The following is a 60,948-nucleotide window of genomic DNA, read 5'->3' on the forward strand; positions in this document are numbered from 1 at the left end:
CGAAAAAAAATATTTTTAATTCACTGTAATAACTTTTTGAAGGTTATATCCATCAATGTTATATTTAATCAGAATTTAAAGAAAAAGATAATACCGTAAGACGGGGTGAATAGAACAGTTCCCAGAAAAAAAGATTATAAGTGTTATCATTGCCATAATGCTACGATTGGTATTTTAATATACAGGGTTTTCCAATAAAAGGTGTTATTTTGAATATCCCGCTATTTCATAGATGTTACTTTTGAAGCTGTCATTTTTTGACATTTGACAAGTAGAAACTACGCCATTAATAAAAATGGAACGATACGCGCTTCAACAACGCATTGAAATTATTAAAATTTACTTGAGTGAATCAAATGCAAATCATCTTGAGTGATGAGGCCCATTTCCACCTCGGTGACTTCGTCAACAAGCAAAATTGTCGCATCTGGGGCTCGGAAAACCCAAGAGTTATTGTTGAAAAGCCTCTCTATCCTCAACGTGTGACTGTTTGGTGCGGTTTATGGTCCGGCGGAGTCATTGGACCTTTCTTTTTCGAAAATGAGGCTGGAGCAACAGTTACGGTGAATGGATTGCGCTAACGAGAGATGATTAATATTTTTATGGCCGGAATTGGATGGTATTAATCTGGACAACGTTTACTTTCAACAAACCGGCGCTACGTGCCACACAAGCAACGAAACCATTGATATTTTACGATTGAATATCAAAATAACACCTCTTATTGGAAAACCCTGTTTTTATATGTTATACGATAGGTTGTTTGCTTTTATACCTAATGGCAACCACGACAGGATAGGAAATTGAACTGTGTGTTAATTATCAAACGTCAAAAAGATTATTGCGATCGACATGTTTTTCATGTCTAATGTAACTTTGTATAAATCATACAAAAACGAAGCAAATATAATCAAATTAATGTATTTAAAAGCATCCTTCATAATTTCCGAAGACATTTTAACTATCGTTAGTACATTTTTCATCAAGTTCCTTTTTAAATGTTGTTGTTTTTATCGACTTTTTTGGGGTCAATAGGAACGAGAAAGGGGTAAATAGGAACTCGAAGGGAGTGCCACACAGGTGATGTAAGGTGAGCGTGTGTAATATTTAACAATATCTTTCCCCTCAGAAAAAAATTCAATTCCTACTCACAACTTTTCCGTTCCTATTGACCCCGTGTTGGTGTTAAAAAGGAACAGACCAAATTTTTTGGAAAATATCGTTAATTGGTTCATATTGAGGGTTTCCAATGAACACACCATGTATCTGAATTGCAGACACCATATCAACGAATATAGCCTTTCAGCAAATAAAAATATGGTTTAATTCATATATGAAATATGAAAAAAAAATCCTATTTACCGTAAATTTGCGGTACTGATAAATATAAACGAAAGGTAACAACTCCTCAAAGGCCAAGTGGTTAGAGGCACTGTCCCGGTAAGACATTATATGAATTAAGATTTTCACGGCCAAAGGTATGACCGTGATTAATTATTTGGTTATTATGCCTTCTTCGGACAGAAATCTCCTAAAAGATCTAAGAACACTTTCGAGCGTGCCAACTCGGCCATCCGGACAAATCGGCAATTGCCGAGTACCTACTTAATTTCAACCGGCCATTACTTTGGAATTGTTCGCAAAATACTGGGAAGACCCAAAATGCATCGAGAACGTCTATTTCGGAGGCAACTGAAATCCATAAAAACCCCATTTATGAATAGGGACGACGGGGTCAAGCTTAATAGTTCTTGGTATTCGCACTTGACGGTTGCACCAAAACTCTAAAACGCCAAAATCGTGAAGTTACCAAACTAAACGCCAAAAACCACGTTAATTTCACTAAATTATTTTAATAAAATATCGGCTCCGAGAGGATTACCGTGCCCAACACAGTGTCCCTTCTACATAACTACATAAAAACTAAGGGCCTTACTAATAAACGTCATTTAAACTTACGCAATTGATAACAAACAACCACCAATACAGGGTAAATTATTATTTAACAATTGCATAAAATTTAAAACATGTTTATTAGTAAGGGGTCATAATCATTTTTACTCACATCAACAATTGCTTTACCTAAATCCAAACTACTCTAACTCCAACAAATAACATAGTCTAAGTACTGTATTTTCTAACTAACTAACTAACCATCATTCCCACAGAGGTAGGCAGAGAGAACGGACCCTCCAAACAACTCGTTCTTGGCACACACTCCTTGCCTCATTCACATGCGTACATCGTCTCTTACATACTCCTTTATTATTCTGATTCTTGACATGGCCCGACTCAAGTATTTGATTCTCTCGATCGTGCCTTTCAATTATTATTAATGAGAAGTGACAAACCGAGTATGATTTAATTATTACCGAGCCAAAAGTGGATTGGGAATTGATCCAAATTAATTAACCTCGTCACCTGGTTATCCCTCATATTAATAATTATATTTACGGCCTTGATTTAGCACTAACTATAGTATATTAGTAGTATTTTTTTAATTCAACATCCACCCACTGAGTCAGTGATGCACAACCTTTTTATCAAAACCTGTTTTTTAACGTTTTGAAACGATTACAATCATAAAAAACACATTATAAATACATAAAATTAGTATTATAAATGGTCTAACTAGCTGTACCCCGCCACGCGTTGCTGTGGCTCAGTCTGTCTGTGCAGATAGAGAAACAATAGAGCGTGTTGTTTTAAGTTTAACATATTTATATTTACGTCCAACATATGGCACTGTTTTTAAAAAAGGATGTTTGTCCAACAGATGGCCTAGTTTTAAAAAGAACACGTTTGTCCAACATATGGCACTGTTTTAAAAAAAGCATGTTTGTCCAACAGATGGCCTGGTTTTAAAAAGAACACGTTTGTCCAACAGATGGCGCTGTTTCTTAAACAAAGCATGTTTTTACCTGTCACAGGTGACATCTATATAATATAGGTTCTATAAACACACGCGTATTTGAATTTTGTGTGAAAAATTTTCAGAGGCACTTTCGGAGACTTAAGATCCTGAACAAACGAACATTTTCATTTTTATTTATATAGATTTATTTATTTTATATATATAAATATATATAATATATATATATATATATATATATATATATATATATATATATATATATATATATATATATATATATATATATATATATATATATATATAAATTACAAACAATACAAAACAAAATGAACCTTTGTCTGTCCAACTGGGAAGGATTCCCGTTTCACGGCAGCCAAATTGTGTATTTAGTACATAATATTCTCACAATGGAATGGTGATGCTGTCAAAATAAATTTTGAGAACATTGTTGATTGCATTCGACGTGACAGGATGGTTTCTTTATCCTTGAAAGAATCGCAAAGATGTAATTTATTACCAGGGTCAATTTGGATAACATCAGTAATTGCATTCAGAACAGATGAATGGTTTCTTTCGGGACATCACAAGTCTGAGATTCTGTCCAGGGCATTTTGGAGAACATTTACAATTGTATAGTTAGAATTATATAGTTAGAAATTTCCACATTTATAAATCAGTATAAGACATATGAATCCTATAGTACTATATTTTTAGAATTTCTTGATAGAAATTACACATTACTAGACCAGAATATATGCCGTATGACATATGATTTTTAATTTTAAAATTCCGAATCTTTATTTATTAAATTGCTATTATACAGTAATCGAAATAAAACCGTGCAAAAGATTTGCAAATTTAAACTTAAATAATAACAACAATGAAGATCAAGTATTAGGAACAAAAATAACTATTTTTAAACTTGAAATAAAAACTGACTGAAGATTGATAGAGTAGATAATTGATCGCAGTCATTAAAATTTTTGATCACAGTGGAAAGATCAATGGATTAAATTAATCGTTTGTCTTTGAACTTTAGATTTGTTGTACTTTTTATTTTCTTAACATTTTTTACTAATTTGAAACATTATTACTAGACAGATAAAGCTCAAAAAATTGAGTATGTTAACTGAATTATGAAGAGATTTTTGTTTCTTTTTTGTTATGTATTTATACGGAGAAAAATGACCATTGCTCATTGATGTATCATATTTTGTCGATGGTTTTGTTAATTTATCAAGAATATCTTCAAATTATTGGTAATCCGGTTAAAAACGGGATTGCAGGCCCTTAATAGGTTTCCTGGTAAAATTTTAGTAAAATACGAATATGTTTTCACGATGTTCATGTGTCCGAAAAAATCCCTAATATTTTCGAATTTCGTCATTATATATTATCAAGAAAAATGCAGGCGCATGAACACGTGTTCTGATATATTAGGAATTTACTAAAATTTACTAGGAAATGGCCTGCAATCTAATTTTTAGCCCGATTACCAATAATTTTAAGATTTTCTTAATAAAATAGCAATAGGCACTCATTTTTCTTCTTGTATGTTTATATTAATTTAACACTTCCTTAGGTATTACTAATATTATAATAATTGAGTTAATATCTCCATGTTTATAATACTAAAGAGCGCCCAAGGCACGATATCTGAGTGTTGTGAATAATTTAACACTCGCGATCATATTATTCATAGATAATAATACTCAACAAATTTCCACAGAAAATACAAGAGAGCATAAATTAAATTGTTTTCTTATCTCTTATTGTGACAGAACGCTAAAACTGAACTGAGTCACAGTTAGAAACGTGAAAGGTAAAAAGTATGAGGAAAACAGAAAGCCTACGTGACAGCCTACAAAAACAACCTAACTGTAAAAACCAGCACTATTCCACGTAGTTTACACGTGGAACCGTTATACTTTCATCAAGTGCTGGTTAGCAGTTCTAATAACTACGGAGGATATGTTGTACCTTAGACCTCAAACAACTGAAAAACATTTTATGGGACTGAAATTGAATATATGACCATTAGCATGAGAAAGATATATGTAAGCATTCAATTGCGTATGTTATTGCAAAATTATGTGGCTATATGTACAGTTTTAATTAGGATTGTATTTGTGATGGTACAATATAAAATGATTTATTAACTTCAAATTACGCATTCATATTCAACACATAAACTATACATTCTTACTAAATACACTTAAAATACATTCCCTTGAAAACAGAAGAAAAATAAATGACCTAACTTTTTTTATTTAAGATTAGACTGTTGTGAACTCCTGCAATTCATAGATTTCAGAGTAATTACTCGAGCAACTAGGCAAAATATATTATTCTGCAACAATAACTTTAGTACCAAATATCACATACATGCACCTATTTCTCGCTTTCACACACTTGGAAACAAATTCACCTCAATTATCGACATATTTAATATAAGTTTGGCTGTGTTCAAGAGATACCTGAATGACATTTTTATGTAGCATATTTAAAGAGCGATTGCGTATATTTGTTGTTTTCGTGTAGATATGTTGTGAACTTAAAAAAAATGTTGATGTTTTAAAAATAAAAACCTTCCGTTGTCACTGTATTATGCAGTAAATTATGTAAAATATTTATAATGTAAAAGCCCATCAGGGCGTTTAAATTAATAAATAAATATACACAATTCAGCAATGTCCTTGCGAAACGTTAATGAGAAATATGTATTTGTTATGCTTACATCTAGTAATTGTTTTTAGCGAAAAAGAGACAACAAGTTTTTAGTTCAAATTGGAATAAAAGACAACTAGATCAATAACCTCCTTTCCCTCTCACGATCCTGTCCCCATAGACTATTGTTACTCTTTTTTATTCACTAACTAGCTATACCCCGCCACGCGTTGTTGGGACTCAGTCTGTCTGTGCAGACAGAGAAACAATATCTCGTGTGGCTTTTGCGTCCAACAGATGACGCTTTTTAAAATAAACATGATTTTTACCTGTCACATGTCACCTGTCAAACGTCATTATTGGTTAAATTATATTATTTATATTTATACGTTAAAACACTACTAAACTACATATTTGACAAAAAAAAATTTCAACATACACAAAATAACACTAACAGACCAGTTAGACAAGCGTACAAAGAAAACATAAAAACTCCGACAGTAAATTCAAGCTTTGGACAAAGACTCTACCAATACCATGCTATAAAAGCTTTCAACAGTGTGAAACTTGAAATTAAAATTGAGGAAAGTAAAAATAAATTCACACACAAAATTACAAAATGGATTAAAGAACAAAAAAGACAATATTACCAAAATTTCATAGCATAAAATAAAAATAAAACCTACACGTAACACACAAAACCAATATAAACACACATCACTCACAAACACACAAGATTATATTTTAAATGTATTATTTTCTCTTTAAATGTATTATGTAGATTATATTTTCATATTATAAAATGAAGGCCTCAGCACGGGCAAGCCACCCAGTGAGGCCAACATTACCGGAAAACTTTGAAATGTAAAAAATATTGTACCGAATAAAAAAAATAAAAAAATATATATATACATATTTTATTAACTTTTTTATGCTACACAGGAGGCCCTGATGAAAAATATTTCCATCTGGGCCTATGTCATATTTGGGGATGCCGTGTGGAGGGTCTTTTCAAGGTGTTTATATTGAAACACTTTTGAAGAATTATCCGAACAATCCAATTCCTACGTGAATTGCCCTTTTCCTTGTTTTCTTCCATTTCCTAAAGGTCCTACCTTCGAAAAAATAAAGTATGAAATTATTTTTTTAAAAAAAGAAGCCCACAGCCAGTGTCTTTTGTTTTGATGTTTGAATATCGTCATCATCGAATAGATTTGCATATTTTCGCTCCTAGTAGGTAATAATTAATACCATAAATCTCATGAAAAGTTTGTAAAAGAGTACAAATTATCAGCCCCAATTGAATATACAATAAATATGTATAGTGTGTGCTCAAAACAGTTCGTGTTGTGGAACGGTGCTTAGATGTATATCTATAGATTATATGCTCACGGAACCTTCAAGAAAACATCAGAACTTCCCAAAGAAAAAAACATAATTCACAAGGTAATGGCCTCCTTTTACCCACTCCCTTCCACCACGGTGCAAGGCAATGGGTCGAGAGAGTCATGCTGGAGAGGTCAAATGGTCTCCCTCAACCAGTCCTTCCCGATCCGGTCCGCCACGCAGTAAGTGAGAAGACGCATCCGCTGGCAAAACCTAGAAGAACCCCACCCCGTGAACCCGGGCACCCTTGCTAAATCACCAAACCTAGTGAACCTCTTGGGGTGATCTATAGCAGAGGTCTTGGTTATCCAATACAGCCCATACCTACTCCCAATACTTTATAAACTTTTGTTTAACCTAACCTAACCTAACAAGGTTGATACATGCTTTATTGCAAACAATACACCGGTGTGAAAATTGTCTTCGTGTCAATTCTGGATACTAATATTTTCATACATTTGCGTTCAATGCATAATGCTACAGTTGTCTGGATACTAATATTTTCATCCATTTGCGTTCAATGCATAATGCTACAGTTGTCTGGATACTAATATTTTCATCCATTTGCGTTCAATGCATAATGCTACAGTTGTCTGGATACTAATATTTTCATCCATTTGCGTTCAATGCATAATGCTACAGTTGTCTGGATACTAATATTTTCATCCATTTGCGTTCAATGCATAATGCTACAGTTGTCTGGATACTAATATTTTCATCCATTTGCGTTCAATGCATAATGCTACAGTTGTCTGGATACTAATATTTTCATCCATTTGCGTTCAATGCATAATGCTACAGTTGTCTGGATACTAATATTTTCATCCATTTGCGTTCAATGCATAATGCTACAGTTGTCTGGATACTAATATTTTCATCCATTTGCGTTCAATGCATAATGCTACAGTTGTCTGGATACTAATATGTTCATCCATAGGCTGCGTCCTACTCACATCCCCACTCACGAAGCGCATCGCCCACTCAGGCTATTCAGACACGTGTCCGCAACTCTACACGTGGTGTTTGCTGGTGTGGATGGCGTAGTGGTGGTGGTGCTGACCTCGCTGCGCCAACGGCTGCGGCTATTGCCTTCGTTTGGATTGCAAAACCATCCGAAGTTACTAAAGTCAACTGATGATAAAGACCATTATTCGGTTTGTAAAACTTCCGCTCATAGCGCTGTCGTCATCCTCTTGATAAAACATGGCAATAACTAGAACTTGGTACATTGGTAAATTTAATTTGTTCTACCTGAAAAACAACATTTTCGCCCGTGCAAATAGTATCTATTAGTCGGCGCGTATGACGGGAATAGCGAAAAACTGCCCCCGCATACCCAATTTCTACCGATTTATAACAAGTTTCTCGTTAATTCTTTTGTTTTTAAGTTCCAAAAAAATATATGTTATTTTTGAAGATAATATCCATACATTTGTTATGCCGAAACGTTAATTATATGAAATTCCATCGATAGAAAAAAATCGCAAAGTAAGCTCCAAAAATTATTAAACACGTTTTTTTCTGTTATTTAACGTTATATTCAAGAAAAAATTCTGTGTATCTTTTTTGCTCTATTTCAAACGAGTCGTGTTTTATTGAATATTTTCACCATTTTCGCTTAATTATTATCGTTTTTTTAACATTAGCGCGCTCCCTCTTACATTTGTATTTTCATATCTCCCTTTCAAACTTTTTCATCTTTGAACGCTTACTGGCTCGTTCAGGCTAATTTGTTCGGTTTTGGGAATAAACAGCTGTTATCCGTAGATTCATTCTTTTCGCTTTTGGGAAGCGTTCATATGGTCTCATAGAAATCGTTGTCTCCTTTACTGTCATAGTCAGATTTAATACGAACTAAATTGTGTAAGAAAGAGAAGATACAACGCTTTGTATTCAAATCAAAAAGTCAACCACAAAATAATTAAAATGTATAGGTACTTCTATGAAACGGAAAATGAAGAATATATGGTGAATGAAGAATATATGACTACCATAATACGGACATGTGTCTAGTGTGGTAGTCGAAAAGCATGTAAAAAACCTGTATCCAAATATATTTTTATGAATAAAGAAAAAAAAAAAAAATATATGACGATAATATAAGTGGTAGTAGAAGTTGGGAACGCCCGAAGAAGACATGGCACGATCAAGTGAATCAGATACTTAAGTGGGGCCATGTCAAGAGTCAGAATAATAGAAGAGTATGTACGAGACGATGTATGAATGTGAATGAGGCAAGGAGTGTGTGCCAATACTTTGATTGGCGGTCCGTCCTCTCTGCCTAACCCTGCGGGGAAACACCTTGATGGTTACTTAATTATTTCATAAAATAAAATTAAGTCGTGTGAATTTAAAAACGTTTATTTGATAATTTGACAAATATTTATCAAATGCCAAATGTTGTTTCATAGAATTATTTAAAAAATTCGGTAGTGCTTTATGGAAAATTTCTGAACGAAAACTTAAATCGCAGTATTCTCTTTTTCTAATATTGTTTAAATCCTATTTCTCACCAGACAAATAACGTTTATAAGACCGTGTCGGCTGGGAGATATATCTCTCAAAAAACTCTACGGTTGTTTATCGTCTGTGAAGAAAATCTACCAAAATTGCCCAAGACGTTACAATGGCAATAAACCGGATTTAACTATACCAGCATTGAACGACGTGTATACTATAAACAAAATTTCCAGGTTTGTATTTATCATGAAGTTTTTTTTTCTTGCAACAGCAATAGTAGGTTTGAATTTTTTTTTGATAATTTGAAGTTTCAACACTGCTTCGCGTTTATAACCAAAAATTCTATGTAATTTCCGGTGATCTGAGTTCACGGTACACTAGGAATTTAAACTTATTCCGCCGAACTCTTATGCTACATATACATTTGCGAGCTACGAATTATGTGAAAGGAACAAAGCAACTGCAAACGGCGCCAAGCTCTTCGTCCCTTTCCCAAAATTCGTGGTTCGGCTCGCAAAAGTATACGCAGCATAAGAATCCAAACATTACTAATTGAATTATATTATTGCACCAGCTCTCAAAGATCTTTTGTTAATTTTGCAATAGCGAGTTTAGCGAATTTGTTGATGGAAATGTTTTCCAGATTACGTCACTTCAAATTTTGCCCTAACAACTTATTGTGATTCACTGCGTCAAGTTCCTGGGAAAAGAGTGCAATGTTCTGTCTTATAAAACTTAATTTGGGAAAGAAAAATACTCTATAATATAATGCATACAATCATTTCAAATAAGAACCTATGTAGAATTGAAGATTTTTATCTAACTTCTGGTAAAACAATTGTATTTATTATTTAAATATTTAAAAGTATTATTGTAAAAAGGTCAAACATAACTAGGTACTGACGATTTAACTATTTGAGTTTTTCTCTAATGAGGTCGCACGGGAAAACCGATAGTACTTGACACAAGACCAAAATGAACCACAGAACCCTTTCTACTCTTTTGCAACAAGCGGCTTCACACAAAGGATTGTTAATTCATCCGCGTATTGTTATGAATATTGAACTATTTTCAATGCTGTGTTGCGTTCTCAGTATTCTTGGAACAAGACAATTCGATAATAATAATTATAGATTATAGAGTTGCGAAAGTAGCCGAACGTTGACCCGAGTCGGTCCGAGCGCGTGCGGGAGAGCCCGAGGTGAGGCTACCTCCCCCCCTTCCCTTCCTTTCATACTTTGCCACCCCCTCTCGTCCCACACTTCCCCCCTCGAGTCGACCCGTGGAACTAACCTGCCCCAACCTCGTGCCGCACAATCGTGTCGAATGACACAACATGTTGCCTACATAATAAACACGGATATTTAGCCGGGATCCCCACCACTTCTCCGGGGAGGCGGGAAGTTAGCGGGGACGCACAGCCGAGTTTCGCGAGCGGAACCAACAACTAATTTTCATCCACAGTTGTTCCGACGACTGCGAAGGCTAGACGTGCTGACGTGAAAACTGCACTGAAAACATATCTAAACATTTTCATACTTAATAATATTATCACAACATTATTTAAATTTTACTCGTGATCATCGAAAATCATCTGTTTTACGAGATAAGTCTGAAACAACAAGTTATGTGTTATATTCATCACTGAAACAAAAACAATTTTCCGCTTTTAAATAATACTTAATCGCGAGTTTAAAGTTTTATTTTAACTGTTTACACTATAATAAAAAACTTTTTGATATCTGTGAATTAATAAACGGCACAAAATGTGTGAAGACCGTGCTCTTCGAATGAGAAAAGGTAATTGTCTTTTTTAATTAAATATATAAATATTTTTAAAAGGTGTAAAATTTTGTTTATGAACAAAAATATAGTAAATGTGCAAAAAATAGGGACACGCTTGGTACCTACGCACTTTTAATAGAAAGAAAAAACTCTGTTTCAGTTAGATAATAATCAGAAATAAGTATTTTCATTTCCCGAAATGCATAATGGATTATAATAGTTATTTCGTTCAAATTAAAATCGATTTTTCACTTGGCAGCCATCTTTATTGATGTTAAAGTTTTAAGGTTATTTTTTTCTTCTCTTATTTAACCCAAAATCTTCTTAGTTATAAATATTCAAAGGTTCTTAATTTGGGTATAATTTAATTTATTTTTACAAACAATATTAAAAACTATATTAATATTGTTGTGGCTTATTATCGTGGCTACCCCACGAGAAACTGTAGAGATTTTAGACTTCAAAAACAAATTTGTCGGGAACCCAAAATAATCTCTATTTTAAAGGATTCAAGATGTTTAATGAATTACCGACAGATGTTAAAGCCTTGCTGCTTTTCGTGGGTTATGCCTAACTTCTATAAAGATTATGTTTAAGATGTATTGTAAAGTGTCCAATGTAATAGAAATAAGTTGTTAAAAGGTTTTACTAGATATTAAAATGCATTTTTTTATAACTAAATAAAAACATACAAAAAAACATGGCGTGAAGAAAAACGTCAAATTGAAATAGTTGGTAAAATGCATTATTTTCCATTTTCAGACTCTGAAATAATTATTTCTCATTGATAACTGAAAAATAGTGTTTTTCTGTATTAAAAGTGTTAGCTTTGTCCCTATTTTCTGGTTATGTGCCATTATGTGTTGAGCAAATTATGAAACTATTTTTCATTTCATGCTCTAAAGATTCTTTAGAACCTCGTGAAAATTAAATTGTATAACGTTTATGATTGATTTTTTGTTTTGTGACCTTTCATGTAGACGATACTTGATAATTCACGAAGAATTCATTGTATAATACCTACATCCTTAAGTAAATTAATTTCCGGAGCAGGTTTTTATAAAAAAATACACCGGGATATATTTTGTAGACCCTTAGAAGAACGAAAAAGGAATTGGTCGAAAAAAAAACAAATTACTTAAATCTGATTCAATTATTTATTTATATAAATACGCCTAAAAAGGCTTTTACATAAAAGTGATACATGATGCAGTGTACATAGGAGAATATCTGTATTATACAGGAGATACTGACAGTAAATATATGTAATCCATTGTAAAGTAGGTACAAAATACACAATTGCAAAATTGTGATTACAAGTTTAATGACAAAATATTAAGAAATATATTTTTTTTAAACTAAATATGAAGCAATATTAGTAAAACGTAAGAGTAACAAAGTAAAAAAGAAAATACAACAACACTACATATAAGACAAAACATTAAAACTAATTTACCAACGCTACTCTAATTTGTAGGATTCGACAAAGTGTTGGTATAGATTATGCTTAATTCTATAAATTGAGTCAATAAATAAATCAATAGCACCCCCATACTTGTTGCCCAGATCATGCATCCTATTGGTCAGTGAGTGTGTCAATTATAAATGGATACCCAATTACTGGTGATTTTTTCGCGCTATTTAGATGTATTTACCAGTTAATTGCGTATTTAAATTTAATACTACTCATTAGTTTTTATGCCTACCTACTTAACGTCTGGGTTATTATTATTTTATTATATTTTCTAAACGCTTTATTGGTTTTATAAGGTATGGTTGTTTGTATTCCCATCATATGTGATGGACGAGCGCGCTTTTTTATTTTTTTCTGTAATTTCTGCTGTGCTTGTTGTCAGCTGACCACAATTTGATTGAAAGCTGAAACAGACGGAAAAATAATCGGCGTTTAACGTGGACCGTTAAAAGAGTAAAAGATTTGAAAATGGAGATATCAAATGGTTCAAATGGTCACTTTTATGATCATCAGTTAAAAACACACCAACATCAACAGTTCTAAGATTATGATCAAATGACATCATTTTTTCACTTTATAAGTAAATATTATGAATTGTCAACCAAACTTAAAATATCTACCGATGATTAAAATTGAATTGAAGTTATGTTCAGCCCCTGGATTTTAGAATTAGATTTTAGAATTCACTTACGCGAAATCGCCGGACTAAATATCTTTGCAGAATTCGTGAACGAAAGAAGAAGAACACAAAATGGTAGAGTAAATTAATGATGCCATTTTACTAATTAAGTTTAAAAATCATTTAAATCACTTAAAGGGCGAATTGTTTTACAGAACTTGAACAATTCATCAAATTTCTTATTCAAGTTTTATGAAAGTGCTATCCAAGTTCTGTGAAACAACTGACACTTAATTGAATAATAAGGGTGGGTTGTTTTGGAGAATTTGAACAATTCATCAAATTTCAACGTTCATTTTCGGGTTCTGTGAAAGTCCTATTCAAGTTCTGTTATTATATCGTTATAGGCTAGTATATTGACAGTCTGAAATAAAACAGAACTTGAAAACATCTTTCGCAGAACTTGTAAATGAATGTTGAAATTTGATAAATTGTTCAAATTCTCCGAAACAACCCGTCATAACAGAATTTTAATAGAACTTCCACAGATTTTTAATATTAGCTTTTAACTGTGAAACCACTGGCTCTAAATAATTTACAAACGGAATAACTGTTCCTTTCCTTTCTATTTCCATAGAGGCAGCGTAATTTTATTTATTATTAATAATTTAATTAAATTCCGTACCTCGAAAGGAATGTGTTAATAGTATCACGCATTCACGTCCTGGTAAATTAATTATTAAAATGTCTTACGTGGTTAACGTATACAACATAGCTGATTATTTAAAACGGATGAATCCTCTGATTGCCAACACATGAAAGGTCTTAATAATAATTGAGTTACGTCTTCGCATTGTGTGATCTTCCGCCCTCCCTGTCTAGAGGTAAAGTCCAATCAAAACTTCCACACATAATTAACATATGTGCTATATTAAACCGAAGGAAAGAGTACAAAATACCGTTTAAAATTAAAATAGATTTCCATTAAATGCAAAACACTTTTGTTTTTCCCTGTTCACACTTTAAAGATAAACTAAAGTTTGTTACTCTCCAAAGATTTTTCTCTTGTTACAGAACGTTGCTCCCTTTACATTGGAATTTGTAACGTTGTTGAATGGACTGCTTTTATCATGTCTTATTTGTTAATGGTTAAAAAGGATATTTCAAAATTTTTTTGCGAAATTAAAGCAGTTGAGTAAAACTAGAATTTTGGGTCAAAATCTATCAAATTTCACGACAGCAGAGCTCACCGTTTGAGAGTTTTCACAGCCTCAAGCAGTCACATTATTTGATGAATTACATTTTCATTATCAAAACTCAGTGGAATGGTAATTTAAAATTATATCTCCCCGCTTTTTCTTTGTTGTTTTCACACGAAATTTTGTCGAAAACCATTTTAAGGTACATACGACAGATTATACCTCTTTTTCTATTCAGACTATTTGGCATGGATCGCTAGTCAACTGTTCATCAGCGCCCAATTATTTTCGCAGCATTTTGCAATTACTGCCTAATGAATAAAATGATAATGACTCTTCCATGATTGTGGAAAGTAAGGTCAATAAAATAGATTATTCTACTTTCATAAATATGTTTTTGTTCGCAATCTGTGTGTGGTAACTAGGCTTGTGGCCGGTGAAGGCCTCCACTGGCCTCCACAGGGTATTTACTTCCTTAAAGATAGAAAATAAAGCATTTTAGTAGCTATTAAAAAACTGATGATTTGACGTCTTTTCTTCACGCCGTGCTTCACATAATAATATTAAAATTATTTTTCATGCTACTTTTTTTTTATTAAACTCAAACTAAGAACCTATTTTAGGATCGTGGGTTCTTATTTTGAGTTAAATAAAAAAAGAGAAGAAAACTAACCCTAAAACTGTCACATCAATAACAATGTAAATTTAAATAATTATACTGTATTTTATAAAATAAATTAAAAAAATTAAAAATGCATCATTTTCCTTTTCCGGAAACTGAAATACTTTTCATTTAAATCTAAATACTACGAATTTTTTTTAACCCTTCAGTACTTTCAACACTTTTGTTCAGTTTGCAATGTTTTCTGTGTATTTCAAAAGCAAATACTGTTTTAGAAATTAGATAAAATTTTCTTTCCGACGTATGCATTTAAAATAAACATTACTATTTCTAAATAATTAAATTTAATATCAAACGTCAAAAATGTTGTTAAAAACGTCAACCACATTTTTATTTACAAAAATTGAGAGAATATAATATCGAAAACATATTCGTTTTGTTTGGGGAATTTGTAAGAAAACCATACCTTCACTTTTATCTCGTTCGTATTATAAAAAATAAGAAACAATTTTAAAAATTAAACCTATTGTTACGATGGCATCGCGAAATATGAATTATTCATTATGGCTATTTTTAGGATTTTATTAATTGACTCTAGTAAATGAGGCAAAACAAGAAAGAATTATTATTTCGTTGTCTAACGTCATAAAAATATTGTATTTCCGCATGATAGAAAAAAAGATAAAAATACTTTTATAAAATATGGACGCCCGGTCATATATGTCCTTAAAACGCTGGAGGGGTTAAGTCCTTATTTTCTGTATAAATTTACCCTAACTTGCTTAGTTAATGTTTTATATGTGAGATAAGAAATAGGAACTAGGTGATTCTTGCTTCACGTTGAATGAAGGGACATACTTTGTCTACGTTTAAGATACTTTTTAACATCACAATGTAAAAAGCAGGGCAGCATAAAACTAATGGTATATTTGACCTTGTTTTCCGAAACGAATGCACGAACGCACGGTTAGGTTATACAAGCTACCTAGTTGCAATTCTCACTAATCTCATGGAGTTCTCAAAGTAGGTACTCGTAGAAAAATTTGTTCTAATTTTACTCTTCATCCTTGAAATAGTTTCTCACAAAATAATCGTGTTGCCAAAAAATTACGAAATTCCACAGACGAGATACCGAGATGGCTTCAATCAAAATAATCCTGTATGGATTCCTATAACCATAATCCAGACATTTATATATTTTGTCACTCGTGACACGCATAGTAGTAAGTATCTTGTTCGAATAAGTTGATAGATTAGGTATCGTTATAATGTAGCAAAAAAAATTATATACCTATCAAAAATATTTTTTTAATAAAATCTCTTGTTTCCACGTGCCATTTTGAATATGAACTTGAGTAAATAAATAAAAATCCATCATTCCCGAAATTACATTGAAGATCATTTAGGCACTTACATGAAGTAATGACAGAAATTCTAATGTCATTCAATGACGAATTACATTTGTGAGGAATGCCAAATGCAAAAGTGTACAAAAATGGCGTCTGAGGAAAAAGTCCACAATAAGCCTTTCAGGCCCTCAATGAGAAATCATTTTTTGTTCGTCTTATTCCTGAATTCCTTTTGTAAACCTTATAAGTTCCTCCTATAAGCAGGGCCAGCCCTGAGCCAAACGGCGCCTAGCGCTGTATTACGTGTTAAGCTGCTGCCACACGCAAAGCTCACATCAAAAGTTAATGTACAGCGCATCATCTTTTCTACCGACACACGACGCTATCAAATATTTCTTCCTATGGTAGGAGAGGGGGTCAGTTGAATTCGAGAGCGGCCGAGGAACATAATTTCATCTGTCAAAGTGACAACTTTACTTACTGACAGCTTGAGCACGTTTTCGAAATGGATGATACTTGTCGCCTATTGCTGGATCTGTTGGACAGCTCATCCTCTGATGATGATGCCGCCAACTATATAATTATAAATGCTATTTATAAACTTTTTAGATTTTAAACAATCTGCGCGTAAATAGCGCATTTTCACATAACCTGACATAACCTCTCCGTCGAATCAGGAAATTCGCAGTTCGCACGCCGATCGACGAAAGCGACATATAATAAATTATTGTAAAATAAGCTCAAGTCGATTTCCAAAAATGTCGAAGGCAAAGGCGGCAAGGACCAACACCAGGGCAGGGAACGAGAAGAGAGCACAAGAGCTGACGAGAGCAAACCAGATTACCCAGGAAAACAATTGAAAACAATCGACAAACGAACAAACTAGAAGCTTCTCTATGTAGGTATCAGGCCGTCCAACTTTATCAAAAAACCGAATGATATTACCATATAAACATACTGAGTTAAAAATATTATTAATTTTGAAAGGGCGAAAATTTGTTTACTTTAAATTCAAATATTGATTATATTTATATTTTAAATATATGTTAAGTATGTTTGCCAAATAAAGTTTTTTTTTATGTTTCTAAATTTACTAGCACACATGACGATATGAGCTAACATAATAAATAAGAAATGCATTATTAGGCTGCTTATGTCATGGCTGTCAAAGGGAACACGGAACTTAGTCGGTAGCTCCGCAATTAAAATGACCCCCTCTCCTTTTTACGGCGGAGAGGGGGACGCATAACTTTTCAAATATCGCGTCGGGAGCGGTTACGTAAAATAAATTCGGTTAGCGAAGTTCAGAACCACACTTATAGCGCGTTATCTTTTTACGTGTGTCGGGTCTGTATGGGATTGTATGGCGAGCGCTATTGTGCTTTATATTATCTGTTGATGTGAGCTTTGCGTGTGGCAGCACCATTATGTAGGTATTATCAGCGCATTGGCTCTTTGGCATGTCGGCGTTCGGAGCCGGCCCTGCTTGTAAGCCATTCAATGAGAGATCATTTTTTGTTTGCTTTCTTCCTGTATTTCTTTTGTAAACCTATTTGTATTTTGCTATTAATGCCTAATTTAATTTTTTGTTTTTTTTTCTCAGGATGCAGTGCCAGATCTCTGCGTCTGTCTCAACTCCGCTTCAGGGCGAGAATGCTGCAGCGCTTCCAGCAGGCGGTTCCCGCCCTTCCGGACTCTGACTCCTCGAATGATTCGGACCAGCTGCCAGTCACCTCCCCCGCACCACCCCCAACGGTCGAGAGCCGAACTCTGGACCACATCACGAGGATTCCCTTCTCCGGAGACATCTGCGTGAAAGCGCAACCTAACTCACGCAGGGCTAGAAACGAGGGTCTGATCGATATCGCCTTGAGGACTGTCTCCCTGATGAAGCGAAACCAACAACTTCAAAGGAGATTGGCCATCCTAAAAGCGGAGACGCAAGAGTTCATCAAGTCGGTGATGAACAATCCAGAAAATAAAGTCAACTTGTCTACCACCACCACAGCTACAGTAACTGAATGCAGTCCTTCCAACAGCGAAACATTGTCTTCCAGCAGCGAACAGAGTATGGAAACTGATGATTCCACAAAAGACAGTCAATAAATAATGACACTATTACATCATTCGATGCTTGTGTTAAACATCCAGTAACGAAACAGAGCTCATTGTGCAGGCCGTTGCATTTATGCAAAACCTTCCTACATAAATGCTTGACACAACTGACAGCCAAGATGGCCACCGGTCTTGATCAACAATTGAATTCAAGTGGCATAATTTTGAAAAATCTTTATAGCCCTCAATGGATGCTAGCACACCTGGGCGTGAAACATGCAAATGACCCATAATTCCATCGCTTGTTGCATTTATCGTTTTCAATAATCATACATTTTTATTGATAAGTTATACCGTCATTATTACGGTTTAGTATCATCAAACTACGATCTCGTTTTTTTAAAGTTTAACAGTTGAATTTAGTCATCGTTATAGCCTTTCAGCTTCTAAAGCCATTATAGTATAGTGATAACAAAATGCTTTTTATAGTGAATTTAATGCTGTTTTAGCCAACTAGACTTAGAGGTAGGAATAGCTGGTAAAATGTGATTTACGATTTAATAGGATGAATGTTCTGATAATAACTTAATAAGCAATTGATTGTATCAAAGATTGAAAGTTCGATAGATAATTTTTTACTAATTATACATGTGTAAAACACAAATTAATTTTCATTATTTATTTTTGTATTAATATAAGCAATTTGATGTTATCGCGTACTTCGTAATAGTAATAATTTATTGATAACTCGTGGGAATACTTAGGCCCGCTTGTTCAGTGCTCGAACTAGGAAATCACACTTCCTTGCTTCAGTTTACTAAGGACGGGTTGTTTCGGAGAATCTGAACAATTCATCAAATTTCAACGTTCATTTTCAAGTTCCGTGAAAGATTTTTTCAAGTTCTGTTTTTATTTCAGTTTTGTCAAGCAACTAGCCTACAATGACATAAAAACAGAACTTGAATAAGTCTTTCACAGAACCCGAAAATGAACGTTGAAATTTGATGAATTGTTCAAATTCTCCGAAACAACCCGTCCTAACTGTTTAAAGTTAGTGTAAACCATTGGGACGAACGGGCCTAAACATGCACGTCATTTGTTAACGACAATCCTCTTAATCTATTCTCTTTATCATAATATTCTAAATATATGTGTGTAATTCTGTGCATTAATAATAAATTACAATTGTTTCGATGTTGTGTGAGCTACTCATACACTGAAGGATGTCGTCTATAATGCATACAGCATAGATAATGTATGTGCAATTCTTTCAAACATCGTATTAGGTCGTGTGCAAACATCGCGATCACTTCCATTTCGCTAGGTTTAATAACGATCATTTTACCATGTTAGCAATTTGGTGTTAATAATAAACTGATTGAAAATATCTCCTGACTTTTCTTTGGAGACCTACCTATGTACCTTTTAAACCTAATAGGTCTAACATTCTAAACCCGAATGATTATAATAACATTGATATTATTCGAATTTTAACAATAACAAAAAGTCACACAACGCTGCCACAAGGCAGCTTGTCAGCTGGTTCTATAATTTTTTCAACCAACTACCTACTCAGTATGAATGGAAACTCACTGAGGGAGTTAATGTAGTCATGTTGGAGACATCGCTATAATAGACCAATAAATTGACAACCCTGGTGACTGATGGTGATGACCTTTAGTAAGGAATTGAGCTATAGTCAAAGGTGTAATACGGGAGATGGTAAAGATTCTGAAAAATGTTGATGAAAACCCTTCTGGGTTTCTTTCTCGCTATCAGAAAATCATACTCGCACGTGGGTAATAATATACATTTATAAACCTATTCAGTTGATTTTTCAACGTGTTTCAAGAAGAACCAAATAAAACTTTTTTGCCTGGTGTGGGCGGCTTGCTACCATACGTACTGCCCAAGCACGGCCCTGCCCATGCCCTGCCCAGCTTGGCCCTGCCACTGCCCGTGTCCACTGGTGTACCGGTTGCACCGTGAAGGTGTACTACTGGTTTGGATGGAACATTCGTATGTATCTCATCGCATCCCGAATATTTACAGTGGCAAGGCCAAATGCACAGATAAGATTATATAACTAAATCTGACTGTATAACAAATTTATTATTATTTTCAATGATTTTGAAAAAAAAATATTGCACAATACTGACATCTAGCGAAGTTTTTACGGCGTTCAAAATATTTTTCGGTAAATGCTAGGTCGATAAAACAGATTATTCTGCTTTCTTAAATATGTTTGTGTTGGCAATATGTATGGGGTAACTTGACTTGTGGCCCAGTGATGCAATTCCTACCGAAATTTCGGTAGATCTACCAATTTCAGCTAAACTCTACCGATCTGCATAGATATTCTCTAAAAATCTACCGAAATTTGAAAATTTCGTTTCTAATGCCGGAATCTCACGGGGACAGTACAATACTATTTTTTCCCAACTCCTGACCCACTGTCTTAGTGTGTCAGTGCAAAAAAATATAACTATCCCTAAAAAATATTATCATTTGACGACCTACCGATTTTTGTCACCAATCTACCGAAGTTTTTGTGATTCATATTTATTATGAGAAAACTTATTTTTAAAAATGTCTGCAATTGTGCGTTCAAAGACTTGAAGGCCCTCTGAAATTATTTCGGTTCAGTAAGGAGTCGTTCCATCGAGTCCATTTGGCGCCATAGAAACTGTATACTAAATATTATTTTACGCTTCCCTGCATTGTCGGTCAAATTTCTCTGGCCAGAATCCTGCTAAGGAGGGTTCCCGTGCTTTAGAAGGGACGGAAGGAAAAACTTAAATGTTCTATAAGCTTTCTATAAGGAGTTCATTGAGAGTGAAGGAAGCTTAGATGGTTTCTGAAGGAGTTTTCTTCCTGTGAGGCTTTTCTCTCTCTCTCTGTTTTTTGCGGGGAGAACCAGGGGAATCTGATTAGGGGTTAGTTGCGTACTGCGTAGGCTTGTTAAATGAGAAGACTTATTTTTAAAAATGTCTGAAATCGTGCCCGTATCGTTTCAACTCTTATCTACCAATTTTCATTTTCGCTGCGTGGCATCACTGCTTGTGGCTTGTTTTTTACATTTTATTTTGACATTTAGGATATGTGCGAGTTCGAGTCCACGTCCTATCTTTTCCAAACATGTAATTTATCAAGTGGATCAGAGATCTTCTGATCAGTGATTATCTGTACAGTACTGGTCAGCCGTTCATTCGACACATTGAAATTTGACAATCTTGAAAGCAAAATATTTGACACTAACTTAAAATGTTTCCAAGAAAAATCTCGGAAATATAGTGCTTTTACAAATACAAATAATAAAAGTAAGTCGTCTTAAAGTAACAGAAAACAACGTTAATCTTTACATATTTGCTTGCAATCGTTTTTATTGAGAACTGTACGTAATGTGATTTTTACTTTAACATTTCAAGGGTAACTTAAATTTCTGCCTTTGCGAAATGATGTCATACTGTTCATTCAATTATTTTTTATAACTTTTGCAGCATGTCGTGGCTTAGCGATTTGGCAGACAAGGCCGAGAATTTACTGAATAAAATCGACCAAAATGCCGCCGCTGTCATCCATGAAACAGAAAAAAAGATCCATCAAAGTTTTTCAACAGAATCGGACAATACAAATAATACAGAACCTCAATCCTCACCATCTTTTAACACACCAGTTTCTAATGTTTCTAAAACAGACTTGAACGATGATAGAAAACAAAGTATATTGAAAGGAAAATCTTTGAAAAGAATTGGCAAGAAATATGTTGAAGCCAGTGACGCAGGGTCAAGGAAAATATCTGATTTGAAACTTTCTCCAAGTTTAAGGACATCTAGGTCAGCAGGAAATTTCACAACAATAGTTGAAAAAGCACCGCAGAATAATTCTTATAAGAAAGGTTAGAAATGTTCTATTTAACTCGATCTGAAATCAGTTCTTATCCACAGAACTTCTGCAGCATTGCCATGCCTTTTCAAAAATAATAGCAACAGATTTTAACTTACTTACTTTTCTAGATGAGCCAGTTCTCATAGATTTGGAGAATGGTACAGAGGAAGAAGAAGTAATAAGTAGATCAGCTTTCCATTTGAATGGAGATGAAAATAGCTCCACTGCTTCACAGAGCTCTGATCACTTTACCAACATGGAGAATGAGCTGCTGCGTAATGAAATATCCGTGGTCAATAACGAGGTGTCATTGCTCATAGCAAAAGCTAAGAATGCTGAAAAGGGTTTGTATTATTTTGTTATTTGAAGAAATCTATAGTCTATATTATTATTTAGTAGAGTATTACTTATTGACACCAGTGGCTGCTCGTGACTTTTGGGTGTACTAGAGAGCTAATATCACAAAAAATGGCATTATTGATGTTGTATCCGAAGACGATTTTTTTTTCTACAGTTCCGTTTTTTGTATGAAGATTTTCAGGAAATCCGTGCAGCGCACAGCCAAACAGAAAATCTTCATACAAAAAACGAATTTTTGAAAATAAAATAAAAAATCGTTTTGAACTAATAATAATGTAATGTAATAATGTCGAATTTGTCAAACTTAGCACCTTATCACACTAAAAAGTCACAAGCCGCCACTGATTGACACAGGTGATTCCTACTTACAAATCAAATATGTACAATTATTTCCGAGCGCTGGCATCACCAAACCAGTGCGCCTGTTGCCTGTTCACTATTTCTTGTCTAAATGGAGTTCTATGGATTATCAAACACTGAACAAATAATCATTCTGAATTTAAGACTCACAGGCTTATCAGGGGGGTATAACTCGGATGGAAAATTGGAACCGAAATATTGTGACATCATATGATTGCCTAACAATATCCACCAATGAAAAACTCTGAAAGTCTATTCCATAGACTGTGTATAGTATAATAAGTAGGCTCCGAATGAGAATTTTAAACATCTATATTTTGGTATATCTATGGTTTTTTAGGACCAATTTATATCATACAAAAAGCTCGAAGATATCGAACTACTGAGAGATTTATTTGTGAGTATTATATTTCTGCCCTGATGATGAACACCCTTGCAGTGTTCATCATCTGGGCAGAAGCGACATCATATTGCTGCGTAGACATGCAAGGAGATGTCTAAGCATTTGGTAGCAGTCAGATTTACTTAGTCTTTATTGAAACCCTGATACCTATAAGTTGGTTTGAGACAGTCAAGGGGTATTTAAAGTGGTTATGGTTTTGTGGGTATTCTGTAGGTGGTAGAGAGAAATAAAAGTTATTAAGTATATCGACTTAGTCTTTATTCACTGTATTAACTGATAATACTCTATCAAAATGAATGAGGTGTGGCAGATCTCATTGATCAATGCCGATGATATGTCCGATAGTTCTTACTCGTAGTGTTAAAGAGAAGAAGATTGTAGTACTCTCAGAGAGGTTGTTGTCATCAGGAGGTGAAGACCATGGATCTTCCAATATTCCTCTAGGCCGATGCTCAACGCCGTGTAGGCGGAGGCTTCTGTCGGTGCACGGGGCCGTAGACGCGAGCATCTCCGGTCGTAAGTAGTTAAGAGTGAGTGAGTACTAGTACTAGTCTGACTTGAAGACTTCGTTCTCGTAGTAGATTGAAAGCGCCTGGCGCTGCCGGCGACGCGAGTGTCGCCAGTAGCAATTGTAGCTCAGTTGTTACGGCTAAGAGCGAATGAGTACTAGACTGACTTGCAGATGACAGATGCGGCGTTTATATAGGTCCCCTGGTGCGGTGTCTAGGAGAGCGGTCCCAACAGTACTAGAAGCTGTGGAAAGCCGGAGTGTTTTCGTCGTACGCCTAGAAGATGGCGCCTCTTCCTGGAATTGGTCAATGAGTATTCATACAGTTGTATGTCTGCGAGGTTGCCGCAGAGTTGCGAATCTGCAGCGGGGTTGCTACAGATTACCTAATAATAGTTTTTAATTTTATTTTTAGTGGCTGAAGAAAAGGGCAAGAAATTAAACCAAATGGAAAAAGAATATGCCCTGGCTATTAAGGAGAATGAAAAGCTACTGGGAAAGGTTTTGGAAGTTGAAAAGCAAACTCATGGAGCTGCAAAAGATTCTTTTGACACTGCGCATCTTGAAGAAACTATCCGGTTTCTTGAAGAAGAGAAACAAAATTTACTTGAAAAGTGAGCGATAAAAGATGTACTTTTATTATTGTCGGATTGTATTAAAACAATAACAATAATACATATATTATTGTCGAAGTCGGAATGTATTAAAACCATAACAATAATACATATTAATATTTTAGCTATGTATGAGAATTCAACAGTTTCAGGAAAGTATACATTATCACTCTAAATAATGCAGTGCTTGAATCATAGATAATTGAAACAAGGGAGATGTGCCACGAAACATTATTAGCATGAAACCGTCTGCACAAAAGTGTCACCAACATCATTCACCAAGAATAATGCAAATGCTCATATACGAACAGCAGTGCCCCGCCTTTGTTTCTACCTGCACACCAAAAGCCTAACTTTCATTGGCTCCGCTGCTTTGATAGTCCGTGCAGTTTGGGCGTATCTTGGCGACAGTTGACACGCTTCCATGCCATATCTTCTTTTGTATCTATTAGCTAATTTTAGTTTGAATAATGTGAAATAATATTCATAATCTTAATTGGATTTCAGGGTAAAGGACCTTGAAAGATCTGAAATTGCAAATATTTCCACTACAGCTGAATTAGAAGACGATTTAAAGGAAACTGAGATAAAGTGTAAGGGGTTAGAAGAAAAGCTGGACAGGACAAAAGTGGAATTGGCTCAGATACAAACAGAATGGAAGAACTATAAAATACGGGCAAACAGCACTCTCTTGATGAAGGAGAAGATCATCGAGGAATTGGGAGGAAGTGGAGGAGAAAACACAGCGGATGATTTAGCCAACACCCTCAATACGCAAATCATTCAATTGAAGTAAATTTAACAGACTTTTAATGTTTTTTTTTCTTCTATAATTCCTCTAAGCATCTTCCGTTGAAATCCCAGTAAAATAATAACAGCATTCCCAAGATTCCAATCTTTAAGGGAATCTATCATATACTAAAAGCACCGCCTGTTTCTGCATAGAGTGAAGGGGATTTTCAGGTATTTTGGATCACCAGATCAGAGGTGGCTACCAAATTCTATAATGGGCCGCCTTTGCCTTTTGTACAGGGTCAGCAGTTGCATTCTATGATGTATTAAAGTATATGTTGGCCCTGTACAGTACACTGAACTTCCGAGAGGCTAACTTAACTCTGGCTTTGATGGAGCATCTATTAGGACGGGTTGTTTCGGATAATTTGAACAATTCTTCAAATTTCAAAGTTAATTTTCAGGTTCTGTGAAAGATTTTTTCAAGTTCTGTTTTTATTTCAGTTCTGTCAAGCAACTACCCTATGCTGAAATAATAACAGAACTTGAATAGGACTTTCACAGAACCCGGAAATCAACGTTGAAATTTGATGAATTGTTCAAATTCTCCGAAACAACCCGTCCTTAGTTTTAAAAAATCTTTGTTTCTGTGAATACTTAATGAATTGATTGTTTGCTTCAGATTGGAACGTGATGACGTCACAGCGGAGTCTGCCAGATATCAGGCTGAGTGTGAGAAGTTATCTAAAGAACTCGAGCATTTGGAGACCAGGACCACCTCCACGGAGAGACAACTCTCGGCTCTAAGAGAGGCTTTCAGACAAGAAAAGGCGGCAAAGGAGATAGCGGAGCACACTGTCAACAGCCTGAGCAAAGTAAACAACAGATTTTTGCAAAATATTTAAAAAATATTCCAGAGAACTATTTGCTAAAATTAGGGTCTTAGATGCTATATATGGAAAAATAACCTGCTGGTGGCTTCACAACATCAAACACACTCCGGCTTTTCACCAAACATGGAATGCGTGGTCCCTAAAACTAGAACCAAATTCGCACAATGACAATTCTGGTTCATCGCTCTTAAAATATACAATGCGTTGAGACCGATATAAAGTTAAATACATAATACTAAATATAATATAATATGTCATTTTTATAAATGTTGAACATTAGCGGACTTAGGTGGTACCCTTGGGGTACACCAGATTTTGAGAAAACATTGTTGATTAAGATTACTTGATTGCGGTTACTAATGTAAGATTTAATCCATCTAAACAGGTCACCATGTATACAAGCTTTTTCAAAAGAATTTAGGGTACTACGCGGTCGAAAGACTTACAGAAGTCTGTATACATAGTATCAACATGCTCTTTGTCAACTATCTTGCTGTGCCAGGTAATGAAAAGGGCCAGGTTGGATGTCGTAGACCAACTTCTCATGAATCCGTGCTGATTCGGTGTAATGATTGTGGAAATAGCCAAGTATAATTGATCAAAGACAATTTTTTCAAGAACTTTTCTTACAATAGGAAGTTGGGAAATTAGATGGTAATTTTTAACATCATGCTTATCACCAGTTTTATAGATAGGTCTGATAATGGCTGATTTCAACTTGAGAGGAAACGTTCCTTCTTTTAGTGATTTTTTAGAGATGGCGCAAACCGGAAGACAGATATAGTTACTACAGTTGCTTGTAAAAATTCCGGGTAGCCTATCAATACCTGGTCCTTTTTTTAATATTTTTGCTTGAGAAGTATTTAACGGTGATTTCTTCATTTTATGTGTTGTTCAGAGGATCCTCCTTATTAATAACATTGTGTTTTGGAAATTCATTTCTAAAGACCGTTGAGAAGTAATCAGCAAACAAGTCTATAACTTCTTTGCTGTCGTCGATAGGTCATTTGATGTTGTTTTAGAGAACATAAAAGATAATTAAATACTATGAAGTTTTCCCATAATATATAAAGAAGTTTTGTTTATTTATTCTCTGAACAACCTTATCAAATCAATAAAATTTCATTAAAATGTCACAACTCAATGTTACGTGCTTGCTTTGAAGACATGTATATAAAATTATGTACTCTTATCTTCATGTGAATTGAATTTAATATGTTGCTGTTTAGCATTCATTTAGATATTACAAAATCGTGTTTCCATTTGTGTACTTATCACCAACTTAAATCTGTTTTCTATTGCTTTCCAGGAATTGAAATCTATGCAACATGAAACTGCAAAACAAATCTCATCATTGCGTTCCAAAGTACGAGAAAGTCAACCCCGAGACACTGATCATCTTTTAAGGTAACTTCGTACTGTGTATAGACCATAGATAATAGAAACAATGGGGATGGGCCATGAAACATTATTAGTATGAAACTGCGCGCACAAAAGTGTCGCCAACATCGTTCACCCGTGCTACTGCAAATGGGATCTATGCATCTCGCCTGGTTTGAGCTTCACACCAAACACATAACTTTTACTGGGCCGTCTCTTGGATATTCCGTTTAGCTTGGTCACAGACAGACCATGCCATACCTTCCTTTGTTTGTGTACTGGACACCTACGCCAGTGACATTGACTGTAAATGCCGGTTTCCTCTGGGGGTACCTTGGGTAAGGATTTGCAAAGAAACACAACTTGCGAAAGTCGTCAGACAACTGACTGGTTGGGTTGTATTTATTGGGTTCGAATTCAATGATTTCTACATGTGTTAATGTGGAGCAATTATTCTTAAATCTAAACAGAAATATGGTAAGCGTCACAGCGCCAAATTAATTCCTAAGGTCCCACGGTATGTCGTGCGAGTAATTCATCCTTGAACTGGCGATAAGACACATGTGCAGTGATTAAAATCTTATCATCGTACGAGACAAGCCTCAAAGGAGTCGGCATCGTAAAATGTGTGACATCAGACAGATATTTATTTTCTTGGTTATTTAATAATTATTTAGGTACATATATCCATCTGCTGTCCGGTACAGTTTGTATTTATATGGGAAGTCAAGAATTAAAGTTTTTCACAGTTGAGAGATTTCTCAACTTCTTATAGTGCAAACAATACATTATTATTATAGTTCCGTATGCATCCAAGCCTTTATGCCATCTCCCCATATTTGGCCTTATTTATGTGACACTAGCCCAGTCTGTATATTTAAAAAAATATATTTATTAAACATAAAATAGGTCCACTTCATGTGATCTAATATAAACATAAATTTTTACATTTTCATTTGAACGTTGCTCTATTTTCTAATATTATTACATACATAATTTAAAAAAATTCTGTAAACACGCTTAATCTAGGTATTTTTTAATTTCGCTGGGAACTAAACCATACATTTGGATGTCTTTAGACGGTAAACAATTCTGTGTTTTTGACTTGTTTAATATTTTTAGTGTAATACTTTCTTTCTGTCTTGTATGGTATATGTGAAAGTCTTTATTACATTGCAGTTTGTCTCTAAAGTAAGTTGGTAGTATATTGTTAATTTGTTACCTATATTACTGAGACAGAGAATACCAAAACAGCAAGATAGACATGTGCGGTGTAACAATTAAATTAGTAAACTTCAAACTCACCTAGACCTGTCAAGAACTACTATCAACACATTGACATATTAGCCTATAACATCAGTGCTTCTTCACATTTCCTGCAGCTATTCATTCTAAGTTGTATGTGGGTAAGTGATTTTGCCACTTACAACTGAAAAGTAAATTATTTGTGTTTACAATTGGGTTATAAATCTAAAATAAAAGCAAATTGAATGCTCAAAAAATGAATACTTGATATATTTAAGTATAATATGGATGTATATAATCATGGTAAAAAAAAATAGTGCTCACCTCCAAAACCACAAAGACATTTTATTTTTCACCGATGACACACGACCCAACCCATTTTACAACTCGCTGACAAAGAAATATAGTTGCTTTTTTTTATAAGTGGCAGTACATTCCAATGTTTCTAATATTCAAAGTAAAATTCACCATAATTCTCTCTTAATTAATTGTACGGCCAAAAGTGATAATGTTAAAATGAGGACATAAAAGGGAAATTCCGGAGATACATCATTGGAATACGAAAATAGAGAAACATTTACTGTTTTATTATATACAAGAATTATCCTGTAGTTTCAATAGGTACAATGTCTGTTGTCTGTGAACATTGCTCTGCTTTGAAAAGGAAGGATGTATCTGTTGTGTAAATATGTGTTGCTTACAGGGAAAAGTAAAATTAGAGGAAATTCTTCCTCCACCCGAACCAAATAAATTCGAACTTGAAACCAACATGAAAGTCTCATTGTCTACACATGAAAACGGCTTTTTGCATGACTTTTCTGTAGGCCTTTTCAAGATATACAATTCCGTAGTACATTATTTTGTTGTATCTTCTAAGGTTTAGCCAGCGTTAGCAATGTAAGCGCCTGAAAAAATATTTTTTTGAATTGATTAGAAAACGTCAACCTTTCTATACTTTGTATAAATATAATATGCATAATGAATATAAACCTTCCGGAAGAAATTCTCTAAACGATAGTGAAAACCATATTAAAATCTGTTGCGTAGTTTAGGAGAACTAAACGCACAAACAGACAGACCCGAAAAGCGACTTTATTATATACTATTTAGAGATGTTTAACTTGATTTAATGATCATTAAATAAAGTAGCGTAAATACTTCAAATGGTCCAGAGAAAAAAATATGCAAAACCCAAAATATTAGCAGTTACGTGCTGCAAAGTCGTCATGCTTCTAAAAGCAAAAAAAAAAGAGTTTATTTTTTTTGTATTTTTTCACGTTACTTCTAAAGCTTAAATGAAAATAGCAAGTGGATAAGTTACTTTATTAGCTAAAATTGCACAAGCAACTTTAAAAACATTAAACTTTTTTTAAATTTACAAAGACAAAACTTGAGAAAAAGTGGGCTCATATCTGATTTTACAATAAGTTTAACAGTATGTAATTGAGTTTTAAATTAAAAATTATTTAATACTGTCTTCTCTCAAGATAAGAATGCAATCGAGCTTTGAATTAGTTTATATTGGTAGCATCGATGACATGTTCTGGAAGTTTGCTCCATGCATCCACTACTCTATTTGCAAGAAAAGCTTTCCTAGGATTGGATGCAAAAGGTGTTTTATTAATTTGTTTTGAGTGTCTACGGAAATTAATATTTTTGTTGGTGGTGAAGATTACTTGGATGCCAGGCCAACTACCCCTTTCTCTTCTTTCTTTTAACATTGATAATTTTAGTTCCTCGAGTCTATCTTCATATTGCCGGTCTTTCAAACATTTATGAACATTTCTTCAATTGGCCACAGCAGTCAGTGGAAGATCATAATAAAATATCCTGTTAATAATCTACTGGCTTCCTCAGTGAATTTCTATCATTATTGATTGGTTGCCTTCCATTAGGTTTTGAACTGCCTGCGACCACTTAAGTTTTCTCACTTCAGCGGATAGGGGCAGAATTTAACTTATGAATGAAAGATGTTCTTTGACATAATGAGAATACACTTATTTTACAGTCAACCCATAACAAGTTCCATGAGTGTGTCGGAGAATGGAGAGGACAGGTTCCGATTACTGACCCAGGCCTTAGTGGGCAAGCAAGCTGCTCTGGAGAGCATCACATCAGATCGGAATGCGCTTCGACTACAGTTGGAGAAAACTGAGGTACAATTTTTTATAACAAACCCATCATACTTTTTTTTCCATTATTTGTGATTAAAGCGTAAAAACTGTTATTTCCAAAATGTTAAATATACAGTAGGTTCAAGTGACCCAACGAGCAAGAGCAACTTGCAATGAATGATTTAAAACTAATTTACAATAACTGTAATGTATGGAAAAGGACCCTTGATTTTATTAGTAGTGTCCTCCATAACACGGTTTAACTCCTAGTGTGGAGGATAATAAACAATCTCTGTAAATAAATAATATGTTTAGATTTTAGATGAATAGTAAAAATAAATTTAAGTTGCTTAAAGGTCCACAGATCGCATTACTTACGTAACTTGGGGTATTACTCTTTTTGAAATATGCTCACACTGTATTAGAAAAGATTCTCGCACAGTAATATTTTTTATTGTTTTTCAGAATAAATACAGGTCTGATTTAATTACAATGCGAAACAACCACCAACGGATTATACAGGTCAATGACACAGATGATGGTGAGTGTTTTTTTTTATAATGTTGAAGTAATAAGTCACGCATTATTAATTTGACTACAATGTGGATGAAGCAGTATTTCAAATACATATATCACATTTATTTTCCCTGTATTTGCCTCTTATCAATATTTCTCCTTCCATTATTAATTTAACAGACGTGTATTCTCTGGTACTGAGTTTATTGGAATTATCTGGGCCCTTTATAAAGTATCTTACATTTTGAAAATTAAAAGAGTTCATAAAAACTTTAAGTTTTTTTTGTGCGCGACTACGGAATGTATCATTATTTTTACCCATCTCATTTTATTCTAGGTATAAATAACTACCAATCACTAGAAACGCGCACATGTATATGTTTTGCTCTGTTAAAATATTTTTAATTTAATCAATGGCCACGTATCAAAGAGTGAGATTCTGGCACAGATTAACCTATTTGTGCCAGAGTCTCACTCGGAGTCATCACCACAATTTGTTGTATTGTTGAGCGAATCATTGAAATTTGTACCCGAATTCGCTTGTGGGGAGAGCGAACCACTATCTGAATACGATGGATGACAAATTCGGCATATTCTTCCAAACCTACAATGAGTTTGAAAGGTTTTTGGCACTACATACTAAGATTCATACTTATAAACATATTTTAAATTTTATATATTTATTAGTAAGGGGATTATTAATAATAAATTAGGTTAACCTGTAAAGTTTTAATTCATGTATAAAATAAATAAATTATGGATAGACGTCCAAATGTATAGACTAGCCCATCAGAGAAAGGAAAACAAACAAAGGGGAGGGGGTGTGACTGTCCCTCTTTCTGTAATTTGTCAATAAATGAATATGACATCTCACTGTTTAGTCCGCGAAAATAAAATCTCCTCGCTACGTACTAGTCCTTTTACAATTTGCTGGATGCGTAAAACACTAAAATTACCAAATCGTGTAAGCAAAAGCTCGGGCTTATTTCCAAAATTTAATATTTTGTTACACTATTTAGTTAGGCACTTTTACAAAAAAATATGGTCACGTTGTTTGCCTCTAGCTCGTCAAAATGATACCCAGATTACATATTAGGGCAAGTCTATTAATTTGGATGTCTATGGTTAAAACCACAGACATATGAATATATAGACTAGAAATTAAAGATGAGGGGTAAAATCAACTGTTGAAGAATAAAGGGGATAAAGCTGACTGTGATTCGTCAATAAATCAATCTGACAGTATATAGGCATCTCGCATTATAATATCACCATTTAGTTCTTAAAAGTAAAATCTGCTTTTGAATGAATAGACATTTTTACATGGGAGCGCAAATTACTCGCCACGTTATGAACAAATTTGCGAAGTCCAAATTCGGCAAAATAAATTTCTTCTATTTTCAGAGTCGAATATTTCGTTTACGTATTTAGTTAAGACACTTTTATAAATGTTCATAATTTACTTCCCAGCAACCAACCAGCTTTGTGTTTCGCGTCCATCGCGTGATAGTATATGTTTCTACAACTGATCCATATTATACGATGTGAATATGCTTAAAATAATGCTTATATATGGAATGTAATACGACAATTGGGTTTATTCTCTTTTTCACATCTATTTTTACAAGTTTTCATACCACAAGCCACCATTTTGCCGTGTTATTTCGTAAAATGAACCGATGATGCCTCGACCATAGTTCGCACAAGAATGATGACGTCACGTTTTCTAAATTCACTTGAGGCCATACGCGAGCCCGGCCGGCTCCAATGGAACCGGTATGGGGAGTGGGGAATAATACGCTTTTAATCACTTAGGGCAGGTCTACTAATATTCATGTGTCTATGGTTAAAACAGTGTTTTCAATGTGTAGTTCCCATTCTATTATAAATTTGACAAGTCATAAGTTAATAGTTAGACATATCTGTTGCAGCAAAAGCCCGGTTTCCGCCCATGATGCAGGAAAACCCCTGGGACTCCAACTTATCTCGAGGTGTGAAGAAGGCGTATTCTACTCTGGACAGCTTCAGTGTGAGGGTCGGGGTATTCTTGAGGAGAAACCCTTTAGCAAGGATTTTTATAATAACTTACATGGTAAAGATATTATTATGTGATCAATAAATACTTTTTCGTATAATAATTATTTTAACCTGCTTAACGTGGTTGCCTCATATGTTATCCATGAAGTTTCACTGAAACACATACATACAAGATAATCATTTCAGTTGAAGTGCAATTTTTTAATACCCATGTCATACCAACTCGCAGACATGTCATTGAGGCAGCGTTGAACCTCATCTTTCACCTTGTCGTTATTGCTGAAGCGTGTTTGTGGTCTTGAAAATTTGAGGCACCCATCTTGCACACACCTTCCAATATTTTTTACATTATTGGAAGGTGTGCACAAGATGAGTACACCATCAAAAATTAATTCCAAAAAATGCTCAGCAATCGCTGGTTAAAATCTTTCTGGTACTCGCTGTTACACCCTGTATACCACAATTTCAAAGGGACATTTTAGGTTGAGTAACTTTTTTTTTTACGCAATAGTTATTTTAGTAAATTTATGACACGTTTAAGTTAACTATGTAGCTAATAACAATTTTACAAGTATATGCTTAGTTTTAAATAAGAACAGTAATTAAAATAATATATATACAAATACGAACAAGTTCTGCTGTGTGATTATTATTATGCATCACAACTCTCAAGTTTGATAATGCCTTCAGAGGGCGAAACCGTCAGTGAATTTTGAAATGTTTTAACTTTAAAATGTGATGCTAATGTTAATTTTATTTAAAAGAAATAAGAATTCAATGCCTGAACGGGACAAAAAGTTTCATTTTCATAGAGCTGTAAATAAAATTACCATAAAAAAAAAAGTCAATTTTTATTGACTTGACTGCTTTCTCAATTATCGTGAACCGGGGCAATAGAGTTGATAATATATAATCCACTGAAATAATAAAAAAAAATTTTTTTACAGATTATTCTTCACTTCTGGGTATTCGTTGTTCTGTTTACGTACACGCCAGAAGTACACAAAGATATACTGCCAAGGCCATAAACACAGATGATATTCTATCCAGGATGCAAGTCATGCCATATTGTACACACATTATAATACTTCACTACCCATAATGTGTGATTAAAATTGATGATTATTATACTTTAGTGAGAATCTGTTTATACAAATAAAATATATTTTATGTTAATGTATTTTTCACTTTACATTATAATCAATGAAGTTACAATATATGTATATAGACGTGCTGTAGAAATCTCTAAGTAGCAAGCAAAAAGTATGTCATTGTAGTGCTTTCGATTTTGTAGTTTAATATTTAATTTGTTATAAATACCCTCAAATTACTTATTGTTATCGATTGATTATTATAAAAAATTATACAATTGTTTCCCGCCCAAAGATTTTATGCGTCATTACGAGAGTATGGGTATCAATGACGTTACAATATATATATAGACGTGCTGTAGAAATCTCAAAGTGTCAAGCAAAAAGCAAGTCAATTGTAGTGCTTTCGATTTTGTAGTTTTAGTACTAAACTGTCACGCATCACGTAAGGTTGTGTGCTACCTCTAAGTAAATTACCTTAAAAAGGTGCCAAAATGCCCTCGTGTGTAATGAGGAAGTGTTGCAAACTTACCATGGAAAAAAATTTCATTTGTTATAAATACCCGCAAATTACTTATTGTTATAAATTATTATAAAAAATAATACAATTGTTTCCCGCCTTTTATGCGCCATTAGAGAAAATGCAAGGCGGACTAGAGTACAGGTATGCGCGCACAACTGCCAAATTATGAAGTCACTGCTATCGCTAAGTAAACTTTGCAGTTTAAGAGTGCCGACGAGTGCCATCGCGCGCGTGCGCATACTAACTAAATTTTTGACGAGTGCGATAGCACTCGCGAAATCAGTTGCTGTTTAGCACGCTGTAGGGGAGGTCGCTCGCACGCGTCGCTAATTTTTTATCTTTCTACTTGTTACATAAAGTTCAAATTATAATATTATTACATAGTAATTACAATATAAGAAGGATTTAGGAAAAGAAAATTTTTAACTCAAAATGTCGGAATATGAAAATACTTTGAGTGAAAATGAACATTCTTCAAGTTGTGAAGAAAGTGATAGTGGGAGTGACATTGTGGTGCGCTCACACCGCGTAATGCAAATTTTGATTTATAGTTATAATAGTAACGATAACAATTATTTTGCTGATACGGAGGATGGGCGGAGTAGACGAGAGCGACAAAATGCTATACACTTATTTGGATGAACGAAGAACTCTCAAATTTTGGAAAAAGGTTGTATTTAGAAGGATGGTAGTGAATGCATATATATTGTATAGTGAGAAAAATATTGGCAAAAAAATGACGAGATTGAAATTTACATCGAGTATAATTGACGATTTAGAAGAAAAATGGTTTCTCCACAAGAATAGACCGGAACCTGCTACTCTGACTACATCTTCCCCTCAATGTTTTGGATTATAAAAGTTACCTGGGCGTAATTTACAGCGATGCATAGTGTGCAGCAGCAAGGATTACAGCCCTGTGAAGAGGAGCAACTTGATTTGCGCTGTAAGAAGGGGCTCCATGGAGTCTGTGCCGGAAAGCACACATGTTAATTTTTTTACTTTTATATTCCAGATTTCGTTATAATTTTGATTCACAATATATATTTCCATAATTTTCTTTGTATTTTATTATCCTTGTACAAGTTTTTATTAAGAGAACACCGAAAAAATTATAAAAATTTGATAATTTTTGGAAGAGATACAGTTTTTTTTCGAGACAAGGGTAAATGACATCAAAAACAAAAGATTTCTTAGGCATTTCTAAGAATAAAAGATGAGTAAAAAACATTGACACTAAAAGGGTTAAAATAGTCTAATCACAGAGTTTGAGGTAAAGCAACATACAATTCAGCAGTAACAATAAGTTTCATCAACAATCCCTGCCATTTTCAAACTGGCACGGCACTGATTTAATCAGTGATGCAACATTTGAATATGTAACTTTTTTTAAATAATAGTTTATAATATTTTTTTGCAATAAAATATCAATGTATATCATGGTCACCCTACATGTTTACCACATTAGGTACCATATAGGTACCATGGAAGTACCCAATTCGTAAAATCGTTAATGGAACAAAATTGTTCTTTTAATATATAATCTTTGTGTTATTTTTATTATTTTGTAGAATTCACCAGGACAAGCCTGTGTTGAGGTTAAAAATTCTAACGTAAATAAAGAAACAATAAAATGATCGGTACAATATTAACAACATATTATTATAAATAAATCATTTACAAATGCATTCAGGGTCGCTTGATGCCACTTGTACTGCAGTAAATTTAATTCTCCCGTTGGAACATGGTTTGTAATTTTTGGGATATGGCATCACTGGATAATATATTCGACAGCCATAAAAAATATCTAAAGAAGACGAAGCTTTTGACAGCTGAGGGTCGGCTCTGTCATTTTGGCCATATTTATAAACATTGATATAAAATTTTATAAATAGATGGATTTTGATGCTGACGAAGGTTTCCCTGGACTCTACAATGCAGAGTCCGGGAGAAGAAGTAACGAAAGTGATTGTAAGTATAGATTCCGGTGATATTTCAGTCTGCATATGAAGTTTTTTAATTGATTTCAAGTTGCTATAATATATATAATATCTATATTGTTAAGGAGTGGTTATTTGAACATTGTAGACAGCGACGGAGACCACGAGAAGCCGAGTAAGAAGGACCTCTTGATAGGCAGAAGAAAGGACAAGAAGGACTCAAAGAAAGACAAGGGATATGCTGCCCTGGCTGGCGACAGTTCACCAGAGGAAGAAGCAGAAACTAAGTAAACATCCCATAGTATTATATTCAAATCGGTTTTATATCTGATTTTAATATTTCTATGATCTTGTTTGAACATCTTCGTAGTGCCGTTAAATTCGACCTTTGTGCATGCTGAAAAAGCAGGTCATGAGTTTTATTATGTCATTGGTCGTGAGGTTTTTTCCGCATGTGCAGAATTCCGCCTAGGTGTTGCTGATCTTACGGGCAGAAATTCCGAACATTTGTTTGGAATGCAGTTTGAATTCTACCTTTGAGGCGGAGCTTATTTTATCCGTAATTTTGTTGACGAAACTGTGATGGTGTGCGCCTTTGATTCAAGCCTTAACTTATGATAGCAATAATATTATTACACTATCTTGGATATGGGTTTTGGTGACCACAGTTAGTTTTGAGTGCATTCACGCTGCAAGCATTTGACATAAGTCTAAGCCAGATTCATACCATACATTTATTACAACAACAGGAGTGTTATGTCTTTGGTAGCTGTCATCAACTATATTAATTCACCGCACTGCGCCTAAAAGAATTTCCCAAATAAGAATGGTTTTCTACCAATTATTTAATTTAATTTTGTAAAAATTGTAATCAAACATACTAATTTCAGTTATCTGTGCGTTAGTCCTGCGTGAAATCTGGCTCAATGAACTTAAATTTGCTATGAATTTAAGTGTATTTTTGAAAATTAGAAGTGATTTGTCAAGAATTCAGATCATCCTGTAATTTTTCACGGGTTTGCTCTAGTAATCAATAAAAATATGGGCCTCTCTTGATAATGTACCCGTTCCGAGGCCCCCATTTTACAGTTTAATATGGTTGTTTCTGTAGGTTAGGTTAGGTGGTTGTTGATAATTCATTGTCAATTGGTGTTTTTTGTTGTTGTACACGCCCATATTGATTGTGCATAGTAATTATTAACTTTTAAAATATTTTTTGTTTTTTCTAGAAGCCCTTCTAAAACAAAGAAAACAAAAGCCTTTAAATTTCCATCGAAGAGCAAGGAAAAGAGAGAGAAGTCTCGTGACAAGGAAAAAGTTGGAGAAAAAGATGTGAAGGAAAAAGAGAAAGAAAAGGAAATGCTAGAACGAGAAAAGAAGAAAGAGAAGCTCCGTAAGGAAAAAGAAAAGCGTGAAAAGGTAATGAAAATTTAAATGTTTTTATTTCTTTGCGGAAAACATTATTTTCATAATCATTTATCCAATTAATGTCTAAGATATTGTTTTCCTCTTTCAGGAAAAGGAAGAAAAGATCAAAGTGAAAGAATTAAAAGAAAAAGGGAAAGACAAAGAAAAAGACAAAGGAAAGGAAAAAGATAAAGAAAAGGTTAAAGAAAAAGATAAAGACAAGAAAGATAAGAAAGCAAGCAAAACCCAGCCCACCATTGCAGCAGGAGTTCCCTTTGAAGAAATATTCACTTTGGGCGGTGAGTGACACACAATATTTAACTTATTATATTATCATCCGGCTTATCTGCGTGAGCAACCTGTGCACGCATACAGGACAATTTTAACTGAGCGTCTTGAGCCGACCTTACAAACTGATGTTACATTTATATATTTTGTCTAGTCGCCTGCACAGGTTAAGTTAACTGCGCAGGGTCAATCCGCACCAAATCATCCAGAAAATTTTGGATTTGTCACCCACCATCTCAGATTTTGATGAAACTTTAAATTTTTAATCCTTCCATATAGATAAGAAAATATACCAAATTTTACCTTCCTACCTCAACTCGTTTTTTTTTTATGGGCAGTTGAAGTTTGGGCAAAATAAGCGTTTTTACATATTCCGAGCACTCCGGAAGAGCTTGTACCTTCAATGAAAAAAAATTGTATCTTTGTCATTTATAGTGCAAATGCAATGAAAATTTTCAATATTATCAAGAAAACTATGCTGATTGCAGAAAAAAATAAATAAACCCTTTACATTTATCTACTTGACTTTAAAAAATTACCAAAAGTAATTTTTTAAGTAATTTTTGGGACGGAAAAGGTACTTTACAAAAAAGCAATATCTCGGGAAGGTACAGTGTTAATGAAGTAATTTTTTTTTTTATTCATATCTACAAATAGCATAGAATCACATACAAAAATAAAATTCATGGCATTTTACTTGCTTCAATAAATAAAATCCATTTTAAACTTTTTTCAAAGGGTTTATTTATTTTTTTTTTATTCTTATCTACAATAAACATAGTACAACCTAAAAAAATAAAACTCCTGGTATTTTGTGTGCTTCACAGTGTAGAAACGTTTTTAAAATGAGAAATCTTAATCATACAGAATTGTTCCAAGTTTTTTAAAGTCTAGATACTGTATTTGCAAATAAAAAAAGTCAAACTTATTCGGTCCTTTACAACATGCTGGTAAGCTTGCAATGTAAGCTTAAGGCACCAACAAAATAATGTACCTTGTTCCTTACCCTGAATGCATACACCATAGCAATATTTTATAACAAGATCAACTTTTTAACTCTTTTCAATACAAAGTTAACTCTTTAAAAAACAAGCAGTTATTTTGTCCACACTTCCGGCTTACCTGCGTGAGCGACCTGTGTAAGCATACAGGACAAGTTTAACTGAGCGTCTGAAGCCGACCTTACAAACTAATATCATATTTATATATTTTTTCTCTTCAATGTATGGCTACATTATTTCTATTTAAAATTTGGGCTTCAAACTCTTTCAACAGCCTGCTAATGTTGTGGTTTTGTTGTTCGCCAACCTTTATTATTATTTCTTGTAACTGTAATTTACTTTGTTTGATCAAGTGGCCTAACGAATGTTGATTTTTCAAAATTTTTATTTCACTCTTTGCCCCATCATTGTTAAATGTTATGTGTATAGATTGTTAAAATTCATGCTCGTTATTAAACTTAATTTGTTTGTTCTTTGTGTCTGTAGTTATAGTTAGAAAAAGTTATGCCTTTTTCGTTTCACTTTTGGCACTCCAAATCAAAAGACGGTTTGTATAAATACTTGAAATCAAGCTTGACATTGACACTGCTTTATGTTGTTCTTAAATTATCTATTACATGTTGATATTTCTAATTACGTTATGTTGTATTTTATCAATTACATTACGATACGTCATTGCATTTTAACCTTTTTTTAGTTGCACAGCCCATCTTTGGAGTTTCTCTTGGTCTAGCGGTTGAGAGATCGAGGTGTCATGATGATACGAACCTACCTTTAGTGATACGAGACTGTATTGATTACCTACAGGTAAGATAATATTAAAAATAGCTTCCTTTGAGTCTAACTCTTTTTCCGTAGACAAATTCGAAATCATTTTATCGCCAATCGACATGAACTTCCATGAATGTGACAAACCTAAATATAACCTATAACCAAACCAATCTATACCACCCAAAAATAGCAATCCAACATCATCTTGTATACAAAGATATAAAATTATTCAATGATCTTTCTGTGGACGTAAGAACAGAAATTAATTGCGAAATATTCAATAAAAAACTTAAAAATTTTTTAAACACCCAGCCAAATTTATTGCATAATAACAAATTACATATTTTCTTATATTCATATGTCTAAATGCATTATGTATGTTTTTATAAATTTATACTATCTTACCTTTAAATGTAAGATGACTAACTATGTATAAGAAACGCCTAGAATAATTCAAATTGGAAACATTCAATTAACTAAATTATAAATAAAGGGGTAGAATCTTCCCTCTTGGCCACAATCAAAATCAATATCAATCAGCTGCCACTAAGAAACTACGAAACTTTCCATATTCCTTACCTAAGAACCAACTTATTTTATTTTATTATTCTTTATTTTGGCTTTCACCCATTAGGGGTGATCTTGGCCATATACAATTAACATTTTTCTTATTAACAATATCATCATAAACATAACATAATGTAACATAAATAAACCAAACATAACATAAACATAACATAACATAACATAACATACTTAACATAAACGGTACAGAGCTGGTAACAGTAGGTTATCACAAAATTATAAAAATAGGAACCTGTGTACAATATAAGTGGGCGCTTTTCGTGATTCAACCGAAGATTTTTCTAAAATTAGTAGCATTTTTTTTTAAACAGAACTATGAAATTGGCAATCTTATAAACAAACACAGCACATGGGAGTAAAATAAAATACCTCGAATCTCTTATAGCGACTCTAACTTGACTCAAATTTTATTCTAAATAAACTCTTTTTTTGTTTTGTTTTTACTTTTACATATTCTTGTGCACCGTTATTGGACAGTTGGTATTTCTTATTTGTATTTTTATTTAAGTGATGTTCCCTCCATCTGTTGTGCACATTAATAAAATAAAATAATATTAACACATCCATCAATTCCAATTTTGAAAAGTTCAGGTTCGTACATACATACTCAAAGCAAATTATGTTGTATATTGTGTAATACTTTTTTATAATGTTATAAATACATTTTTTTTAAATTGCCACATTTTCTGCATTGCATGCCAATGATAAAATGAATTATGTGTTGAATTTGAAGGAAAATGGTGTGCATTCGGAGGCCATATACCGAGTGGAACCAGCAAAGCAAAGGGTTCTGACGCTAAGAAAACTCTACAATGACAGAGAACCTGTTGCAGAGAAAGATTATGAAATACCTACAGCTTGTGCCCTTCTAAAACTATTCATAACGTAAGGCTTTATATTGTTTCATTATTTAAAAAAAATAATAATTTAACTTTTGTTACAACATGTAATAAAAATAAACATTTTGAGTAAGCCCTTTCGTACATTTTGTTTTTAGGGAATTGCCCGAGCCTGTCTTGACCACAGAGTTGTGCTCCCTGTTTGAGGATGCCTCTACAGGGCCCGCCGCCGCTCTTGCCCCTCTCATCGCCCAGCTCCCCACCTGCCACCGTTCCCTGCTCGCCTGGCTGATGACCCATCTGGCCAGCGTCATAGCCAACGAAAAGGTAACCAATACTCAAATCAGCCAATGGTAAAAGATGAAAGAGAGATGGGCCATGACATATTATTATTATTAGTATGAAAATGTGCGCACTAAAGTGTCTCCATTATCGTTCACCCATACTACACAGTGGCGCCCCATTTTGTTTCTATCTACACACCAAATGCGTAACTTTCATTATGCAGTTTTGATAGTCTTTCGACATGCTTCCATGCTATATATATATATATTTTTTTTAAAGAAAGACAAACATTCCCGTGTTACTAATAACCCGACAATATTTGAAAATCTCCTACTACCACCACAGTAAGCTGAAAATGTTGCTTGTGTTGTGATGGAGGACTTAGCCAGCCGAGGAATTGAACACACTACGCCTGGGTGGGACCCAAACGCCATGTCAACTCGGCCACCGACCGGTCAATATATCCCTTTCTTTCTATTATCTATGGCTTAAAGCATGAATTTAATGCCCAAAATAGACATAAACATTGGGTTTGGTAACTTACCTCTCCACCTCTTCTGACCAAGTTGAAGAACTTTGCGAACCACCTCTGGCGTGCTGCTTAATTTGTTTGTTAAATCACCCCAATTTTCTGATTGATTAAATTAAATCACTGAAGAAGAAGATAATACTGATAAATCTAAACGAAACATGAAACAGAACAAGATACAGAAAATAAAAAGGTAACATTCACAAGTGGGAATTGATCCCAGGATCTCTGTCTTACCGGGACAACGCCTCAATCCACTCGGCCATTGTGGCCTAGTTGTTTTATATTTCAACTTCGGAATTAACAATATCATCTTTAACCACTCAGAACATTAGAACGTCTTTTCACGTAAACGCGCGAGATTTTACAAAAATTGATTTATTTCCATCACTAGTATACGGATTGCCATGATTTAAAAAACAGAGTATCGATAATGAATAACGCTACGCGTCTGTATTCAAGAATATCTATGGAACGTAGAGGTGCATTATCTAAGCCGATTGAAACTGTCAAGATGTTTGTTAATAATTTATTGCGTTTCTAAATAATTTATTAAAAATATTTTAGTTTGGACGGTTAATATTTTGAGGTGACTAATAGTTTTTAAATATATTTCTTCAATATATAAAGTGTTATTCCTTCATGCTACTCAGAAAAAAGTACATTCTTCAAGGCTTTGAAATAATGGTAGGCGATTTTTACATATTTTTGACGTTTTCATAAAATGTATATTTAGAAACGCAAATATTTACGTATAACAACACAATGCGATAGTGGATTTCATAATCTTTCCAAAACATTTTTTAGAATGAGGCTACGTTTCCCAAAACGTGAGTTATGAAGATTTTAGTAAAACTCGTAAATAACACAAAAATTATCACATTCTGACAGTTCTCAAAGGGACACATAATAAATAAAATTCTATGTCTGAGAGGTTAACTAATTTGATGTTTCGTTTAGATTTGTTAGTATAATTTTCTTCTTCAATGATTAATGTTTCATTGATGGGTATAACCTTCAAAAAGTTATTCCAATAAAACATAAATTTCTGTTTAAATTTTCAGATCAACCGCCTGAATGTGCAGACTATAGGAACACTCCTAGGACCTACTCTGAACATGTCGCCCAATCTGTTGATCCTTTTTATCTATAACACAAAGATTCTATTTCCTGACACCAAATTGACCAAGTAAGTTTAATTTTTTTTTAAATAATTGATATTAGTATTAAATACCTAGTTTGGGGGGTATTTTAATAAATAAATAAAATATCCAACATTTTCACTTAATTTCTGTATTTTTGGCTTTTTTTTTTCAATTTTTTTTTTTTATCTTAGGATTGCGGAAAGACAATTTGAGAGGTTTGTTTAATGAAACAAACAAAATATTAATTAAATAAAAAATAAAAATTAACCAAAAAAATAATAATAATTGAGCTTATTAAAGTTGTAGTGAAAACACATTTAGGCATAGTCGACGATTGGTTGAAACTGCATCTGGAAGTCTATAGGTGTATTTTATGAGTAAATATTTTGATTATTCAAATGAAATCCCCAAGTACACTTACATTAAATAATAATGCCAATAATTGTTTTGATATGTACCACCAGAACCACACAGTTAAAAACAGTTTATTTATCAGCAGCTATTTTTAATGGGATGGAGGACTCGCTTTAGTTTAATCCTCTCCTTTCTGAATAATGAACAAAAAGATATTTTGTGAAATGGTTGGTCTTTATAATAATATTTAGAACTAATAGTATTATACAGGGTTTTCCAATAAGAGGTGTTATTTTGATATTCAAAGAAACTTTTCCCGTAAAAGATTAATGGTTTCGTTGCTTGTGTGGCACGTAGCGCCGTCTTGTTGAAAGTAAACGTTGTCCAGATCAATACCATCCAATTCCGGCCATAAAAAATCATTAATCATCTCTCGATAGCGCAATCCATTCACCATAACTGTTGCTCCAGCCTCATTTTCGAAAAAGTAAGGTCCAATGACTCCGCCGGACCATAAACCGCACGAAACAGTCACACGTTGAGAATAGAGAGGCTTTTCAACAATAACTCTTGTTTTTTCCGAGCCCCAGATGCGACAATTTCGCTTGTTGACGAGGCCACCGAGGTGGAAATGGGCCTTATCACTCAAGATGATTTTTCAATGGAATTCTAATAATTAATAATAGTGAATTTTAATAATTTCCATGCGTTGTTGAAGCGTGTATCGTTCCATTTTTATTAATGGCGTAGTTTCTACTTGTCAAATGTCAAAAAATGACAGCTTCAAAAGTAACATCTACCGAAATAGAGGGCTATTCAAAATAACACCTCTTATTGGAAAACCCTGTATTTATTAGACAGACTGCAAAACCGGTATTATATTTCCCTGAATATGCTAATGCAGATGAAATGAGGCTTAAAGGTAGCATTCATATAATATCAACAGCGCTTATTTATTCACTACTGATAAGAGTTTTATTGCCTTTATGTTACAAAGGTAGAATGGTAAAAGTGCTTATTTTAAAAATATGTATTTTATCGTAATGAATTTTACTATAAAATTTACACATGCATTATCACACAAAGAGTGCTCTCTATCCCTCCCAATACACTTAAAATACCATGGGAAATACAATGAAGCTCATTAAGTTCCCACACAAGAATGTCGAGTTTTTCGGTCACTTGACTGATACGCAAAAGTGGCCCAAGTAAAAATAATCCCTCATAATTATGTAAGATTATCCGTTGAAGTTCTAGGGTTTAAGGAAACTTCTAAAACATGAATTCTCCGTTGACAACATGAGCCTTTTAGTGCAATGTAATTGGGTATTTCCATCTGGTTCTTGTATGCAGTATTTTTCATGCAGCGTTTTACCTTTTAAAATATAAATGCTCCGTTCACAACCTGAGTGTTTTATTGTAATATAATTAGGTATTTCCTTCTATTTCTTATATGGAGTATTCTTCAAGCAGAATTTTCCTCCGTTGAGCACTGAGATCGGCTAGAAAAAGAATCTTTTTGTCTTTCAATGTGAACAGAAGAAAGTATTTAAAAAAAACACTGAAAACAAAAATAATCTAGAAATATTAATCACATTGGATTAAAACTGTAAAATAATCTAACGTGATGACTTCATTTTGTTTGAATTTCTATTAATAGAACCTGCGTATGTAAGATAAGGGTCCATGAATACATTATGTACTACTGGTGTCAAAAAGAGAATACAATATGAAGACCGGTCAGTAGATGAGTTGACAAATGCGTCAGGTTGCCATCCTTGGTGGTTGGCATCATGGGTGCTCTAGTCAAGTCCTCCACCATTGCATTGTAGATGTTTTTTTTATTTTTTAAATATTGTCAATTATTCATAATCTGGGAATATTTGTCTTTCTTTAAGAACAAATATCTCACGAACTAAAAGTTACTTTAAGTTTTATTGTTATTTTATGATTGTAAAAAGAACACGAAAAAAAAAAATGTAAGTTTTTACCTGTTGCAATAATTGATTACTGAATTGTGACCATTCTGTTGCAACAGCGTTGTTGGACTATGCTAAACAATAGTGCCGAGCAAATTGTCCCTTTAATAGCATTGCTTTCAAACCACTGACACATTAGTTTACTTGTTGTTAAACTGTTTCCAGTTCTATTATTTGTGTCAACATAATTTGAGTTTCATTTTGTATAACTGTCTTCAAATGTCTTCATTTCCTCAAATAAAGCCAAAGAGAAATAGAAGATCGGTTGTGGGTTTCTTCAATACACTTTTCAATAAAAGGTAATGTTATGATTAGATAATGATTAGTTAAAAATTTTGGTGAATAATAAAAAAAAATGCTTCGGTAAAATCGTGTATTTTACTGTTCTTGCCTTGTTGTTACTTATTGTCTAACACCTAACCTACGCACATTGGTTTTCTTAAATTTTGTTCACTGTTCTTTATGACAATAAATCATTTGTAAAGTCCATCGACTCGTTCTTGTGTTTAACAGTTCAGTTATGGAATGATGTACGGCACCCCTTTGCCAATGACGGGCTCTGAGGAAAATAATTTCAATCGGGCCTTATAAAAAAATAACTAAACTATCAACATCCCAACACCCGAACTGGCAGACCCCTAATATGGAATAAAAGAGTATGAATCAATATTTAAAAAAAAAGAAATCCTAGGCATTTACATACATGAACCAATAAATAAATACATTTTTTTCACCGTGGCAGAAATGGAACCCGTGATGTCTCATCTCATAATGTATTTATTTTTACTTCTTTTGAACTAACTAACTAATTAACCATCATGCCGTTTTCGCAGGGGTAGGCAGAGAGGATGGAGACTGCCCAACAACTCGGTCTCGCACACACTTACTTGCCTCATTCACATTTATATATACTCTTATACTATTCTGACTCTTGAAATGGCCCAACTGTATCTGATTCACCTGATCGTGCCATGTCTTTCTTGGGCGTCCCTGACTTCTGCTACCATTCGCATTTGCATCATATATTCTCCTTATACTCCTTTTTTCGCTCATTCGCTCTACATGCCCAAACCATTTAATCTTACTCATTACGCTTACATCAGCCTTGCACTCTATCAGATAACGGATCTTCACATTTCTCACACGATCGTACATGGTTACATGTTCTTCTTTTGGGTTTATAATAATCAAGTACCAAACTTATTTGTAAATATTAAAATACTTGCAAATCCTCAATACATTCTATAATATGTATTTTTTCGTAATGCTTTCGCACAAAGTATCGAATTCTTTAAGTCTAAACTTTAGGGCGTACAGTTTATACCTGCGTTGTGCAAGCGTGGTTCCCTACAGAACTTCGGGCTATCCCTTGTTATATTATAAATATATTGTTTATTGCCCGACCTGCTTTCAGTTATCATAATATTTTTTTCTTTACCAGATACGTCCCCCCGCTGACTTCTCTGGCCCCCATACTCCCGGAATCAACGGATGAAATAACAAAGGAATTGAGGAAGCAGGAGTCTCTGTTGAGTCAAATCCACGCAGAAATGCACGCTGGATTTGTCACACAGAAACGTGAAGAACAACTTTGGGAAGGGCAGCGGATTGTTACACAGCTAAAGGTCTGTACATATCTTACTTAAGGCGATGCACTAAGTCGTGTAATATTTTAAATTGAGCTGCTATCAATAACAACCCTTACGTAGATGGCGATAAGGTTTAAATTCCCGCTTAACACCATCCGCCTGTTTTGATTTATGCAAGAAAAAAACATGGCCAAAAAGCGCGTTTTATTTTATTTTGTGGATGTTCAGGAATAAATATTTAATTTTTTTTCGATCATTTTATAAATAACTTAATTTGCCTCATTATTCAATAAAATCATAACCGAAAATGGGTTCGGAAGTAGGAGATTTTGAACTTTAAAGCAGTTTTCATAGGCCTTATACATTATTTTTTTCTGGGCTTATAAAAAGACTTATCTAAAAAATACTCGATTATTTCAAAGGCCAAGATGTATTCTACTCGCAGTATTTAATTAAAGCATCTGAAACATTTCTAGGCGACCAAATTTTCAAACCAAAAACACATGATTTTGCATTACTACGTATGGCATCGCCTTCATTATTTTCAAAATATTTCAAAATCTGACTCCAGTGGCTCTGGGCAGTGGGACTATGAAAAAGTGTATTCATAATAATTGTATCAATATTTTATGTTTTCGAAGGTCACTACAAATGACCTCAAATGTCCTTCCTTTAAGCTTGTAACAAACCACGCTATATTTTCGTGGCTTGGCCTATTTCAACATATTACTCGCCATACATTCCCATTTATAGTTTACAGCGAGTGATATGTTGAAATAGGCTAAGCCATGATGCGTATAGCACAATGTGTCGCCTACCTTTTTTTTTTTTTTTTTTTTTTTTTTATAGTGAATACCTCACAAGAGTCCCAACTGCTCCCGTCTGGAGCCAGTGAGACTATGGCATCCCCAATTGGGGGATGTTGTGAGGCTGAAGGTAAGTGGGGAAGGGAAAGAGGAAGGAAGTACCTTAAGGGGAAGTACCTGGCTATTCAGATCTAGTCACTAAACACGGCTTAAGCCATTTGGAGCAACGTTTCAATTCTGAATGGTGGTCTTACACCAGGGCGATACTGGTAGTATCTTCCACTCTGGAACGTGCCGCAAATATACTATATATTATTTTAATTAATTAATTGTGAAATAACACAAATCAATCAAATAAAATTTATTTGCGCACGCCGGGTTCGAACCCGCGACCTTCGGAATGGCAGTCCAATGCGTTACCACTGGACTATGCCGGCCGTCACCTTATACTTTAGGAAGAATTTGACTATTTTAGTTTTATCTCCCCTCATCAGTTTTTAATTGATAAAATGGCCGGTGATACATAGCCAAATTAAATTAATTGTCATTTGATCTTCGTAGATTTATTGTGTAAATACAACTTATACGTATTCTGCTGGTTTTGTAATGTTTTTATTTTTTATTTTAGAGGAAACTACGATCTGTTCAAAAATCTACAGATCCATCTTGTTCCTCACAAAACCACTCCTCTCTTGATGAAAGACAAACCACCCAAGACGAAGACCAAACTGACAAACCATTGAGAAGCGAAACCAGCAGCGTCGGACTACACAGCTCCTCCGAGGAAAGAATTCAACCCCCGCCCAAACTAGTGGACAAAACTATCACGGTCATGGTAGAGCCAAAGGTAGTAACTTTTCCCGTAGAAAAGCTACAAGTCAAAGTGGAACCGAAGGTTGTATTCCCTGTTGAAAGCTTCGAAGACAACTTTGAGAACTACGAAGAAACTGCCGATCCACCCTCCACCAATAACAAGGAGATGACAGAATCCATCTATTCCATCAACTCAGAAACATTTGTAACTAAGATTGAGAAACCAAAGCTATCCAAAGAAGAACTGCAACTCATGAGGCTACAGTTAGAACACGCTGAATATTTACAACTGAAATCGATTCTCCAAGCCAAAATCAATTCGGAACGATTTGAAATTGTGAAATTAAGAAGTCACCTGGCTATTAAGAATAAGCAAGAGAACAATGCAAACCAGAACAATAACGTTAGAGAAGCTTCTGTTATAACTTACTCCGAAGCTGAGATTGAAGAAAAACAAAGGTTGGTGAAGGAAAATGCCTTGTTGGAGCAAAAGCGGCTATCATTGGCGCATCAAATATTCCAGGAAAGAACTTCTTGTATCGAACACAGAATACAACTAGCCATGAACGAAATTCTCTAATTCTAAGTACCCTGTTGCATAAATCTCAAATTATCGTAGTCATATATTATAATATTTTAATATAAGATTATTTTTTTTATCATTAGTGACAAAAAAGAAAACTGTTCATTGAATTCATTTGAAATATATAGCTTTTAAATGACCTATTATCACAAACCAACTTGTAAAAATTGATAATGATTAATTTGATGAATAAAACTTGAATTTATTGATGTATGTATACAGAAGCATATTATTTTCTAAAGTTATCAATTCCCTAAACATTCCTTCCCTGTGTTGTAAATAGAGGTTTCTAATTCTACCTTGTTTTCATGATGTTTTTTTCCCCCCCAATATACAGAAATTTAAAAAAATCTTTAAGTATTTCTTTTAAAGAAATTGATTGCAACAAAAAATATTTCTAAAATACGTATTTTTAATGAGATATAATTTTTATCAAACTGATAACATTGATATGACGGATCAGAAAAATAAATTGTTCAATGCGGAGTGTTTTCAGAACACTAATAAAATATATTTTTTAGATTATTCTTTGAATTTTTTCTATTAATTTTCTATTTTCATCATTAGAACATGGTGTTATCTTTGTAACCCTAATATCCATTTTCAAAATTTTATTATTATTTTGTTTTTAGATAAAATAAAATATATTTAATATTATCAATACTCTCTCCGCTCTGCAATCTTATACACCCTCCCTATAAATAAAATAAAATAATGGATGTGTATTTATATATTCATGCTATTATTGCATTGATTAGTGACAAGTGTATGTATCAGTGTTTAAAGACATATTGATATCAAAGATGTACCTTTTCATATCTTATCTGTGGTCGGTGGTGTCTATTTCATTACACAAACTTGAATGAGTAATCTTTCATTGCCTTGGATTGCTCCGGTACTATGTTGTGTCAGTAGTATATTGCGATCCAATCCCAGTTTAAGGTCAGTTCCTCAAAGTAATTAGTGAAGTGTTGTTTCTTGTTAATCACGTGAAATGAATGACCGAGAAGTTAAGAGGATGTTCGCCACAATGAATACTCTAGGTAATTCCAATTCACCACCGGAAGAGGAAGATTTCATTGAATATCGTTCCTCTAGTCGATACCACACACAGACCGCTTCCAATACCGGCGGAAAGTCTACAACCAGAGTAACAATGAATGAAACAACCAAAACACACTCCTTCCAGGGAGATACTGATGTATTCAAGTCTAAACACGTCAGTGTAACAACACCTGACAACATGTCCGGAGAAGAACTGTTTTTTACCGAGAATAACAGGTCACAAACACTGAGGAAATTGAAGAGCTCCTTTCTATCAAAGGTCCACCCAGCGGAAGAGCCCAAGATTGATCCATTTGCTAAGTTCGGCACGCGCTCACCAACCTCGCTAACCGACGCTAGCAGTTCCCAAGAAGAGTCCGTCATTGAAATCCACAAGTTTCCATTTGCCGAACCCTTCAGCACACCAAACTCCATCAGGAAAGAAAGGGTTACTTATTCTACCCAAGTTAAAACCACCAAATCCAACGGACAAACCAAAGTCGTAAAAACAACAACTAAGGACGAAGGTGATTCTCGTTCGGTAGAAATAGAAGAAATAACCACTTGTGAAGAAGATTCTCCCAACAAAGTTAATAAGCTTATGGATTAGGACTGAACATTGTTTAAAATTTCACATCTTTTTACAATAAAGAACCACTAAGTGTTTCATATACGGTGTTATTTATTTTAAATATTATATTAAATTCAATATTTTACTTTTTTTTCTTTTTGTGCGTATTAATTCAATGCGTCATAACTTGAGTAGATGTTTAACTAATGAATTTATAATTGACCCCAATAAACATTTCTCCTTGTACAAGATTAATAATAATTAATAGTATTATTTGTCCTTCATATTCAACTTCAACAACTTGGAGTTTGTTGATAATTTCATATTAATAATATGTTGGCAGCTGTTTTGTAATAATTACTAACTAAGTAATAAATAAAATGAAAACAAAAATTGATTTTTTTTTTGCATTGTGTTTATGTATTTATAAAAAATGTCTTTACTGCATACAAATTTTATTCACTTTTTATGCTGGTAACTAAGAAATAATATTTTTTTGTTTCATGTTAGTGGTGCAATTTTAAACATATATTATTTATAATGTTGATGACATTTTCTTATCAGTAAGATATCAAAAAATATCTGCCCACCATGAAGATAAAGTATAATTTTCTAAAAATTTGGTAATTTATCTATATCTGGGTTTTAAAATTGCTAATCTATTAACATTTTTTTATCTTTACGGAGATAGTGTAATATTTCTTACTACCGTTGTGTAAAGTATATACAAAATAAATTAATGTAGATAAAGCAAGAAGAAAATTTGTATAAATTAAAATAAGTACACAAAATATGGAATAAATTTTGTATAATTTAAAAAATATATATATTATTTTTTTTATTTCTTGATGAATGGAAAATTGTAATATTATGAGTGATTCCGTTGACTTTTACTTTTACTTTTACATTTAATAATACAAAATTATTAAATGTACTATTATATTGCAATTTTCGGCCTCGGGTCGGAAGGAAGTTCCGATACCTGGGAGTCATGTTGTGAAACCAGGAAACATCTCCAAACACTAATGACAATCCTGGAGAAATGTATTAAGCCATTGTACGCGCACCACACAACAGTTGGTTTTCGAGTGGCCGTGTCCCATAAGCAGACGACACAACAGTTGTCTTGTGAACACTTACAAATGAAAAAGTGCTGCATACAGCGACACCTAGCATCCGAACGTCACGCGTTTAAAGAGTTGACGGGACCAGCTACTATTGAATAAGATTAAACATGGGAGTTAGCACAACGGATTACTAGCGGAAGCTATGTAGACTATCTCCATTTTAATTTTGGTTTGTTTTTTCTAAAACTCATGAAGATTTTCAGCAATTTGGTGTTTTTGAGCGTCGAAAAGTCTCATGCAAAAAGTGATTTTTATTTTAAATAAAATTTAGCTATAAATAATATTCTTAAATTTAGATTTATGCACAAAAAGTTACAAGTTGACACTGATCATTATATTTACATACAAGTAAAAAAAACTTTTGGAGACTGTAGAATAAAAAATAAATAAATAACATTAAAAATTGTACATACAAATTATTCTACAAAATGTTCACACAAGTTAAGAGTGTGGGAGAGTGAAGATTGAACAGAGGGCCGTTCTTTCTCGCCCCCCTTAATGGCTCTTTGATATTCCATTACCTACACCGTAACTACCGAGAATAATACTGCTCTTCAATATTTCGTATCTAGAATCAATCTTCCCAAACACATAAATAAACTTCAACAAGTGGAATGCATTGAAAAAAGAATTCAATAAATAATCTAACCAAGAAAAAGTAAATGAATTAAAAAGGTGCCAACTTTAAATATGTCAAAAAATTTACAAAAGAATTGAATCCTATAATTTCTATACCCGCTATATCAGATTTTTTGACAAAATGATCTGAGTATGACATCTTGTTCACATTTTTGCGAGCAATAAGAGGAGCCTAAAATTGAGTTTCAAAACCTCCTTATCACGACCAAAAACCATGTTAAAACTGCGAGTGAGAAACCAAATCCGCTATATCGGATTCAACCAATCACAAGCAGTTATTTTGCCAAAATACAATATGGCCGCCACGCTCGTGTGTCAAAATGATCTACGCGTGTGTTTCTAAACCCGCCATGTCGGCTCAGTTGACTTTCAAAAGCCTCTATATCACGAAGTGAGTATCAAAATCCGCTTTATCCATTTTATTTATCGAAATTACTTAATTATTGCTAGACATATATAGAAAATTAAATGCTTTTCGAAATTTTATTACTCCAATTCATTATATAAAAAATTGTAATGCAATTACTTATGTATGCTAGAGATGTGACAGTTTTTTGCGGTTTTCTCCAAATCAATGAAAGTTGATATAGCGGGTATAGAAATTACACGACTCAATTGATCTAAGCGTAAAAGTAAATAAATTAAAATAAAAACTTAGTTCCTAAAATTGCTTTTTAAAAGCGCACATTTTAAATAAGCCAATAGAATTTGCTAATGAATTGATATAAGCATTGGTTGTCAATTTGTCAGTGCTATATTATTGTTATCGACGTCTAGTTTTTTTACAGCAGCCTCCAAATTGAATAAATGTTCGTCGACGACTCCAGGAGCAATGAGTCGCATCGCTGAAGCGAGTCTGTAGACGTATTCTTTGTTGGTTCCGCTAGGACCTTTGCACCGGACCACTTGGGTGGCTATGGCTTCGATGCTTGCTTCTCCTGTAAAATAGAAATGTAAGTAGGATGTTAGGTGAGTGGTAAAGAAGGATAAAGCAGATAAAATAGGATTCTATAATAAATTTACACGAGACGGCCAACAAAGACATTTGATGTTCCTTAGGTGCAGAATGAATAGATTTCATTGGAACGGTAAGTAGACAAAACAATTCTTGCATTTAGGTCGTCTCCTAATTTATTTTAATTTTAATGAGAATGTATTATGTTTAACCTATAATATATTATATGATATTTTCAAAAAATCATTTCTGTGAATATTAACTAGCTATTCTGAGAAAACTACTCATGGTAAACTATACACTATTTTTATAAATATATAAACACATTATCTGATAAAACGGTACAATTTACAAAACAAGTAAGTTATGACGAAAATATAATCAGCTGGTGCACCGCGATAATTTAGGTAAAATGTGTACAATGGTGTCTTGTGACGTCACACAAGAGACGATTCTGTCCAATTCATAATTCGAACCGCCGCGTACGTACCGTGACGTCAAAAGCTTTTCGGCCGGCCGCAAATATCAACATTCTGATGGCTTATGAATATCTTCGCTACTATTCGGTATTTTCAAAAAATTCAAAAAGTTTTTTGTCAGGATGCTATAATTATTTTGATAAATTGTAGTTGACGACCTCATTACACAGAGGTTTAATAAGTAGAAATCTTATTTCTTCACTTTTAATTTGCAAATCTTATGGGATGATTAGGGCCGGCTAAGGTAAAGGTCATAAGTAAAATAACAAAACATGTTACAACTAATTTATACAAACTAGTACACAAGTACTGTCGATAATTTAAAACCGTGATAAAAGCCGCAGACACACATGCTAGTAACTCACCCAAAAGCATGCCAGTAGCGGTCTTCAACGTGCCAGCGGCATGTGTATCGTGTCGTTGCTATCAACTCACATGCTAGTAGTTCGTATGCCATTGAATCGAATGGTGTTTGATTTTTGGTGTGACAGTGTTCTTTGGTGGGGGGAGTGATTTGGAATGCGAGGCATGTCTGAATGCGCTCTGCCAGTAGATAATATTGGGTTTTTTGGAAATTTCTTTCGCAATCAAAATGGCTCGGTGGGTAGATGAAAGGACTCTGAACTTCATTATGCACATGCCCTGTTGGCATGCCAGCTACTCGCCAAAAGCATGCTTATTCAATGGAATGTGTATCCGCAGCTGTAAACTAACTTTCAAACTTAGCTAAAACTAAAATAACTTTCTTAAAAAATGTGAAATAAACCCCAAGGTATCAGAATCTTGCTTAAGGTTAAACGCAACGCTCGTTGTATTCTACGTGTTCACAGATGGCGTTAATTAATTAATTTTGTTTAAATACGCTTTTGCAAGGTATTGCTTTACAGTATTAAGACAAATTATTTGTTTGCGCCCTCATATACGCAATATGAATATGAATAAATAGTTTTGTCCATATAAAAACTCAATTCTATCGAGAAAGGCATACAAATACAATATTGGATTGAATCATCGGTAAAATATTGTATTTGTGTGCCTTTCTCGAAAAAATTAAGTCTTTAAACGAACAAAACTATTGATTCATATTCATATTGCGTATATACGGGCGCAAACAAATGATTTGTCTTAATATTGTAAAGCAATACCTTGCAAAAGCGTATTTAAACAAAATTAATTAATTAACGCCATCTGTGAACACGTAGAATACAACGAGCGTTGCGTTTAACCTTAACCTTTAGGCTGCGTTCAAATGTGTGGGTGATTTCAGCCCCACGTGGCACATTTTTTCATCTTGTCTCGCCGACCAATAATCCTTTTTAAAACTCTAATTAAATATATTTCCCAATTTTTACCATCATAATGAATGAATAATCATATTTTTTTAAATATTAATCATTTAAAAAATCTGTCATCTGGTTAGTTAAAATATAATATTTACAGCCGTTATAACGATCACGGCTATAATGAGTAATTACAAAACGATATTTTAGTTCAGCCTTATCTTCATATAATTGTTGACTGTTATTACGAGGTCGATTCACTGATATACCGAGCAAATATTTTTGTCAACACAATTCTGAATACATGAATGTGTCGTTGGGTCTGAAAAAATAATTGCGAATTATTCAAGAATTTCCTATCCCATTAGGGACGGACACATATTTTTATGGCACTACCTGTATAAGATTATCACCTATGTCAACCATTGATATCCATCAGGCACAATGTAAAATTGTCATAAAATCTGCGAAAGTCATGTGATATTTGAGCTTCGCAAATTTGTTCCCTTTTTACGTCTTCTTTTGTATTACCATTTTCATGGTCAATTTTGTTTTAAAAACCAATAAATATGTTTATGAAGGTACCTAGTTACGAGTACCTACATCCCCTGCACGGGTAAATTTAAGATAGTGATGAATAACATTTTCAGCAGCGGGGCTGCTTTGCCTATTTTTCAAACAGGCCGCGACCTACAAAAGGATTTTTTTGTTGTTTTCATTAAGGAGGAGGAGGGTTGATTTTTTTAAATTTCATGTTATGCAAACCGGTTCTTAAAATTTGGTGTCATTTAGGGAACGCAGCGTAAATTAACCAAAACTCTATAAAAAATGTTCTCAGCCAGGATTTTCAAGAATTACCCCAAACATTTAGATTTTTCTCTATAGCCAAGTGGGCCGCAAGAATGAGGCCGCGGGTTGTGCATCACTGGTTTGTGACAAGTAAAATTTTGCAGCCGAAAACCAAAACAATCCAGCGAGCTAGTTATTTATGGCAAGTATGATTTTACAAGTGGTAGGTACAGTGCGCACAAGATAGTGATAATAAGATAGACAGTTTAGTGATATTTTTCTTGGAAGCCGATGATAAAAAAATGATAAACAGACGATGATAGTTTATAATGCGTTGATTGTTTTGAAGAGGAAATTGAAAAGCATGAAAGCGAAAACTTTAAAACATCATTGATAATAAATTTGAGTAATAAAAAATTTATTTTTTGTTTTTAATGGAAAAAAAATGTTACCGGACAGCAAAGCGCCCATAACATTTTTTACTCCAAATGTGCTGAGGAATAGCTGGTTAAAGTTTGTCGGGTACTTGCCGATACACCCTGTATAATACTTATAATCAATCGTGTTTCGGAAATTATTTTACTTGCTAAAAAAAAACAGTTAAAAATATTATCTAAATTGAAGATTTTCATCGATTGTATTATGAAACGTAATGCATAACAGGGTTGCCATTCGTCACGATATATTGGGACTGTCACCGTTATCAAGCTCTCTATCCCGAAAAAATCTAAAATGCCCTGACAAAACCAATAATAGTTTGAAAATACACATTAGTGGCGGCTTGTAACTTTTGGGTGTACTAGAGTGCTAATATTACAAAAAATGGCATTATTATTGATGTTGTTGTAGCTGAAAACGATATTTTGTTTTTTTTTCGATAATTTGATTTTTTTGTAGTAAGATTTTCAGGAAATTTCAGTTTGTCCGTGCGCCAAAAAATCGAGTTTTCGAAAAAAACTAATAAATGATTTTCAGCTACAACAACATCAATAATGCCATTTTTTGTAATATTATCACTCTATTACAACCAAAAGCCACTGCATATCATGATTATTCTTAGATATTTAAGCTTTCTAAAGTTTCCCCGACATGAAAAAGAGTGAATAATAAATATATAAAAACATCATTATAACTGCTATTTTTGTATTGGAGACTATCGTCACTTCAACATGTAGGGATGTGTGGGAGGTTAGTGCAATAACCTCCCCACATTCCGGAATAAAGACATAATTATATTCAGTATTTTTTATACTATACCAGCAAATGAGATATTCTCCTCTGTGGCCACATAAATAGTTAACTTAAAAGGTTTTTCTATGAGTTTGTTTTCTGGATGAAATAATACGCTGTCCTTGACGTATCCATTCTTCTCTCTAAAATCCAGGTGGTCAAGTACTATCTCTTTATTGTCATCGCTAATTTTATAGGCTACACCCCACACCATGTCATCTTCACCGGCTGGTAATAATGTCACTACTCTGCCGGGCTGAAAGAAAAAATATTTAATTAAATAAAATAAAAACGTGACTCTTTCTCCATTACTTATAATGAAAAAAATCTTCACATCCATGCTAGGTAATGAAGCATAATGAATATGATAGTCATTCAACTGTAGACTTAACTCTTGGTATGCTGATGCAAAATTCTCGCCGTGCGCCATCTGATTCTATTTTCGTCAATTTACAAAATTATGTTTAGGTAAATTATACTGTCTTACCATATAACGTGTTTATATATATCTACTGTATTAGTTTCCCCAAAATAGCTGGTTATATTCAGAGAAATGATTTTTTAAATGTATTTTTAAAGATATGCTGGCGTTCAAAGAATAATAAATAAGAGTTTAAATTAACGTAATATGTTCAAAGACGAAATATTCAAAAATTCAAAACAGTCTAGCGGTAGTTGTTAAATATTTTATATATAAAATTAGTCTTACATAAAAAAAAAAAGATTTTTATTACGTTTCAAGAAAATTATAATAAATTAGTTGGTCAAAATATGGGTAAAGTCGAATTCCGCTTTATGCAAATGCTCTTTAATAAAATAACACTTGATTTCAATATACCTATCTAATGGAGACAACTATTTATTTAGGGAGAGATGTAGATATGCACAACTAGGTTACTACTTTGGGTTATTTAATAATTTATGCTTATTTCATAATCTTCAAACTTAACTTTGATTGCGAAAAAATGGAACTTTAATGCAACTTTTACCATCTTCTCCGACATAAATATTTGTTTCTTGTAGTAACCAAGGGCTATTTACAGATTTAGGAAATGAAATTAAAAGAATTTGGCATTCTCAGAATATAAAAATATTACCATTTGTTATTTCGGCTACTGGCATTATACCTAGCTCTCTCATTCAAAATTTAGGCGTATTAGATCTGTCAAAGAATTTATACATAAAAATGCAAAAATCAGTCATTTTAAATACATGTATGATTACGAGAGATTTTATCAAATATTTATATTGAGGGATCAGTAGGATTTATAGGTCCAATTGGAAATTCTACCGAGCCGAACCCTCTGATATGAAAATATCTGGAGTCGGTGAATTATTTTCCCATTTGATCTCTGGTGATTTGACGTGTTGTATTTGTATTTATTATACTTTTATAATGCACTTGCATAATGTGGATTGACTAGATGATCATTTGTGGAAAAGTGTGTGGAAGGGTTGAGTTTTTCTTGTGGGGAAGATTTCCCGGACATAAAGTCGGTAAATATTTTTGAGGCAGAATTTGACAAGCTTATCGAATTGTGTAAAGTGGACAATTACACAGAAGAATAAACGAAAGTTGAAAATATTACCGTTTCTGGAATGCCACGGTGATCTATACTGTGCTGGTAAAATCGTCTTACATATCCTTTAATATATCCGACAAGCTTACGTTCATATGGGAAATCTACTTTCCAAACCAACGATCCATAGCCAAATATCCACATGTTACTTTTTTATTTTTTTATTATTTAAACTTAAGGACACTATTTTTCTACGATATTTTCATTTCAAATTTTGACACAAAGATTATTCAAAAAGCGAAACGTCAACTTTGTTTTGTTAATAAAAAAGTATTTTAGTAAGTAAGAACTGGCCAAAGAAAGAAGAAAGTCTCCTGTCACTTTAAAATAAAAGAAGAAGAAGTTTTGATAGGCAATCTCAAATGTCAAAAGTGTGAATGGTGTGTGATGTCAATCGGTTATTTTCGTTAAAAAAAACTAATAATATTGTGTTGTTTAAATAAAATTCAATTGCTATCGATTGAATCTGATTGTGAGTTACTTAGCAGACGGGATACTTAGAATTTTGGGTAAGTTATGATTTCTAATCACTAACAATAGGTGTGTTTATTCGTGTTCCTAAATTGTTCTTAAATGAAAACTCAAATATATCTGCGTTTATGACCCGTTATGTTACATTAAGATTTACTATAAACATCCTTACAACTTTAAATTAACATAATTTTTTTGATTTGCATTGTTTTTTTGTGTTATTATTCTTTCAATGCAGAATTAAAATACGACCACGCAACCGTTCTAATTGATCAAATTGTTTAGTTGATTACCCCATTTTGCAGCTAGCTTTGCATAAATTATTATTTGCACTTTTAAATTAGCCAATAATGCAAAATGTATCAACAATTCGTCATCAAAATTAGCGCAATTATACCTCATGATTCACTTTCTTTACATTATATGGGTTTGTGAGTGTTTTGTGTCATGCATGCATCATTTTATAAAATTTCCCAATTTGTGTTCTAATATTGTTTCACCATTTAAGAGGTTAAATGATTGTACAATTGATTGTAAATGTTTATAAATATTGCTACCTCTTGTGCATTTTGTCATATTTCGGAGGTGTTTTTTATTTACTATAAATACAAATTTGTTTTTCGTTTATCATGTAAGCTCGTTTAATCAATTTATATTGAAATACACAGCGTCTATGAAGGTAAGCACCACAACCATGCCATATTGTTATATGTA

General features: G+C 33.6%; 4 protein-coding genes across 5 annotated transcripts; 3 read left to right on the forward strand and 1 right to left on the reverse strand.

Moving 5' to 3' along the window:
* The first annotated feature begins 10,857 nt into the window (after positions 1-10,857).
* Cipc (Clock interacting protein circadian) lies at positions 10,858-19,846 on the forward strand. The gene is made up of 2 exons (XM_089640015.1): positions 10,858-11,188; positions 18,040-19,846. Exons 1-2 carry the CDS (start codon positions 11,155-11,157, stop codon positions 18,540-18,542), a joined length of 537 nt encoding a protein of 178 aa, XP_089496141.1. The 5' UTR covers positions 10,858-11,154; the 3' UTR covers positions 18,543-19,846.
* A 1,722-nt stretch (positions 19,847-21,568) lies between these two features.
* On the forward strand, positions 21,569-34,717 carry Golgin84 (golgin A5). 2 transcript variants are annotated; one of them, XM_089640016.1, is made up of 11 exons: positions 21,569-21,811; positions 21,992-22,389; positions 22,508-22,723; positions 24,426-24,624; positions 25,132-25,416; positions 26,039-26,231; positions 27,559-27,656; positions 30,883-31,030; positions 31,454-31,529; positions 33,421-33,596; positions 34,489-34,717. In XM_089640016.1, the coding sequence occupies exons 2-11, from the start codon at positions 21,993-21,995 to the stop codon at positions 34,567-34,569; spliced, it is 1,869 nt and encodes a 622-aa protein (XP_089496142.1). In that variant the 5' UTR covers positions 21,569-21,811; position 21,992; the 3' UTR covers positions 34,570-34,717. The 2 variants fall into 2 exon arrangements, with proteins under 2 accessions (XP_089496142.1, XP_089496143.1); XM_089640017.1 differs by having other exon boundaries at positions 33,436-33,596.
* Positions 34,718-36,897: 2,180 nt separating this feature from the next.
* Rlip (Ral interacting protein) lies at positions 36,898-50,327 on the forward strand. The gene is made up of 10 exons (XM_089640018.1): positions 36,898-37,126; positions 37,244-37,382; positions 38,325-38,514; positions 38,612-38,801; positions 40,489-40,598; positions 41,881-42,032; positions 42,145-42,313; positions 43,865-43,989; positions 47,720-47,903; positions 49,302-50,327. The coding sequence occupies exons 1-10, from the start codon at positions 37,051-37,053 to the stop codon at positions 50,064-50,066; spliced, it is 2,100 nt and encodes a 699-aa protein (XP_089496144.1). The 5' UTR covers positions 36,898-37,050; the 3' UTR covers positions 50,067-50,327.
* Positions 50,328-52,326: 1,999 nt separating this feature from the next.
* LOC149417425 (putative glutathione-specific gamma-glutamylcyclotransferase 2) lies at positions 52,327-59,935 on the reverse strand. The gene is made up of 3 exons (XM_089640019.1): positions 59,773-59,935; positions 58,211-58,439; positions 52,327-54,388 (listed from the first exon to the last, which is right to left on the reverse strand). Exons 1-3 carry the CDS (start codon positions 59,905-59,907, stop codon positions 54,189-54,191), a joined length of 564 nt encoding a protein of 187 aa, XP_089496145.1. The 5' UTR covers positions 59,908-59,935; the 3' UTR covers positions 52,327-54,188.
* Between the last annotated feature and the right edge of the window lie 1,013 nt (positions 59,936-60,948).

The sequence above is a fragment of the Hesperophylax consimilis genome, chromosome 15 (assembly GCF_061612785.1).
Source record: "Hesperophylax consimilis isolate HC1 chromosome 15, BYU_Hcon_1.0, whole genome shotgun sequence".
NCBI lineage: Eukaryota > Metazoa > Arthropoda > Insecta > Trichoptera > Limnephilidae > Hesperophylax > Hesperophylax consimilis.

What these genes read in the sequence shown, in the direction of transcription:
- Cipc (XM_089640015.1), top strand. Translation starts at nt 11,155, where the DNA reads ATGTGTGAAGACCGTGCTCTTCGAATGAGAAAAG. An exon ending in TGCTCTTCGAATGAGAAAAG is followed by an intron (nt 11,189 to 18,039) that starts GTAATTGTCTTT and finishes TTTTTTTCTCAG; the next exon opens with GATGCAGTGCCAGATCTCTG.
- Golgin84 (XM_089640016.1), top strand. Translation starts at nt 21,993, where the DNA reads ATGTCGTGGCTTAGCGATTTGGCAGACAAGGCCGAGAATTTACTGAAT. An exon ending in ACGCAAATCATTCAATTGAA is followed by an intron (nt 25,417 to 26,038) that starts GTAAATTTAACA and finishes TGTTTGCTTCAG; the next exon opens with ATTGGAACGTGATGACGTCA. An exon ending in CTGTCAACAGCCTGAGCAAA is followed by an intron (nt 26,232 to 27,558) that starts GTAAACAACAGA and finishes ATTGCTTTCCAG; the next exon opens with GAATTGAAATCTATGCAACA.
- Rlip (XM_089640018.1), top strand. Translation starts at nt 37,051, where the DNA reads ATGGATTTTGATGCTGACGAAGGTTTCCCTGGACTCTACAATGCAGAG. An exon ending in AGAAATATTCACTTTGGGCG is followed by an intron (nt 38,802 to 40,488) that starts GTGAGTGACACA and finishes ACCTTTTTTTAG; the next exon opens with TTGCACAGCCCATCTTTGGA. An exon ending in GCGTCATAGCCAACGAAAAG is followed by an intron (nt 42,314 to 43,864) that starts GTAACCAATACT and finishes TTAAATTTTCAG; the next exon opens with ATCAACCGCCTGAATGTGCA.
- LOC149417425 (XM_089640019.1), bottom strand. Translation starts at nt 59,907, where the DNA reads ATGTGGATATTTGGCTATGGATCGTTGGTTTGGAAAGTAGATTTCCCA. An exon ending in ACCGTGGCATTCCAGAAACG is followed by an intron (nt 58,440 to 59,772) that starts GTAATATTTTCA and finishes TTTTTCTTTCAG; the next exon opens with CCCGGCAGAGTAGTGACATT. An exon ending in GGAGAATATCTCATTTGCTG is followed by an intron (nt 54,389 to 58,210) that starts GTATAGTATAAA and finishes TCTATTTTACAG; the next exon opens with GAGAAGCAAGCATCGAAGCC.